At 30.0% G+C, this 72,089-nt stretch overlaps 2 protein-coding genes across 6 annotated transcripts; both read right to left on the bottom strand.

Annotated features, from left to right (window-relative positions):
* Positions 1-20,431: 20,431 nt before the first annotated feature.
* On the bottom strand, positions 20,432-46,046 carry LOC129976038 (clavesin-2-like). 3 transcript variants are annotated; one of them, XM_056089386.1, is made up of 6 exons: positions 45,966-46,046; positions 27,446-27,593; positions 25,450-25,689; positions 24,240-24,430; positions 22,810-22,920; positions 20,432-22,733 (listed from the first exon to the last, which is right to left on the bottom strand). In XM_056089386.1, the coding sequence occupies exons 2-6, from the start codon at positions 27,591-27,593 to the stop codon at positions 22,518-22,520; spliced, it is 906 nt and encodes a 301-aa protein (XP_055945361.1). In that variant the 5' UTR covers positions 45,966-46,046; the 3' UTR covers positions 20,432-22,517. The 3 variants fall into 3 exon arrangements, with proteins under 3 accessions (XP_055945361.1, XP_055945358.1, XP_055945359.1); XM_056089383.1 differs by lacking the exon at positions 45,966-46,046 and adding an exon at positions 36,028-36,094; XM_056089384.1 differs by lacking the exon at positions 45,966-46,046 and adding an exon at positions 31,788-31,905.
* Positions 46,047-57,242: 11,196 nt separating this feature from the next.
* On the bottom strand, positions 57,243-71,860 carry LOC129976100 (alpha-tocopherol transfer protein-like). Of its 3 annotated transcripts, none has more exons than XM_056089482.1 (6): positions 71,811-71,860; positions 63,040-63,187; positions 61,086-61,325; positions 58,778-58,968; positions 57,696-57,806; positions 57,243-57,618 (listed from the first exon to the last, which is right to left on the bottom strand). In XM_056089482.1, the coding sequence occupies exons 2-6, from the start codon at positions 63,185-63,187 to the stop codon at positions 57,403-57,405; spliced, it is 906 nt and encodes a 301-aa protein (XP_055945457.1). In that variant the 5' UTR covers positions 71,811-71,860; the 3' UTR covers positions 57,243-57,402. The 3 variants fall into 3 exon arrangements, with proteins under 3 accessions (XP_055945457.1, XP_055945456.1, XP_055945455.1); XM_056089481.1 differs by lacking the exon at positions 71,811-71,860 and adding an exon at positions 67,543-67,634; XM_056089480.1 differs by lacking the exon at positions 71,811-71,860 and adding an exon at positions 66,433-66,452.
* Between the last annotated feature and the right edge of the window lie 229 nt (positions 71,861-72,089).

Genomic DNA, 72,089 nt, shown 5'->3' with positions numbered 1-72,089 from the left:
GATTCAGTAAAAAATGTTAAATTCACGCCAAATAACTATAATTCGTTATAACATGCTAGACATTCACAATCTTAACCAAGGTCCTCAATCTTACACAGGGAAGGAGTTACGGGGAGATTATTCACAGCACTTACTTAACTTATATAAATGTTTGTTGCGACTTATGCCACTTTACAAGCTCGCTGACCGTTATTTGTCAGTGATTTAAGCCGAATGAGCGCCACTTGTTTTTTCAGTAGCTCCAACTGGGGCCAAGAGTACGACTTAGCTACTTCATTCGTCGCATTCGCTTGAACAACCCCTTTTTACAGGGGGGGGCGCATATACAAATAGAACACAGAAGAACAACCATGCCCGAACCGGGAGTCGAACCCGGGATACACAGACCACGGGGAAGACGCGCTACCCCTATGCCAGGATGCCGGTGTATAACATTTTAAACAATTTATCTAATGAAGATGATTTATCTTTGTAATTCAGCTTTTGTAATATATCGACTAATAGTGACTGTCTTTATCTTTCATAGAATATATATGGATTCATTTATGATGAACAAGGCATTTTTTCAATTAATATTATATTTATAATATAAATAACATTTATTTTTAGCAAAACGTTCAGCATTACTTCCTCCGGAATTATACAAAACAAATAGATTTCGATAAATTTATTCTTTGTATCTCTCCTTTGTAATTCAAATTCACATATGTTAATGAAATCTGTCTTTGCATGGTAACTCGAAGTATTTCTGGTTGATCAGGATGCAATTTTACGTCAATCTGTTTCCATTTAGAACTGCTGCACAAGATGTTAATGGCGAAAAATGTAAAATTTCATAAGCTTAAAGAGAAATTAATTAAATGAATTAATGAAAATTATTAATTAATGAAAATTAAACTGAAAGCAGGGTAATATTCCAATTGAATCTTAGTTAGAAGCCTTTTAGTCGGTTTCAAAACCTTAAAAATCCAAATTTTAATGATAATGCTGTGTATTTGGATTCTAAATAAAAGAACGATGATTTTTTTTTAACTCGCCTAAATTAGTTAATCGAATTATTGCTTCTATTGAACATTTTAAAAACCTTAATTAATGCACTTAGCTGGCATGTTGAATTATATTAAAAATTCTAAGTAAATATTAGAATTTTGGATGACAGAAAATTGGGCATTGTGGCCAAATAACAATATTTTGGACAAAGTAAGATTACGTTATACCAATTTGACGATAGGGTTTGAAAATAGAAATTTCAAAAAACAAACAAAACAAAATCTTTTGCCATCATAATTTCAAAACATGAAAAAGAAAACTTTTTTACCTGCTGTCAGAAGCTCAATGTGTGCCCATGCAGCTGATATCCAAGAAAAGATTCTGATTTTGTCTGGTACTTAGAAATAGATGAAATCAATTTAAGGAAATTATTTTATTATTAATGAGGAAAAAAGTCATTAAAATGAAGATTTTTCATTGTTTCTCGTAATAAGAACATAAATTTTCAGCATTTTCCTTTTAGAAACCACTGGATTACAAATTTAAATTATACTGATACCAGAAACAAGGATTTAAATAAAATATCCCGTAATCACCTTTTACATACTTTAAAAAATTATTCAAATTGAAGTGATACAAAGACGAGATTATTAGATTGTATGAATTTTGAAGGTAATATTGAGAAATTAAAAAACATTCTATTTCGCAATGCAAACAGAATTTAAATTTAGTTTGAATCTTAAGGAAGTTGCATTCTCAAAAGAAGAAGTTTCGAAATGCCTTCCTATCACGTCATTATCTGGCTTTGGTATATTAATTTTTAGCCATTTTCTTCTGTTTAGATACATAAGTACGAGGGATAGTTAAAAAGTAAAAGGACTTTTGGAATTTCTCTTCTCAGTGTTTGGTAACTCAGAACGCTGAATTAACGCTGAACGCTGGTAACGTTGAATTAGTGCAGTCAGCAACACTTCTATGCAACGTGTCACTCCATTTCCGCGTTAATCGTTGGAGTGCAGCAGACCGTTAAATATGGCAGCTCCATTATCGATCTGGGACAAGAAGGAATTTTATAGTAAATCCTTACTGTAGATAAAGCATGGGTACGGCATCATGAACTGGAAAGTAAGGTTGTGAGCATGGCTTGGAAACACCCATTATCACCAGAAGTAAAAAAATTTAAGCGCCAACCATCAGCTGGTAAGATTATGCTAACACTAATCTGGGACATGGAAGTGTAATACAGGGGTGTTTGTGGGACCCCAAAAAATCCCCTAAAACTTTTACGGACTTACTACCGGCATTTTGGAGTTTCGAGAAGGGGGGGGAGAAATGAAAAATTACAATTATGAAATATTGAATGACCTAATTATAAAAGTTCAATGAATTACTTTTTTTGCAAAATTAATAACCATAAATTTTCAAACATATAAACTACTACATTTTATGCAAATATTTTAAATTACCTGAATTAATTCTTTAAAAAAAATTATCTAATTTCTGCTGCTTTTTTTTATTTTCTGATGTTTGTGGGCTTGTCTTTCTTTTGTGGTGAACTTCATAATTGCAGGAAGATTGACTTTTATTTTCCTCATTTACAGTTGAAGAAATTTCCTCGAGAACTGCACATGCAGAGGTAGAAGCAGTTTGCTTTTCTGCTAATGTAGAAGGTTTTTCAGAGACTTTTATAGGTGACTCATCTGAAATACATGTTTTTAAGTCCTCTTGATATGTTTTCCAACTTCTGTTCATATTCAGTAAGAGATCTTTGTGAGTTGGATCAGTCATTGGATTTTTTGAGCCATATTTTTCACATGAGGTTTCTTTAGAAGCCATTAAATCATATTTAATAGTCTGCACTGCATCTAGGGAATCAATCTTAAGAGAGGTTCTATAGTCAGTGACAAGTGCATCCATTAACTTGAATGCACTTTCCACTAATGGGCCATGGAAGCAGCTAAGGCAGGCTTTGACCAATTTAGCCAATGTAGGATACTTATAATCATTTGTGAAATCTTCTTTTAAATTAAAAACTTTAGACCAATATTTATCAATTGTACACTTGACTTGATTTCCACTTTCATCAGATGTGTAGAGCATTTCTTTGGTGATATCAATATCACTCTGGTATAACCTTATTTCAGCTTCTACTTTTGACTTTTCATTATCACTAAAAATATGGGACATGATAATTTTTCAAAAGCTAATATTGTACTGGTTTTACCTCTTAGCTCTGGATCTAATGCTGTAAAACTAATTAGATATGAATTTTTAAGGGGTAATTTCTGTTTCATATGCTGAAATTTCAAAGTGAAATTCTCTTGCGTACATAAATAAAAAAATATTTCAATAAGAGAAACGAAAAATTTACACGTGCATCAATAAATGAAACGAAAATTTTACACAGCGGAGAAAAAAAAGTTGCGAAGCGATCAATGACAAATAGCTAATACGGCGAAAAATCCCCCTTCTCTACTTATTGGCGCCACGCCAGGAGAGATAAGACCTTTGAACCCAGAGTCACGTGATCGCACATCTGGTCGCGAAGTCTCTCCCTTTTTTTTTTCTGCCGCGCCTACTTGCCGAAAAGAATCCAGAAGAGAATGTCCGAGAAACGGGGGAATGAGTCATAACTCGCAATAAGGAAAGAACAAAAAAGTTTTTTCCCCCTTTTCACGCATTATCACTGCCTTTGGAGAAAGAAAGGAAAAGTTTTCACCACACACGCTGACCTTGCGTTTTCTGCTTTCAAAGCAAACAAAATCGCCCAGATCAAAATAAATAATTCATTATTATTCCTACTTCCTTTTGAACGACGATCCCCGGAATTTCCGGGTATCGAAGTTCAAAATCCCCGGAATTCCGGGGTTTCCCCGGAGCACAAACACCCCTGGTAATAGTTGTTCATTTCACACCAAAAGGAGAAATTGCAAGCAGTGAGAATTTCTGTAATGTGTTGCGAACTAAATTGAAACCTGCAATCCAATTCCAAACATCGTGGAAAATTGCGAAAAGGTGTCATCCTGCAGCAAGATAACGCTCGTCCACATTCTGCTCAACAGACTGTCGAAACAATAAAGGAGGTGGCGAGTGCTGGAACACCCGCCATATAGTCCAGATCTTGATCCAAGCGGTTTTCATATGTTTGGACCATTGAGAAAAGCGATAAGGAAAAGATTTGCAATCAATGAAGAAAATACTGATGCAGAGCAAAATTGGTTACAAAAACCTAACATCGTTTTACGAAGGAATAAAAAATCATATGAATCATTGGGGAAAGGGAGTTGAAGTTCGGGGGGGGGGTATGTTGAAAAATGAAGTATGTTTGAGTTTTCTAGCATTAGAATAAATGCAACTTTTCTCAAATGTTCCTTTGCATTTTGACTCTCCCTCGTATTTAAATCGCAACCTGACTACTCCAATCCACCAGGAGGCACACGGAAAAACTTCAATGACCCGACCACCGCTACTGCAACACTGTTTAGAACTGTGGTTGAGTCCTAAGGGCCATCACCGGTCACGATACAACCCTTCCCTAAGGAAGTACGTCCCGACATCGATGGGAGGAGCCAGATCCCCACTTTTTCGTGTACCCTCAAGAGTAGAGAGAATCAACCACCATGCCGGAAGCTTATGAAATATGAGGTGCCCTCTCCACAGGGGAATCCTTCATATATGATAAAAAACTTTACTGAAACCACCTGTACAAGGTGATTATGATTGAATTTCCGATTACATATTCAGAAACATTGGTAGAACTGACCAGCAATGTATGCTGAATATATATAAAATAATAAAAATAAATGTTGGGGGCGGGGGGATTTAACGAATATTAGAGCGTTTAGTCCGAACTATCGCAACGTAATAATATTTCGTTAGTTTCTCAAGTCTTGATTTTATTTTTAAAATGCACTCCTAAATATACAGCCTGTGATAAAATGCATACAAAAATTATTTTATATTTTCATAGAAAGTATCAAAAAACTTCCAGTAACTAAAAGATGAAAAGTATTGTTTTAAATTTGTGTGTGTGTGTGACTTGTGGCACTTTACAAGCCCGCCTACAGTTATTTGTTAGCGATTTAAGCCGAGTGAGCGTCTCTAGTTTTTTCAGTAGCGCCAACTAGAGCCAAGTAAAATAAACTTAAAATATTTTAAACATTTATTAGATTAAAAATCCATGTTGAAATAAAATTAGAATCATGAAAAACTAATTTTCTGAATTTCAAAGCATTGTATTAAGGAAAAGCTTTGAACGTCTAATGAGCACCTAGCACTTAAAAAATTCCCAAATACTAAATTTGACGGTCCTAAATAATATAGTCGGCCGCGTATAACGCTTTGAATCTTTTTTCATCATACATGTGGTATTCAGTTTCCAGAAAGTATGTCAATCTATAAGCGCTATTATGTTAAATTTTACTTTTAAATGGTTTGCAGCATATTGAGGTTTGGGTTGCTTAGGTTTATTGCTACAAGAGCCAATCGTTTGCCATACTGCATTTCTGAGAAAAGTTATGAATAGTTTGCAAATTTGCTTTTCTTGATCTAGTGAAGAATGTTATTACTGCATACTTACTATTGTTGTTTCATGTAATAAAATCATTATTTTCCCCAGCAAACTATTCTTCATCATTTATTAAGTTCCCATAATTGAATTAATTTTTTGCCAAAGATCTTTTCTTTTTGTATTTTCTTAAATCTTGAAACGGTGTGAAATTCATTTTTGTACTTTAATATTTTTGAAAGATAACGCGGGGCAATGCCAAAAATTTACTTGGCCGTAAATCCTATGTTATATAAGACTAGTGATCATTTGTTTGCAGCTTCTTTCTTACTTCTGCTTTTGTACCGCACTGCATCTGCTTTAAATAATTATGCTTTCCTGGATGTTGGTAGAGAGAGAATAAACCGATGAAATTAAAGATACAAAGTCTCTTCACTGCTTCAAACCTACATTAAGCTTCAATGAAATAATGTAATATATATATATATATATATATATATATATATATATATATATATATATATATATATATATATATATATATATATATGCCGAATTTCGCCATTGTGAATCTAATGGTCCGCTATGTAGAGCGCCAAAGCACACACAGAGACAGACACAAACACACACTAATTCATCTTTATTTTTAATGGAGAATTGCTTCGAAAGTGTACTACAAAAAGTAATTTAAAATAATTCTTAAGCACTCCACCAAAGCTCCTAAGATTTTCTGCTATAACTTTGGTTATTTAACTTGTGACAATATCTCAGCTATTGTTAAAAGGATAACAATATTTGAAAAGGTGTTTTCATCTAAATGGGTACATAATAATAATGAATTCTCTGAAATTCCGAAAATATCGCTTATCAAATTACTTTATACATTAAAAATAAGTACCAATGTAACCAATTAGATTCCAAAATTTTCCAATAAAATAAAAATGAAATAATTTTTTAAATTAGTAATATTAATATCCATTTATGAACCTATTTATTTTTTCATTTTCAGCCAGTAAAAATATTTTCGTAGATTCTTTTTATACTGATATACTAATTTTTGAGTAGGCCTTCCTTGTTTTAAAAATGAGAAGAAAAACGAGCGATTTGCTAATGCGCCGGCGCAACGGAAGAACATTATAAATAGTTTAAGATGTATAACATTAAAATATTTTATCCTTTCATGGATGAGTATACTTTCGACAGCGGAAATAAAAGTGAATTCAGATTGATTTCAGTCACAATTTTATCATGATAATTTATATTATCTAACTACTAGTTTGGAATATCAACGAAAATAACACCATGTTGCTTGCGCGATTGAAAATCGTCGAAAATACTTTGAAAGGCAGAATTTTGAACCAAAATCTATCAAATTTGTAAGATATTAAATTTTTTTTTGAGTAGTAGCTTCTATTAAAAAAATTCAAGATTTTTCAAGATTGAAATTAAATATTAATCCAAATTTGGACATTTCTCCTTAATAATCACACAAAGATCATTTTAGTAAAAAATATTAAAAAATAGTATTTTCCTTATTTTTTTATTATTTTGCCAAATGAATTATAGTCAAATTTACACTTATTATTTAAGAAAGAAAAAGAACATTGTCAACTTTTCAAAAAACCAAAATTAATTAAATACTCAATTAATTAGAAATAAAACAATTTTTTTTCTATTTTCCGCAGTAACTTCGGGAAATATTAACATAGGGAAATATATCTCAATTATTTTGAAATTGAGCATTTAGCTTTAAAGTCATTTCAATTTTATGACCTTGTGATGTTTTCATCAATTTTTTTATAATTTTTCATCAATTTTTTTTTAATCTATCGCAGATCATTTTGAAATAAGAAAATTATAGATAATTTTTTTGTTCAATAACTTAAATCATATACTCTACAGTTATTTTTCTTAATTTTTCATCTTAGATATATATTTAGACAATGTTTTTATTTGTTTTAAAATAGTAATTTAACGAAACCTAAAAGAAACCATCTCAGAAATTCAAACGAAAGATAAAAAAGTAAAACTTTCGCGAAATTAAAAAGAAATATATTTTTTTATTGTTGAAGAACAAGAATACATACGAACAACTTTTGCCAGAGCACATTAGCAAGATTCAAATAAATAAAATAAAATAAATAAATATAGACGATAAATAATTTGAATTAGGAACAACTATTGATTTAGATTATTTTACTATTAATGAAAAATTAATCGTTTAATTAACTGTCTGAAAATATACTTTAATATTTCTCTTATATATCAATATTAATGACAAAATTCTAAGCACAAATATAAAGAAATATTAACAAAATGTAGATGGAAACAGCTGTCAGTGATTTTTAATAATCGTTTGGTACAATTTATATTCTAATTTAAATTTTAAAAAATCTGTCAATAAAAGAACTTTGTAGATTGTAATATTTTATACAATGTTGTTTTTAAGTTAGAAACAGCATACATGAAAAAGTTTTAATTTCAGTTCGTATATCAAGTAGCCTTCCTCTAATTATAACAAATTGTTGAAATTTTTTTTATTTTACAATAATACTTTTCATTGTTTTGATTATTTAATTTATATGCAAACATATTGCAACAATATTAAATACATTCTTTTGTGGGTACGATACAGTTTTTGCATAATTAAGAGTAAATTTTATTTAAAAAAACGAATCATTAGCTAAAATATAAAACAATATTTTGGATTTGAGATTCGAATCTCGTTTAATTTCTTTTCTTTTCGTCTCAGTGAAAAAGAAACATTACTAGATAAATTCACTAAAAGATCGAATTTCGTTGAAATTGATAATAAATTCACGGGAAATAGTTTTAGATTACTAATAGATTTAAATATTTTGTATAAAATTTATAATATTTGAGATTTAATTGGTATCCTGGAACTTTCAAAAATGGTTCAACTTATAGTGCTTATGAATGCGATGACCTTGGTCATAAATATTGGCCATAAATCATGGGCCGATTACTTGAAAATTGATTTCACTCACAGTGGTCCATTTATCTCTATAACAAGGAAATGGTCTTTCTCAATGTTGATTGCCAAACATCTGTTTACTCGAAGCTCGCCTTATCTTCAGTATCGAGTTAACTAGGAAAATAAAAACCTATCTTAAGGATAGGATTGGAGAGTTGCATGTTGAACCTCTTGACTTCAAAGCTTACTAGTGACATGTATAAGTGTTTTATGCTAGCGTCCTGGTCTAAGAGGCAGCGCGTCCTCCTCGTGATCTGAGCGTCCCGGGCTCGAGTTCTGGTTCGAGCATGGCTGTTCTCTACCCTGTTTCGATTTGTAAGGTGTATGAAAGAGCTCCCCCCTCCCCTGTAAAAAGTGGTTGTGCAAGCCAGTATGTGAGTGTCATCTTCATATGAGTTAATGTCAGACTTCTGTCCTCAGGACTACTTACCATCAGAAGCTACTGCATCCCTCTTTCCCCGATCTCTTTCTTGGTTTGAAATGGCGTCCAACCCAAGGGGGATAAGCAACAACGTAAGTGTTTTACTAAATATTCGTAAATAGGGTTTATTTATTTGATAATAGCTTGATTTTTATGAGTTATTTTCTAATCCTTGATACAAAATGGTCATAAAATAATTTTTATTTATTTGATAATAGCTTGATTTTTATGAGTTATTTTCTAAGCCTTGATACAAGATGGTCATAAAATAATTTTCCATTTTTGACGAAATCAAAAAAATTTAATGATCGAAATTAAGTCAAATTTCATTTGTCGAATAATATGAGAGAGATGAATCCCTAAAAAAATTGTACCAGAAGTTGTTATTAAAAGGTTATTTTCTCCGAATTTTGCTCTGTGCATCATTCATTTCTGTGTGTTTATTTTTTATCATGGAAAATAAATATAATTTTGAATAATACATTTTTAATGGATTCATTGAAATCTTTTAACTTCCTCGTATTCATAGTATAAAGAAAGTATAGTAAAAAATTTCGAACTCCAGATTCTGTCGATTCTCAAAGTTTTAGACCTCCCTGTGTTCGAAGAACACATTTTTGGAAAATATCCGTCTGTCTGCTTGTGTTAAAGTTAACTCACAATCACTTTGAGCTAGACGGTTGAAATGCGATATATGGTTTTTACACCAAATTTACAGATTTCTGTTAAATTTTGAGATAAATCTGTTCTGAAAAAGTTCGTCTATCCGATTGTTCGAGTATAATTTAACACGATAACTACAAAATGAAGAGAGCTTGATAGATCAGATTTGGTACACAGATTTACCATCTATAGTGTAGACACTTGTCAACGTTTGAGACCAAACCAACAAAGAGTTGACTGTCTGTCGGTCTGTCTTTTATAAAGATCTTAATGAGATAATACAAAAACGCGATGATTTAAATATATCATATTAGGTACAGGATTTTGTTACTATAAGTGCAGTGTTGTGTCAAAAGTTGGTTTCTATTGATTGAGATCTAAAGCACAAATTCGATTTTTGGATACTATTAACCGCGTATCAGGGAATAATTGAAAAAAAAAACTGCACCAAAGATGACTCGATAGATAGAGTAAAAATGTAAATTCACCCCAATAGCTAATATTTCTTACTCTAAGTTCGTTTTCTGGCATGACAAGTTTATTACAGAATATGCGAGCGAGTTTTGGAAAGACCACTACTACTGGTTTCGTTTTTTATGTACAGCATTTCTCCTATCGTGACTTTTATTAACCTTCAAGAGGGCACGTGTTTGTGAGACATGCATTAGAACAGAATTTCTACTTTCGTTTTATATTTTTTTAACACAGAAAGCAACGAAAGAGAGATTTTGGCTATTTTTGCACATAATTTCGACGAACTATTAGTCAACGTTTCGAATTCGAAACATTAATAAGATGGTATTTCTTGATTTGATTTCTTTGTTGTTGAAAAAATATATCTTATTTGTAAAATAATATAGCTCTAATCAACATCTATTTTATTCATTCTGCAAACAATAAAGCTACTTAGATTTAAATATCTGCGACAGCTGACGAAAGTTTTAATGGAAGAACGCTCCGAGCATATACTGTTTTGTTACTTTATAAAGCGAGATAAGTCTAAAAATGTTGAAAAGCATTTCAGAACTAGATTTTGATGAAATGGCTGATGCTTCATCATGTGGAAAAGATTCAAATCTACCAAAATAATGTACGCAAAAGAATCACAAGATTTAATTGTGTGATTTGACAGAGATTTATATGTTTGGAGCATATAAAGTATATTTGTGCAATCTGCAAAGATTTGCTGAAATAAATATGAAACTGACTTTTCATTTGTAATATTTTAATTTCAGTTTTTTTCTCTTATTTTCACAGAGTTTCAACAAGAATATTACAAATCTAAAATTCAGTTGAAATAAAGGCGGTTTCATTTATTTTATTTTCACGTCTTTGGCTATTTTTTGGCATTTTATATTGCTTCTGTGTTTTCTGACTATACTAGCCGTCTTTGGGGACCAGATAGTTCGCTCAATTTATTTATTTATTAAACTGTTAAATGATTAATACTGAATTAATTTTATAAAATTTCACTTCATTATTTTATACCATTATTGCGAATTTGATGTTCTTTAATGACTACTGATCAACAAAAAAGAATCCACATACCTTTCTGCTGAACAAAGTTCGAACCAAAGTGTCCGGGATAGAGCTTGCCTACACTAAAAATATCCAATAACTTCTCTACTGACCACATGACAAAAGCAGTGAGGATGTTTTCTTTAACATTTTAACATTTTTAATGCAGATTATTAAAATACAAGCATTCCTTTAGGAGTTCTAACCGACAACTCGTTAATTCCAAAAAAAACAATAATGATCCCTTCTGGCGCCACCAGACCGGAAATGAACAGAGGCATCATATATATAAAAAAATAAATGCAAATAAAAAAAAAGGAATTACAGGAAACTACGAAAAAAAATCTAGTTTGTTCGCTTCCCGTTGCAACAACCGTTGTAAAACATGAATTTAATTGAATCAGTTTGAAATGAATTAATGTTGTGGAAATTCTATAGTGCATGTAAGAAAAATCCTAACTGAGAATTGATATCTAAAGATAGCAATTTTTTAAAACTTAATTTTAACACTGTTAAAAACAGTTACTAAACATTTGAATTAGCTTGAATTTAAACATAACATTTAAAACAATGTTACTGAATGTGTATGAAATTAAAAAAAATATTATAAATAAAGAAAAAAATTGAACTAAAATGATATTTTTTATTTACTTTTAAGATAATATAAGTAGTTGTGAAACATATGGTCAATAGTCTCCGTAGTTAAGTCATAGCAATTACCCATCCAGTGACGACTAAAACTACATTCACACTCTAAAATTTAACGTCTATTACTTGAATTTTTTGCACCTTGTTTCTTCTGACTAAACGGAGTTTGCAGGATCCCCTGAGCATTTCTAATAATATTTTGAAGCTCCATTAATTAACAAAGCTTTGAACTAAATATAGATGCAAAAATGTTCAGTGATGCTCTCTGAAGCATTCCTCTAACTATTTACTTATATTTGGTTGTTGCCAATCTGCAGTATATAATCACAACAATTTCTGTACTATGTATATTAGCGTTTCATAAATACATTAGCAACCTTTGGCGACCAGCTTATTCACCAAGATTATTGATTTTTTTTAGTCTGTGAAATTTAATGTGGAATCTGAAATTTATTAACAATTTATTTCACTTTGTCATTTAATAAGATGAAAAACCCAATTTTACTAATTAATGTGGACTAATTAATTTACTAATTAATAATATTTTTTTAATTAATGTGGAATCTTAAATTTTTTAACAATTTATTTCACTTTATCATTTGATAAGATGATTTTGTTTTGACAGATGTCACTTTGTCATTTGGCAGATGTCATTTGATAAGATGATTTGTGCGGATTGCAAAGATTGAATTAAATAAATATGAAACTGACTTTTCATTTTTAATATTTTAATTTCAGGTTTTTTTCTTCTTTTTTTCTTCTTCTTATTTTCGTAGAGTTTCAAAAAGAATATTACAAATCTAAAGTTCAGTTGAAACAATAACAGTTTCATTTATTTTATTTTCACGTCTTTGGCTATTTTTCAGATAGTTTTTATTTTTACTAATTACTAATTTTACTAATTAATGTAGACTAATTAATTTACTAATTACTAATAATTTTTTTAATTAATGTGAATCTTAAATTTTTTAACAATTTATTTAATTTGTTATTTGATAAGATGAAAAACCTAATTTTACTAATTAATGTGGATTAATTAATTTACTAATTATTAATAATTTTTTTAATTAATATGGAATTTTAAATTTTTTAACAATTTATTTCACTTTGTCATTTTTTTAAAAAAATGTGGAATCTTAAATTTTTTAACAATTTATTTCACTTTGTCTTTTGATAAGATGAAAAACCTAATTTTACTGAATAAATCAAAGCAAATTATAATGGATGCAGATTAGAGTATATGTACTAATAAATAAAAGCAGAAGCTAAAATTCCTATTTCAGAATGAATGTCCAAAAAAGCATTTTTTTAATAAAATCTTTTTAATTTTAATATTAACATTCTCAATAGTGAAGAGTAAATTTTTTGATTGGTAAGTTTGAATTTCATCTTAAAATTAAAAACTGATTTCTGGGCATTTTAAAAATCTAAAAAAATTCAAGAAAACATTGCACAGACACGAAACTAATATCATTAAATCGTTTGTTTTTTTTAAGTTTAAAGTTTTAAAATAAAGTAGAAACTTTTTTTTTTGGTATAATAGTTTTGGATGATATGGTGATGCATCTCCACAGGTAAGTTATAGCAATTACACATTTGAGAATGGTTAAGCCTATTTTTGTCCTCGATTAAGCACTGTTTGGCACCTCTTTCTTAATTTCTTTTAAATCTGATTTTTCTTTGAATTAATATTATTTTTGGTGAGGCCTATTCAGAGCCTTTTAAATAATAATTTGTAACTTCGCTAATTAATGTGAGCTGCAAAAATATTCTCTGAAATAGTCTGAAACTTAAGAGTTTTGGGATGTGTAACAACAATTGTGTCATCTCTTGTTTTCAGATGTAAATACTAAGTGAATTTGTCAACATAAACGTACACTAAAAAAAGTCACAACAAAAAGAAATTTGTAGTCCGTTTGCAGTTGTAAATGCCTTGCAATTATGTGGTTCAATCCATATTAATGTGTCCAAAGTTTTAAACCAAAAGAACAGACACAACAAAACAAAAAGATAAAACAACGAAGAAAGAAAATTAGTTAAAAGACCAAAGAGGCCTCTGTAGAATCAAACCGATGCAATTAATAAATATGGTAGCGCTTCATTGCTTGAAGAGAAACTTGGATATTAGTTATATCAACAGTTATTTTAGCATAGCTTCTGTTAAAGAAATATCATGTTTATCTAATTATAATACAGTCCACAATTTCTCCCTATAATAAGAATATGTTTTCGAATGAGAGATTTATATGGTCAATTTCATTAACGTTGCTACTTTCATGACAAAGGAATCATCATGGATATTAAAAGAATTCTAAAGTCTTGGCGTTATAATCGTTTATGAAGCTGTCTGAAACGTTAGTATAGTAATTTAGAATCAGTTTTGATTTTACATTTGAGAATTTACATTTTATTTTTTCCATTCGAAAATATGTAATAAGGCTAATTTCTGTGCTACGCACGTTAGAGTTTTATATATTTAGATAAATTGTTTTCTGTCCTATTTAAATTATCAAAACTATCCGTTCTTATTAATCTTTAATTAATTAATTAATCTAGTTAATACTAAATTTTAATAATTAGAAATTTATATTTTGAATATTGTATCTAGTAATTGCACGCCACCTTTCATGTTTGTTTAAAGAGTGTGCCTGCTGGAAAGTTAATAACTTTTTTTGTAGAATTAATTTCCCCTTGATTTTCCCAATCTATATATAAAAACTGGTTTTATTCATTTTTTCCGATTATACTGCGAATGTTTCCATATAGGGAAAGTTATTTCACAGTCACTAAGGGAAACGATATTCTGAAATCATAAGAAAAGTTACTTTTTTTGTGTCCAAGATAAAATGAATTCTATTCGTCGATTATCCTTACCGATTTATTAAACCAGGTTGAGGTCTTTTATCTTGTCGCTTTATCAATGACCTTCATCTTGTGAATATTATTTTCCCTTAATCTATCTATTTTAGATCGATATTTATCTTTTGTAAAAGAGTTGGTGCTTCTAAGATAAAGAGATTATAACTTTGAGGATGATATAAGGGGATTTACAAGCGCAGATTTCATTATTTAAAAATTAAATGGTAGATTCTTCATTTGAAAAGTACCAATATTAACATACCAATATTTGGCTGCTATGAAAATCTTTCCTTTAAAGAATCTTGCCATCAATATTTGGTGTCACTGTAATGCTGAACATTACTTGATTCCCTTTATGCTTGAAACCAAACATACCGTGTAGAGGTCTGTAGCCAATATTTTCCTACTTTGCTTGGCTACCACGTGCACTGCACTGCTACAATTTCGCCAAAATTTGGTGACAACTGATGCCAATATTTTAGTTTAGGGAAGACTCGCTCTATGCTAACGGAAAAATGCTTTTTTTTTTCTTGGCAATGTTAATGCATAAATCCTATGTTTTATTTCTAACGGCAATGAATGGCCGAATTAAATTTCCAACTGTAGTTTAATTCATTATTTAGTTTTAAAAAATAGGTTTCCTAATTTAGAATCGCTCAGCATTTGTAGGTGTCTATGCTTTATTGCATAATGTTTCAAGTATAAACAGGGCTTTATGGTCAAAACATTTTCTAGTAAGAATTTTCAAAAACTATTTAAAAAGATTTTTATTAAATCTAATTAAAATTATTTTTTTTTAATTCCAAATATTGTTGTTAAATTTTCTTTTGCCTTTTTTAAAAATTAAAAAGCAAATTAATTAAATAAAAAAAAAATTTTTTTTTAGAATAGATATTTTAAACAGTCGAAACAAAAAGTGCAATAGATTAAGAATTATTTGATTACATAAAGGAAAATTCGGAATTACTTACAGGACGATAAACATAAATTTATTTTCGACATAAATAATTTTTCTTTCACCATAAAGTAAAATTTATCATATCATTTGAAGTTGTTTTATATGAATTTAAAAAAATTAATGAGTGGCAGGATATTGGCGATAAAAGAGACTGTTTACTTTGAATTATTTTTTTCCGCCATACAACTTAAAAACTGACAATTTACATTTTTTATTCTAGTGATAGATGAACTATTTCTTATAACATTTACTCAAATTTATTTTTCACTGTTTTCCTTATCTATAAACATCATAAAAAGGAAAGTTAATTTTAAAAATAAAAAATAAAATATATATAATTCTATACAAAGTGATCCATGATACAAGATGGTCTTGTAGTTTTGGATCATACCCTCTTGTAGTTTGGATTATGCTGTGCTGTATTTTTGTTATTTCTGTTTCTTTCTGACTCCAGATGTTATAAGGAAAAAAAGGACTTAATCTCAAAACTGTGAATTCTATGTTTTAAAAGAGGGCTTCAATACTGGTAAGACTGAAAGCTTTTGCCCTTGACAATCAGCGAAGATTAATTTCAAAATATTGTTACGAATCTGTGATGCGGCTTCCCAGCATAATTGGTCCCATCATAAGAAAGAATGTTTTACAGTCATCTGCATTGGACGGAGTACGGGTGTCGCATTGGAGGTCCCGGAGCTTGGCGACTATTTGGCGACTTTGGCGCCAAAATAGATTATATCCGAAACATCGAGAATTTTCCCGATCTGTCCAGTTGGAACCAAGATACGCATCGAACGTTCCTGATTGGTTGAGAGGCTTCTAGCCTCGCCTCCTGAGACCTATAAAAGGAGGCAGCCTGAGTGTGGGAGTGGCCGTAGTCGGAAGCGACAGAGAAGAGTGGTTGGAATCGACGGTGAAGAACTGGCCTTCCAGAGATAAGCGGAGCAGCGACGGAGTCAAGCTAGTGCTGAACTAAGCTGTGCGCTACTGTCTGCAGTAGAGTCTTGTTGTATGCTGCACGTCTCGGCTGAAGATAATCGTCTTCTGTGCTGTATATAGTTGTCGTCTTTGTGCTGTCCTGTGTATCTTCGTGTAAATAAACGTCGTTGTTTTATTTTCTACTTCCGCCTGCTAATTGAGCGTTCTCCACACCATATGACTTCCACTATCCAAACAAACCCACGGAAATTTCGAAACAATATTATTTTTTTTTATCTATCTTTGATATATAAATTATATCTTGAATATCTTTTATATTCAAGATATAAATTTTATATCTTAAATATAATTTATACTTTGAATTTCCTGAACCTTGCATCATTGCAAGGACTTGGAATTACTTTTGCTGCCATAAAAGTGATTCCATTAGATTGATTTCACCAAACATCAACCGTGTATGAAGACTTCTGCATATAGATTCTATAACTGTGCCTCAAATATCCTGACGTTGGATGAATTATATCAGAAACTAATTAAAAAAAAAAACCAGGGCTATCTTTGTATCAACCTCATAAGTGTTAACTATGAACAAATTTTGAAACTTGAACCGGTTTATTAATTTTATACTTTGATTTGCTAGGATTTTGAATCTTGGGAAATAAAGTCTAAAAGTTATTGTACATTTTATTTAATATTTATTCATTTTGGACGAGTATTATCAAGATGATTGATTGATTGTATGCATGTAGGCCAAGGGGGGGGTTCTTATTCTTTCATCTGTTGAAGTATCTCTTCAACTTTCATAAAATTACAAGCAATTTATATTATATACTGTTTATTTAATATTTTTGAAAATGCAAATTTCATATACAGTTTAAAATTTTATACTTCTTATGGATAAAGTAGTTTTAAAAAAATGCAGTGTCTAAAAAAGATATTTTTTTGCGCAGCCCTGCAAATTTTTGAGTTGCAGAGGCACTACTGCAAAAAATGTTGGCAAATTTTTCTATACGTAGAAATATCCTTTAGTTTGTCTATCTATATATTTAAGAACACGGTAATTAAGCAATAAAAATCCTTAAAAAATTACTAATCCAATAAGTCTGTCGTTGCTTTATCGCCCGCAAACCATCATATTAAATCAGGAGGCATTCTTCCCATATTTTAAATAATTTTATAAAACTTCATTTTAAAAAAAATTACTTTCATTAGTATTTTTTATTTTTAGTAATAAAGGTAATTTTTAATGATAAAGAGGAATTAAATATTTTAATAAACTTTAATAATATTTCTTTAATAAAAATTATATTGCATAGCTTATAATATTCTTAATTTCATAATTCCATTATTTTTTTAATCAAAAATATCGTATCAGATCAAATTATTAAATTTTTAAATATTCTTAGAAAATTGGAATTTTAATCATATTCATATTACATTTTAAACTTCAAAGAATATCAATGGATTTCTTGCAATATTTATTGTGCCTTAATTGAATTAGGTGTAATATAGTTTTCGATTAATTGATTATACTTTGATTCTATTCTAAATAAAAAAAAATATCTTCTATTTTTTTTTTCTTTTCTAGAAAAGAGCATTTAAATTTTTAAATTAAATTTTTTTTCTTTTAATCTTTTTTTCTTTTCAAAACTTGTAACTATAATTATAACAGAATTTAAAAAAAATATATTTTTGAAATTGACTTGCAGATGGCGCCACCTGTTTGAAATATTTAAATTAATGTATTAACTGTGATTAAGAACTTCTAAATTATCATATTCTTATCAGAAAAAATAGCTTTAATGAATCAGAAAATGAATGAAAATTATATTTTGGAAATTGACTGGCAGATGGCGCCAAGTGCATGAAATATTTAAACTAACGTAGTAATTGATGGTTAAGAACTCCTAAATTATCATATTCTTATAAAAAAATATTCTAAATGAATCAGAAAATGAATGAAACTTCAATTACGTATTCCATCTTTAAAAATGTTAAATATTATTACGTTAAATAAGTTAATTATGTAATTAACTAAAATTTGTTTCGATTCTTTTACAAAAATTACATATTTCGATCAATATTTGGTTCAATTCTGGAAGGAAGTATATTTTAAAATATTTCATTTATTTGCTTATTTATATTGCACAACGAAAAACAAAATGTGCTGCATTGCGTTATTGATAAGAAAGGTAAGGTGGGAATATTCATTTTTTTTTTAAATTCTTATATACAAATAATTTTAAGATATATGAATTGATATGAAAAGAATTATATGAGTTAGGAAACTTTAATAATTTGTGAATACATCAATAATTTTCTCTACGAATAATTTCTTCCTTTTAAAAACACATATTTTCAATAGATAATTTTTTTTTCTTTTGAGATGATTACTGGATGAAACAATCTGTAGGTTATAATTTTTGTTACAGGTAGAGAAATCAACAAACAGAAGCACAAATTTTAATTCATATATAAATATTTTTACCTCATTTGAAGAAGAACCGGTGAAACTCACAGTCGAGGTGAATTTTCTAATTGTCAGGGTAAAACGAAAGTCATTGAAATTAAGAGTTGACAAACTGGTTCGCTGTTTTCAGATCTTCTACTGGTAAACGTCTTTTAAATATTTTAGTTTTATACCACCCTCAAGGTTACTAATCTGAATAAAGGGCTTTTATTCCTAAGGATAATTTGTAAGATGATAAATCCTTTGCTTAAAATTCGTGGGTTAATTGTAGACTTTTTTTAATAAGAATAGTTTATTTAGTTTTATTCGTAGTTAAATATATATATATATATATATATATATATATATATATATATATATATATATATATATATATATATATATATATATATATATATAAATTTTTTTTAATGATTAAAGGATTTTGTTCATCCGCAAACATCAGCATAGAACAATTTCCACCCCAAATTTATTCTTTTGTTGACGTGTTTTAGGGATTTTTTTCCTTCAAAAGTTGATTTTCTTACTTCCTGCCCTTTATGCATGGTTTAAAAGAAAATAATTTGTAAGTTAGGTACATAAAAGGCGACGCGACTCATTTTTCTTTGGAAGAATGGGCCCTGATTTAAAACAAATGCACGCAAATATTTCATATTCATTTAAGTTATAACTAGTGCAGTTTGCGAAAGCGTACAGTAGAAGCTTTTAAAATTATTGTTATCATTCTGAAAGACACGTTTATTTAATGAATCTTAAAAAAGATCATTTAATAAAGAAAAGTTTGTTTTAAAACATATTCCAATGAACATAAGTGATGCCTGAGGATGCGGAAGGATAAAGCAATGGTTTTGTAGATAAAAATGAAATTTTCTTTAATTACTACAAGGAAATTTTTAGAGAATAAGGGTAATATTTCTTTTTTTTTTTTTATAATCTATTGAGGAAAATTCTGGCAAAGTCGCACTTTAGAATGTATCTTTAATCGTTTATAAAATAGATTCATTAAAAAAGATACGCGAGAGAGAGCTTTAATTACAAAAAAGTTTGATATTCTTAAGTTCTTTACAAAAATTCACCAATTCTGGAACGAAAATCAAATGTGAAATCGGAGAAATAATGCTGCTTTGTTTTTTTCTTTACCTTTGACGTAATTTAAAGATCGCCAAAAAAACCCATTATCTTGGCGGTATTGGTGAAATTTCGATATTTCATATATAATAGCATTATATAAGAATAATCAAGTAATCCCAAGGACCATAAAAATAAAAAAGCAGTTATTTTCTTAACAGTTAGAAAATTAATTATTAAATAGCAAAAAAAAAATTTAACTGATGTTATTGTCGTTGTTTACATCATTTTTATATTATGTATATATTTGTATGTATAATAGTGTTATATTCTAAAGAATAATATAAAAATCAAATAACAAACAGCAATTGTTTATAAAAATAAAGTTACTGCATTTTCTTAAAAGTGCAGATTCATATATCATTACATTATCTCAATAAAACGATAAACTTCAGTTTCAGAGATGCATATGAAGAGCACTAATGATTCGTTGTTTTAAGTTGAATAGTATTCTGACCTTTTTCTTTGAATGTAAATCTAATACATTGGCCTCCAATTAGTCCTAATCTGCAACTAAGGACCACATGGTAGTGCGCTTTCTCGGGTCTGGCTTTGCTTATTTGGCGCATTCTAATATGAATACTTTCAAGAAGGAAGCGATTTTTTCAGTGATATTTTTGAAATCTCATTCTCTAGAGATATTATTAATGGCATTTGAAAACGCTATCCGTTAAAAAAGAATTTTTTTTATTAGGAATGCCAATTTTCCTATCTTAAACGTACAGTTGGAAATCACATTTCTACTTCAACAAGGCTCGATTTTATTTCTAAGCATTTGCAAATTGCGACACAACAACAGTTCATTGTTAGTCAATTTCTCTACAGTACAGTCTGTTCAGTTTATACACTCTGAACATTCACAAATTAAGCCATTTACTTGCTCACGATCTTCTAATAACATCTGGATATTATAAGACGTTTATATTCCCAAAATGACCTGAAGATTTGTCATTGCTAGAAGATGGATATTGATGAATCAATGATAGTTCGTAATTACTTTGAAGTATATTGCCGCATTGAAGAGAAACAGTCGAATCTCCATGGCCGAATGGTCATGGCACTGGTCTCACAATCAAAAGACCTTGAGTTCGAACCCGTTAGAGACGATGGGGTTCATAGTATGTGTAAATATTTAATTACTTGATTTTATGTTTTCCTTTATTTCATGTTCCAGAAGATACTGGACATTTCTTTAGTTTGCCAGACAAGTGTTCTGGACATTTCTTACTGTCTCCAGAAAAGTATTCTGGAACTTTCCCTGCTAGTATAAAAGCAGAGGATCTGTCAGTCACTGTATTCTCAGTTCAGAGTTCAGTTAATAAATTGGTTTAGCTCTACCTCTTGTGTGTGCCATTCAGTTCTATACTATAGCATCTACGTGACAATATATAGATGGCAATTTCCACATCCATAGAATCCATAAAATGTCTTTAAATCAGACTTGGTCTCCTGAGGTCAGTGTCATAATTCCTACATTTTTTGGACAAGTGTTTTTGAAGCCTGTATCAATTTAATCAATCTGTATGGACGAAACCAACATACAAAAAAATATACAATACAAATGCACCTCCAAAATAAGCTCTACGTTCCTTGTCAAAAATATAACATTTCACTATCTGATAACTTGTGTCTTTTCAGGAGTCTGCAAATATGGAGTTTTTCGTAGGTGGGTAAAGATGAAAGACAGGTTTCACCTATGTTTATTCATCAATTTCGGTTGATAGTGGCAGTTATTTGTTGTTTCTAATGGCACTTATCATAGACAAGCCCTCTGACTTTAGAAGTCAGTGATTTTAAGCCAAGTGTGCGTCTCTTGTTTCTACAGTAGCGCCATCTATGGCCAAGAATACGACTTAGGTACACACACGTCACAACCCTTTTTACTGGGCAGAATTCATTCATGCATTTCATTCACTCATCCACAAATCGTAATTTAGACCGGAATCAATCACCGCTGATCCAGTACCCCCAGTGGTATTACTCTCGACATGGAGGACTTTGTGACCATGACAGATTTATACGTGCGCCAGTCACCACACACACGGAGAGTCTTCGGCCGGTGGGGATCGAACTCTCAATCCAAAGGACCAAACAGGCTATCCAGGCCCTGTGACAATTATTTAAAAATACTCAAAAAGCTGAAGAAAAAAAATGTTCACTTGTTATAAAGTTCTAGTCAAAACAATCGAAATTTAATTAGAATTAAATGAAGGATACTCTACCATTAGTTTGTAAACTTTTTTTAAACACAATTTGTAGCACATCACGTAACAAATTTTAACACACATTGTAAAAAAATGATCATAAAAGTAAAGGCTATTATAATTACAAATAAGAAATATTCTTATTAAAACAAAAAGCTCAGACAGGTGTTATAATTATTTACATTCAGTTTGGGACCATTAAAAATTCCCACTTGTTAATTTATTGAAACACTTTCATGGATAATCTATCTTTCTTTGTTTTGATATTACCATAAGCGAAAAAACTGAGAAATTTCTCTTCTTCTGCTTTTAAATCGTGCATAATATTGACAAGTTCGTCTTCTTTCAATTTCCCGCCAAATTTTTCAGGAAGAATCTCGGGAGAAATGGATGCATGTAGATCTTTCCAATCATTTTTCTTTGCATGAAAAAATACCTGAAAAAAATCTCAAATGAGTTAATTTCTCTAATAAGAATATCATTTCTTTACATAGAAAAATTGAGTAACTTACTCGATTCTTAATTTTTTTCGGCAGAAATTGGTTAAGAACTTTTAATAGGAGTGGAAAAAACGAAGGCATATTAACCACATGTATGGCTTTCACTCGACAAGGGTAGGTATTCTGAAACAAAAGAATTTGAATGCAATCATATGACACGACAATCAGAAGCATTTTATGCTGGGATTATGGATAATTTCATAAGGTGTATTATGAAGCGGAAAATATTGCTTAATTTATGCAGTTAAATGCCATATATTCTATGTCGTACTTAAAAACTTTGAACTTAGTTTGTTTGTCTAAATACTACTGGAGCAATTTCAATGAATATAATTTGATTTGTGCTGTTGTACTTACACTTTAAACTCAGTCAGCATTTCGGAAAACCGTTGAGGATTTTTTAAAAATCAAACTCGAACCTGGTTGCATGTAAAATATATAAAAATGGAAATGTATTATTAGTTTTTCAGATAATAATTTTAAGATTTTTCTTACGTTTATGAAAAAAAAAAAAAAAGGATTTAAAATTAAATTTTTGGTTTCAATACTATGAGTTACCAAAATATTCTAGTTATCAATCCATAAATAAACAATGTGCAAAATCACCTATATAAAATTTCCTGAATCTATATAATAAAATATACATTGTATTTAGAGAGTGCTCATGCTGCTACAACTAAAACACAAACCAAATAAAAATTTTAAAAAAATATAAATATTAAGTTTACAGCCAAAGAATCAAAGAGAAAGATTAAATGAATCCGGCCCGAAGACTTTCTCAATGGTCACCCTCGGGCAAGGATTCAAACCAGGGATTTTTTTCTGTGAGGGGTCTGACATTCGTTCAACAAACTGACCCCTCGGGAAATATACCATTTTTCATGGTATTTTGTGGTTTGATTTGCTGTGGTCTTATTTGGATTGTTTTTTGAAAATGTTTTTACTTGTTTGAGTATAATTATCTTTAATCTTGTGATACTAATTTTATCTCCAAAACCTCAATTTTCTGGGAATTTCGGGTCACGAGGGGTCAGTTTGTTGGACGAAAGTCAGACCCCTCACAGAAAAAATCCCTGGTTTGAATCCTTGCCTGAGGGTGACCCTTGAGAAAGTCTTCGGGCCGGATTCATTTAATCTTTCTTTTTGATTCTTTGGCTTATTATTTATATTTATTTTTATTTTAATTTGGTCAAAATATTCTAGTATTACTTTCAAAAATTTTAAAATTATTTCTTTTAAGTGAATTTACAATTGTAGAATTTATAATCAAAGTTGATTATTAAACTTTCCACTATGTCTTTTTACGCCAACAAATGGTGCGTTATCGCATTTGAACAGAAATGATGATCAAACTAAAAGAATAAAAAGATTTTAAATAATAATTTTTTGAAAACATAAATACTTTTAAAAATATGAAAAAAATAATGAATTATTTTTCTCACCAATAACGAATCGACAAACACGCGAGTCCAGGAAGGTGTAAAAGCTAGATAACCATGGATGTCCATTCCTTCATAGTCAAAAACAAATGTTCCCCCGCATATCTGATTGACTGGATTTTCTATGAAGTTGTGAAGTGTGACTAATTCTAGGTAGAAGCGGTGTGCAAAAGTGTATTTTCTGTAGTCAATTGCTGAGTGGGGGAAAATAAAATAAATGCAACATTCTTTAAGATTAAGGAATAAAAACATAATGAATGAATAAAACAAAATAGGCAATAAATAAAAAATTAAATATAATAGTTAAATTAATAGTTTTAATATGATCAAGTCATGCACAAATCCTCACTTTACCAATTGAGGGTTATCAAGCCATGTCAAATTGTGTGCAAACCTTGGCCAATTTGGAACAGTTGTGTAAAAGATTGCATTGATTGAAATAATGATTAATTTTGGGGAAAATTATATTAAAATTTTCTTGTTATCTAAGCCAACTATATCTGATAATATGCATTTTTCAAATAAAGTTTCACAGCAGAATTATTATATGTAATTGTTATACTTGGCGACTTAATAGCGTCTTTAAATTTTAACATTTAATTGAAAGAAGATTTTAAAAAATGTGCACTCTCAGTATTTAATTTATTCAATTAACGAATAAAGAGTAAAATACAATAATTTTTTTAAAAGGTTGAAGGGAACTCTGAATAACAATAGATCTTCCTTGCTTCAGTTTACATTTCTAGGAAAGTTCGGTGCGAATTTAACAACTATAAGTTCTAGGACGATAAATAATTTGTCACGTCAATAATTTGTTTTCAATAATTTGTATATATGTAAAACGTCAAACTCAGAGTTACCAAATTTGGATACAATTACATCTTGGTGAAATCTGTTCACCACGAAAAAGTGCAGTTTTCAAATCTTTATTTCAAGAGATTGAGAAAAACGTGTCTTTAATACAAATTCGATTTTTGGATAGTATTAACGCCTGCCAGGGATTAATCGCCAAATAACTCGCCAAACATAACACAATAGATTCAGTAAAAATGCTAAATTCACGTCAAAAGTTAATATTTCGTAAATATTGTATGCCAATTTCATGTAAGATGTTCTCTCGAAGGACAAGTTTATTAGAGAGTATGCGAGAAAGTTTTGGAAAGACCCTTCCCACTGGTTTTAGATTGATTTAAGAGTTTAATAAAACATTTACCTGCTTTTCCAAAAAGTAAAAATGAGTTATCCGCACATCTATAAGGAGATAACTTCAAATGACGTATACTTTCAGCTTCTTGAAGGGGAAAAGAAAATTTCTTGTAGATATCTAGATACACGTCTAACTGTTGGTAGTACTTGATAACTCGCTGAAATGCTTTCGAGGTATCATATTTAGATACCCTCATAAAAGGCGACAGAAATATCTCATCCAAACAGGGTTCAAGATCCTTCACCCCTGAAATTATTGAATATCTATATTAGGATCCATATTCAACAAAACGTTCTGTTTGGAAATTTGAGGTATCATATTTAGATACTCTCATGATAGGTGACAGATATTATTCGTCAAAATATATCAAGTCGTATATCAAATATATCAAAAAATATATATCAATATATCAAAAAATATATATCAATATATCAAATCTATGTGAAATTGCAAGACGGCTACTAAGATAAACAATGCAATTAAGTGGCCATATTTAAAGACTAATTATTTAAATCCTACTCGGATTTTCATTTGTTACTGAAAAATGCACAGATTTTTTTTTATCACTTCTGAACTTTCATAGAAAGTGGTTGCTCTATTGATGATGATGTCGTGTCCTCGTTACCACGGAAAGGGGTGCAGTAGCTTCTGAGGGTAAAGACCCCTGAGCACTCGAGGGCAGAAGTCTGACTTCTAGCTCATATGAAGATGAAGCTCACACATTCGCTTGCACAACCCTTTTTACAGGGGGGGGGCATTCACACACCTCACAGATAGAACACAGATAAAGAACAACCATGCCCGAACCGGGATTCGAACTCGGGACGCCCAGATCACGGGGAAGATGCGCTACCCTATGCAAGGACGCCGGCGTCTGCTCTATTAGCCATGTCATATACTTTAGCTGTCATCTTGCTATTTGATATTGCCACCTTGACATCTTTTCATTATACAAAGTCACACCATTCAGTGTATTGCAACATAAAGCAGTTTTTGACATACGACATTTTGCTCTGTGTATGACCATACGATATTATATATAGAATCGTAGATTTTGATTTAAATCCCTCAATTAGTTTAACTTGATGTAAGTATATATATTCATGTTTACATGAATGCAGTATTTCTAAAAATCACCAACCGAGTTTCATTAATATTAACATGTGGGTTTTGCATTCATATTTCAAGTCATTAACACATGTTAAAAGCGGTCCGTCAAATAGAAAGGATAATGTTCGAATATCCATATTCTATATTTTTTTAGCTTTTAAAATGTTGTGAAAATGATATATGATGCATTTGCTGAATTTTATAATGACTTCCGTTTAAGACTGGCTATGCTGGAGAAAATGTGATAAAAATTAACAAACAGTAAAGTTAAAAATTAGATTGATGTTTCATTCTGTAGATATTCCTGCACTATGAATTTATTTGATTTAATGAAATTTAATCGATAAAATCCCAGTTCCGATTATGATGTTACATGTAAAACTTTTGATTATTTTATTAGATAGAAAAACTTTGATAAGATTTGATATATACAAAAAGACCATTTTCTTAAAGCCGTGAAAATAGAAGATGATATATTTAAACCACAAATTGCTTATATAAATGCACATTTCTAATCTCGAAATACGTAAATTGTTGCCAGTCAATATTTATTATTTACACTATAAACAGTTTAAACTACACAGTAATATAATAAATGTAATACAAAAAAAATGCATTTTTAAATCAGTTTAAGAAAGTAATGCGGTCTCTAGAGTTGAATTATTTTAAGGATTTTTTTCGCCAAACTGTTAATTTTTAGGAATTAGTAAATAGTTTTTTGGCGAAGATTTGAGTGGTTGGCGAGCAATGTTGCCAAAGACATCATGATTTTTACTTAGCTCTTTTTTTATATTTTTAGCAGATCCATGATTTTTAACAATAAGCACATAAAATATTTAAATAATTTGAAACCTTTTATTTAAATACAAACAATAAATTATAAAAATTTTACTTTTTAAATCTCTGCGAAGTATTTCCAGACATCTAGCTCTAGTTTCTTCTGTCTCATTTATTTCTTGCATATTTTTTACTGTGACAGGATCATTTGTATCAGTTGTGTCATAACGCAAAAATTCAGTTCTTGAATTATCCATTTCCATCTAAAATGAAATTTTAAGTAAATATTATTTAAATATTTTAGCAAATACTAGCAGTTTTTAACAGCCAGTTGATTCGTTGGAATTAATAGTCGTTACAATTTCAATTAAACAGTTTATTTAGTTTGAATTTAATGGTATTGTTACAAGCTTGTAAAGTTGCTTCCCAGAACGGTTAGTTCTATCACCGGAAAGATTGATTTACAATCGTCTGTATTGGATGCTGCTCGGGTGCTGAGCCAGTGATCTCAGAACTTGGGGACTTTGGCGACAAAATAGGTAATGCCGGAAACTTCGAGAATTTTAACGATCCGCCCATTAGGAACCAAGATACGCTTGATTGGCCTAGAAGATTCTTGGCCCGTCTCCCGGGAACTAAAAAAGGACGGCAGTCTCAACCTGTGATTAGCGTAGTCAGAGTCGTAGATAAGTAACGAGTCTTCGAGAGGGTAGCGAAGCAACGGCGGAGTGCCAGCGTTTGTGTGGACTCAAGCTAGTGCTGAACTGAGCTGTGTGCCGAGTCCTGTTGTCTATTGTGGAAGCATCATCGAGTCCTGTGAGGAGTAACCAGTCGTGTGGTAGTAAGTCAGCAGTTGGATACAGCTAAAGTGAGGGACAGTGAGAATTTCAGCCGTTTGGAGAGACCGTAGAGCGAAGCTCCCAGGATCCCCTCTCTTGCTGGATTCTGTCTGGCCGCTTTGTGTGCTGTGGTCGATTATTACTTGAGGGCTACTGTTTGTTGTAGTGTGCTGCTTTGTGTTCGTCTCGGCTGTATACAGTTGTCGTCTTTGTATTTGTGTCGTCTGTGTTCTCGTGTTCTTTGTGTAATAAACGTCAGTCGTTGTTTTCTTCTGAGGTCTGCTGACAGTGTTTTCACACCATACACCCACTACAGACGAACCCTGTGAAATCCGTAATAGTATAATCTGCAAAATATTTTTAAGCTTTAAATTTTGATAGTCATATAACTAATACATTATTGACTCCTTACACTATTATATTCATAGTACTCTACGTTTTTTTAGTTTTCTGTCATCTCTTCTAAAATTTCAACTTTGTAACAGAAATTATAAAACGAAACCTGTAAAACTACAACTAATTCAAGAGCTTTTATTGCTGAAAGAAAGCATTTCTTAAAATATGAACACAGAAATAGAATCGTTCAGCATACTATTCTTATTTGTACTATAAAATATCTTTGGCAATATCTTAGAAGATGATTTAATAGTAAGTTCTCTGATTCAACATAAAATTCTGCTTCTTACACTACAAAATAATTTTTAAATGAATAAGAACGATAATATATTTTTATACTTTTTTTCTATTTGAGGAAAGAGTAACAATCTTTAAAAATGAAAGCATTTCAAAACACTTTTTATTGCTTACTTTTGAAGCGAAACCTTATCTTTTAGTGCTACAAAATCTCAAAAAAAGTATATGAAAAATACACTTTATAAGGAAATAAATTTACTATGGGATAAAATCACGTATTCATATATTCATATTAAACAATGAAAGAAAACTCCAGGATGAAAAAAATGTACCAATAATAAAAACTATTTGAGATTCTTTACAATATCGAAATATATTGTGTTAAATATTCTTTAAATATTTTTTTAATTATTTTTAAAAAATGAACTACAAAAACTGAACCTTTGAAATTTCCAGATAATGAAAGATTTTTCTGCTGTGACAATTTTGGGATAAATAATGAAAAAGCATCAAAAATTTGCTTAATTTTTAATTAATATCGTTTCTTTCAATTTTCATTAAAAATTTCAAAACATCGCTTCGAAGTCATATTTTCATCTTCCATGATATATTTGGGCCAAATGTGGTATCTCAAACGGTCTGTTCCTTAGATTTCCTTTACACAAACGTCATAAGAATCAATAAGAATCGATAACGATAAGAATCAATGAGAAATCTAATCTATTTATTTCATGCAGGAAAGACGACTGAATATTTTAAAAACGTATATTTTTTATGTCAGTTTTAAAAAAGCTCATAATACGCCAGGCCAGGAATTCTCTACTTAACAAATGAAAATAAATGAATAAATAAAAGTCTTTTATCGTAAAATTCAAATTATCATGTGAGACTATTTTTTTTCTCTTCACCATGTTCTCATGACTCATATTTCGCAATCACCACCAATTAGAAAAGCATTTATGATCATTTCAAAATCAGTCGAGTTCGAAAATTTCTTCTCAACGCCTGAATTTTTCTTCCTGAAAATCCAGTTTAAACCGGTTTTAAACAATCATGTGACTATCAGATTACTCATGCGTCAATATTTAAAAAACGATATTTTTTTTTAATCGTTTAAACTCCAAAACGTTATTTGAAAGACATTTTTTTTTCATTTTTATTTTATTTTCTTTCTTTTTTGAGAAAATCCGGTTTAAACTAGTTTGGTTAAACTAGTTTGGAATATATATATATATATATATATATATATATATATATATATATATATATATATATATATATATATATTTAATATAGTAATAAATACAGGGTGGTTATAATTAAACTTCCCCTATAAACAGCATCATACAACACAAACGGGGGAACGGATTGCAACGAAATTTGGCATATAGACTATACACGAGATGCGCTCACGGAATTTCAAGAATTTTTTTAGTTCCAAATTGTCCACCAGAATGTGCTTTTTACGAAAAAACATTAATTTAAACACAATAAACGATCAAAACGGAATACAGAAACAGATATTGACTAGTTTTTGATCATCTTGTCATCGAACCACATTAAGTAAAAGTAAGGAAAAAATAACAGTACGCTGTTTGAGAGAAAAAGAAAAGACAGTTCAGTTTGCAGAAACAAGAATATATTAGGACGAAATTGCACAAGAGGAGCAGTTGCTAATCGTGTCCAGGACGATGTAGAAAAAGGTGCTCCATGTGACCACCCAAATTCACCTGCAAAATTTCAAGTCGATGGACAGTGTGTTCAACAGCAGATCTTAACTGATCAGTTGTGATGGTTGCACATGAAGAGTTATGGAGTTCTTAAAGAACTCCTTCATTCATTCAAAGCAGTCATTCAACGTCGCAACACCGTCTCGATAAGATACCATCATCATTACAGCTGGGAACATCGACATAAAACATGACAACGATTGCAAACGTTTCTTACCCTAACTTGTTTTCATAAAGTTTCCTCTTCTTAGCAAACATGCAAATCTCGACACTTTTTCCTAGAACTGACAGCTTTTCCCGGTTTTACATTTTATGACTCATAATTCTTGTTCTGGATTGTTAATATTGTTTCTGTATTCCATTTTGGTCGTTTATTGTGTTAAAATTATTTTTTTTCTGGCAAAAGCGTCCTCTGGTGGACATTTTAGAACTAATTTTTTTTCAATATTCCATGTGCGCATCTCGTGTATAGTCTATTTGCCAAATTTCGTTGCAATCCGTTCACCCGTTTGCGTTATATGATGCTGTTTATAGGGGAAGTTTAATTATAACCACTCTTATTCATGTCTTATTATATAATATATATTATATATTATGCCTCTGTATATATTATAGAACCAAAACAACATCATGTTCACGCATGATAATAAATAAAAAGGACAAGTTTTCGCTTGCTGCTAAAACTTGGAGAAGAAATCAAAATTTTTTTCATCGCTATTATCCATATGTTTATCTTATAATCCTTTGGAGGAACTAAAAATCAGAGCTTTTCCGTTTACTAACGTGACCTTTTAATCTCATAGTAGAGCTGCGATATTAATCTTTTTTGTTCTATTTCTGGAAAGATGATTTTATCACAATCCATACAGAAACAATACTGAAATCAAAACAAATGTCAAAGAATAATAATTATATTATAAATTCTTATAACTCATTTACTTACTTGTACAGAAACAATATTTAAATTAAGCAAATACCAGAGAAAAATAATTAAATCATTTGAAAGCAAACAAATATCAGAGAAAAATAATTAAATCATTTGAAAGCAAACAAAAATCAAAAGAAAATATTTCTGTCGTTTGAAAGCAAACAAAAATCAGAGAAAAACAATTAAATCATTTGAAAGCAAACAAATATCAGAGAAAAAGGATTAAATCATTTGAAAGCAAACAAGTATGATAGTAACAGTTTTAAAACAAAAAAATATATTATAACAGAAAAAAATTAATAAGACATAAAACATTCATTATTTTACCTGCGAAAAAGATATGCAAATTTAACTTATTGGAATGTTTACTTTAAAATCTGGAAACAGATCTCATAAACTCCTCATGTGATGAAGATGCGATCCCCCCCCCCCAAGATAGTAGAGTTTTGATATCTCACCACCTGAACAAAGCTCAATTGATTAGAATTAGAACATATTAATCGCACGTGGATGTTAGTGTCATTGAAGAAAAGGCAATCATTAAAAAGATTAAAGTTGCATACAAAAGAACTTAAAAACTGCTTTCTGTTTAATATGAGTGGCCACTTATCATTTGAGAAGTAATCGGTATTTTAAAAACTTTTCTAAAGAGTTAAAATGAAGACTAAATATTGGGAATGTCATTTTTCATTGACATAACTTGTCGTATATTTTCATCAATACAAAAAAAATTTAAAAAAAAATATTTGGTTAAACTTTTCTCGTTCTTTTTGGTTTCTCTCTCTTTGAGATTCAAAAAATTCTGGAAGACTAAAATGAAAAATAAATATTCTCTTTTTGACTTAACTTCTCGTATACTTTCACATAAGAATACTATTTAAAGATTTTCGTAAAATATTTTTATCTCTTTTTTGGTCTCTCTCATCTCTTTTCTTTTTCAGATTCAAACAATTTTGAAAGTATCAAAATGAAAAATAAGAACTAGAAATATTTTTGTCTTTTATGTTATTATTCATACATTTCCATATTAAAAGGTTATTTGAAACGTTTGATCAAATCTCTTTGTCATCAAGATTTTTTATTTATTTGTCATTTAGAATAAATTATTTTCGACTTGTAGAAATACTGTGGAAGTATATAAATTGCCTATTTTTACTATAGTTTCGTACTGTAGTTATATTTTTTTGTGATTAATCAGAATTCAAGGATGATTTTTAAAGATCATCATTGTAAAAGAAAACTAATTTTAATTTTATTCTAAAACTATAAAATTAAAAGTTTATGTAAAACTCTAAAGTGCTGATAATACTTGTTTAATTCCCTTGTAAATTTCTAATGAATTTTCAGCAATTTTTTTTTAAATTTTTTTTATCCAATTTTCAAAAAGAGATTAATATATTGCTAACCAGAAGGTCTAACCATTTTCATTGTTTCACCAAACAATTAATCGCATGAAAGTTTATATTATTATCAAATATTTAATTTTTCTATTGTTGAAAGTTAAGGAAGAAACATTCTTTTTAATATCTATGCACTTTATAAGACTAATTCGAAAATAAATAATATCTTTAAATTTAGAAGAAAGATAAACTACATATTTTAATAACCCTGCAATGATGCGTGACTGGTCTCCATTATACAGGATCATATGCGCCACGAACAAAACATAAGGCAATTAAAAATACAACAGCTTCAATATGAGACAATTTAATAGAAAACATGAAGTTTAACCTAAAATATTTCGCTGAAATTAAAAGTAACCAATATAATCGACGAATCAGCTAAATCGCTAAATTCGTATTGTTCAAAAATATAAAAAGTTTAATTTTCAATTCTTAGCTTAGAATTCGAATGAAAAAGAAATAAATCAGAATTAATTAGAATTACATCAAATGAATTAACTTTATTCCAATAGCAAACTCACAGAGACAGAAAAAATTGGTATTATCAACAAATTAGTATTTAAAACTTTCAATAATAGTCAATAATTCTATAATAGTCAATTCACAAAATAGTCACCTATACATAAATACCTATAAATATATATTATCTATACTTTATAGTGACCTATACATAAATAACAGGCATACAAAATGGCATATTAAAATATAAATACAAGATGATGAATAACAAAAATGACTAAGAAACCTTCAAGTAAGAAAATAAATACAATAATCTCTACATCTACATTCTTCAAGAAATCAGAAAAATAGAGCTGGAAATGGCGGGAAAATGCCAATCCGGCAAATTACGTACTTGGGTAAAATTGCTTAAGAAAAAGCAGATAAATGTATCAGAACTGCACACTTAATCAATACTGTACATGATATAATTACTTTATCGTGTTCGAAGTATACAGAATGGACTGTAATCGATAAAAAAATTCGGTACCTAGATTTTGACAAATGATGTTCCGGACTGCCGTGTTCAAAAAACAACACCTTTATGACATTATGTCTGCCTATCCAACTGTGAGAACGACAATTTGAGAATTCTCTGAGATATAAGGATGACATTTTGTATATGGACTAAGAACATTTTTTGGATTTCTATCAAATTTTGAGTGATATCCATTCACTTGTTTATCTAGCTATACAACAACATGTCTATCAATCTGGCTATACAGTCACATGTCTATCTAGCTATACAGCAACATGTCTATCAATCTAGCTATACAGTCACATGTCTATCTAGCTATACAGTCACATGTCTATCTAGCTATACAGCAACATGTCTATCAATATAGCTATACATTCACATGTCTATCTAGCTATACAACAACATGTCTGTCAGTCTAGCTATACAGTCATATGTCTATCTAGCTATACAACAACATGTCTATCTATCTAGCTGTACAGGCATATGTCTATTTAGCTATACAACAACATGTCTATCTATCTAGCTATACAGTCATATGTCTATCTAGCTATACAACAACATGTCTCTCTATCTAGCTATACAGTCATATGTCTATCTAGCTGCAAGTGCATTCGAAATCTCTAAAACGTAAAGAGTTAGGTATAGGATATCTGGTGCACAGGTTTAGAATCTAAAATGTAGATTATTTTCAAATTTTGGAACCAAATCAATTTAAGACTTGTCCGTCTATCGGTTGAATATATGTAAAAGTAAGAACTCATAAATTCAATGATTTAAACCATAAAATTTGTCCTGTAATCTTTTGATTACAACTGTAGTTTCTTATCAAATTCATTATCAATCAGCTTGAAAAAAGGCGCCAAAGCACTATAGATTCAGTAAAAAATGTTAAATTCACGCCAAATAACTATAATTCGTTATAACATGCTAGACATTCACAATCTTAACCAAGGTCCTCAATCTTACACAGGGAAGGAGTTACGGGGAGATTATTCACAGCACTTACTTAACTTATTTAAATGTTTGTTGCGACTTATGCCACTTTACAAGCTCGCTGACCGTTATCTGTCAGTGATTTAAGCCGAATGAGGGCCACTTGTTTTTTCAGTAGCTCCAACTGGGGCCAAGAGTACGACTTAGCTACTTCATTCGTCGCATTCGCTTGAACAACCCCTTTTTACAGGGGGGGCGCATATACAAATAGAACACAGAAGAACAACCATGCCCGAACCGGGAGTCGAACCCGGGATACACAGACCACGGGGAAGACGCGCTACCCCTATGCCAGGATGCCGGTGTATAACATTTTAAACAATTTATCTACTGACGATGATTTATCTTTGTAATTCAGCTTTTGTAATATATCGACTAATAGTGACTGTCTTTATCTTTCATAGAATATATATGGATTCATTTATGATGAACAAGGCATTCTTTTAATTAATATTATATTTATAATATAAATAACATTTATTTTTAGCAAAAAATTCAGCATTACTTCCTCCGGAATTATACAAAACAAATAGATTTCGATAAATTTATTCTTTGTATCTCTCCTTTGTAATTCAAATTCACATATGTTAATGAAATCTGTCTTTGCATGGTAACTCGAAGTATTTCTGGTTGATCAGGATGCAATTTTACGTCAATCTGTTTCCATTTAGAACTGCTGCACAAGATGTTAATGGCAAAAAATGTAAAATTTCATAAGCTTAAAGAGAAATTAATTAAATGAATTAATGAAAATTATTAATTAATGAAAATTAAACTGAAAGCAGGGTAATATTCCAATTGAATCTTAGTTAGAAGCCTTTTAGTCGGTTTCAAAACCTTAAAAATCCAAATTTTAATGATAGTACTATGTATTTGGATTCTAAATAAAAGAACGATGATTTTTTTTAACTCGCCTAAATTAGTTAATCGAATTATTGCTTCTATTGAACATTTTAAAAACCTTAATTAATGCACTTAGCTGGCATGTTGAATTATATTAAAAATTCTAAGTAAATATTAGAATTTTGGATGACAGAAAATTGGGCATTGTGGCCAAATAACAATATTTTGGACAAAGTAAGATTACGTTATACCAATTTGACGATAGGGTTTGAAAATAGAAATTTCAAAAAACAAACAAAACAAAATCTTTTGCCATCATAATTTCAAAACATGAAAAAGAAAACTTTCTTACCTGCTGTCAGAAGCTCAATGTGTGCCCATGCAGCTGATATCCAAGAAAAGATTCTGATTTTGTCTGGTACTTAGAAATAGATGAAATCAATTAAAGGAAATTATTTTATTATTATTGAGGAAAAAAGTCATTAAAATGAAGACTTTTCATTGTTTCTCGTAATAAGAACATAAATTTTCAGCATTTTCCTTTTAGAAACCACTGGATTACAAATTTAAATTATACTGATACCAGAAACAAGGATTTAAATAAAATATCCCGTAATCACCTTTTACATACTTTAAAAAATTATTCAAATTGAAGTGATACAAAGACGAGATTATTAGATTGTATGAATTTTGAAGGTAATATTGAGAAATTAAAAAACCTTCTATTTCGCAATGCAAACAGAATTTAAATTTAGTTTTAATCTTAAGGAAGTTGCATTCTCAAAAGAAGAAGTTTCGAAATGCCTTCCTATCACGTCATTATCTGGCTTTGGTATATTAATTTTTAGCCATTTTCTTCTGTTTAGATACATAAGTACGAGGGATAGTTAAAAAGTAAAAGGACTTTTGGAATTTCTCTTCTCAGTGTTTGGTAACTCAGAACGCTGAATTAACGCTGAACGCTGGTAACGTTGAATTAGTGCAGTCAGCAACACTTCTATGCAACGTGTCACTCCATTTCCGCGTTAATCGTTGGAGTGCAGCAGACCGTTAAATATGGCAGCTCCATTATCGATCTGGGACAAGAAGGAATTTTATAGTAAATCCTTACTGTAGATAAAGCATGGGTACGGCATCATGAACTGGAAAGTAAGGTTGTGAGCATGGCTTGGAAACACCCATTATCACCAGAAGTAAAAAAATTTAAGCGCCAACCATCAGCTGGTAAGATTATGCTAACACTAATCTGGGACATGGAAGTGTAATACAGGGGTGTTTGTGGGACCCCAAAAAATCCCCTGAAACTTTTACTGACTTACTACCGGCATTTTGGAGTTTCGAGAAGGGGGGGGGGGAGAAATGAAAAATTACAATTATGAAATATTGAATGACCTAATTATAAAAGTTCAATGAATTACTTTTTTTGCAAAATTAATAACCATAAATTTTCAAACATATAAACTACTACATTTTATGCAAATATTTTAAATTACCTGAATTAATTCTTTAAAAAAATTATCTAATTTCTGCTGCTTTTTTTTATTTTCTGATGTTTGTGGGCTTGTCTTTCTTTTGTGGTGAACTTCATAATTGCAGGAAGATTGACTTTTATTTTCCTCATTTACAGTTGAAGAAATTTCCTCGAGAACTGCACATGCAGAGGTAGAAGCAGTTTGCTTTTCTGCTAATGTAGAAGGTTTTTCAGAGACTTTTATAGGTGACTCATCTGAAATACATGTTTTTAAGTCCTCTTGATATGTTTTCCAACTTCTGTTCATATTCAGTAAGAGATCTTTGTGAATTGGATCAGTCATTGGATTTTTTGAGCCATATTTTTCACATGAGGTTTCTTTAGAAGCCATTAAATCATATTTAATAGTCTGCACTGCATCTAGGGAATCAATCTTAAGAGAGGTTCTATAGTCAGTGACAAGTGTATCCATTAACTTGAATGCACTTTCCACTAATGGGCCATGGAAGCAGCTAAGGCAGGCTTTGACCAATTTAGCCAATGTAGGATACTTATAATCATTTGTGAAATCTTCTTTTAAATTAAAAACTTTAGACCAATATTTATCAATTGTACACTTGACTTGATTTCCACTTTCATCAGATGTGTAGAGCATTTCTTTGGTGATATCAATATCACTCTGGTATAACCTTATTTCAGCTTCTACTTTTGACTTTTCATTATCACTAAAAATATGGGACATGATAATTTTTCAAAAGCTAATATTGTACTGGTTTTACCTCTTAGCTCTGGATCTAATGCTGTAAAACTAATTAGATATGAATTTTTAAGGGGTAATTTCTGTTTCATATGCTGAAATTTCAAAGTGAAATTCTCTTGCGTACATAAATAAAAAAATATTTCAATAAGAGAAACGAAAAATTTACACGTGCATCAATAAATGAAACGAAAATTTTACACAGCGGAGAAAAAAAAGTTGCGAAGCGATCAATGACAAATAGCTAATACGGCGAAAAATCCCCCTTCTCTACTTATTGGCGCCACGCCAGGAGAGATAAGACCTTTGAACCCAGAGTCACGTGATCGCACATCTGGTCGCGAAGTCTCTCCCTTTTTTTTTCTGCCGCGCCTACTTGCCGAAAAGAATCCAGAAGAGAATGTCCGAGAAACGGGGGAATGAGTCATAACTCGCAATAAGGAAAGAACAAAAAAGTTTTTCCCCCCTTTTCACGCATTATCACTGCCTTTGGAGAAAGAAAGGAAAAGTTTTCACCACACACGCTGACCTTGCGTTTTCTGCTTTCAAAGCAAACAAAATCGCCCAGATCAAAATAAATAATTCATTATTATTCCTACTTCCTTTTGAACGACGACCCCCGGAATTTCCGGGTATCGAAGTTCAAAATCCCCGGAATTCCGGGGTTTCCCCGGAGCACAAACACCCCTGGTAATAGTTGTTCATTTCACACCAAAAGGAGAAATTGCAAGCAGTGAGAATTTCTGTAATGTGTTGCGAACTAAATTGAAACCTGCAATCCAATTCCAAACATCGTGGAAAATTGCGAAAAGGTGTCATCCTGCAGCAAGATAACGCTCGTCCACATTCTGCTCAACAGACTGTCGAAACAATAAAGGAGGTGGCGAGTGCTGGAACACCCGCCATATAGTCCAGATCTTGATCCAAGCGGTTTTCATATGTTTGGACCATTGAGAAAAGCGATAAGGAAAAGATTTGCAATCAATGAAGAAAATACTGATGCAGAGCAAAATTGGTTACAAGAACCTAACATCGTTTTACGAAGGAATAAAAAATCATATGAATCATTGGGGAAAGGGAGTTGAAGTTCGGGGGGGGTATGTTGAAAAATGAAGTATGTTTGAGTTTTCTAGCATTAGAATAAATGCAACTTTTCTCAAATGTTCCTTTACATTTTGACTCTCCCTCGTATTTAAATCGCAACCTGACTACTCCAATCCACCAGGAGGCACACGGAAAAACTTGAATGACCCGACCACCGCTACTGCAACACTGGTTGGAACTGTGGTTGAGTCCTAAGGTCCATCACCGGTCACGATACAACCCTTCCCTAAGGAAGTACGTCCCGACATCGATGGGAGGAGCCAGACCCCCACTTTTTCGTGTACCCTCAAGAGTAGGGAGAATCAACCACCATGCCGGAAGCTTATGAAATATGAGGTGCCCTCTCCACAGGGGAATCCTTCGTATATGAAAAAAAAACTTTACTGAAACCACCTGTACAAGGTGATTATGATTGAATTTCCGATTACATATTCAGAAACATTGGTAGAACTGACCAGCAATGTATTCTGAATATATATAAAATAATAAAAATAAATGTTGGGGGCGGGGGGATTTAACGAATATTAGAGCGTTTAGTCCGAACTATCGCAACGTAATAATATTTCGTTAGTTTCTCAAGTTTTGATTTTATTTTTAAAATGCACTCTTAAATATACAGCCTGTGATAAAATGCATACAAAAATTATTTTATATTTTCATAGAAAGTATCAAAAAACTTCCAGTAACTAAAAGATGAAAAGTATTGTTTTAAATTTGTGTGTGTGTGTGTGACTTGTGGCACTTTACAAGCCCGCCTACAGTTATTTGTTAGCGATTTAAGCCGAGTTAGCGTCTCTAGTTTTTTCAGTAGCGCCAACTAGAGCCAAGTAAAATAAACTTAAAATATTTTAAACATTTATTAGATTAAAAATCCATGTTGAAATAAAATTAGAATCATGAAAAACTAATTTTCTGAATTTCAAAGCATTGTATTAAGGAAAAGCTTTGAACGTCTAATGAGCACCTAGCACTTAAAAAATTCCCAAATACTAAATTTGACGGTCCTAAATAATATAGTCGGCCGCGTATAACGCTTTGAATCTTTTTTCATCATACATGTGGTATTCAGTTTCCAGAAAGTATGTCAATCTATAAGCGCTATTATGTTAAATTTTACTTTTAAATGGTTTGCAGCATATTGAGGTTTGGGTTGCTTAGGTTTATTGCTACAAGAGCCAATCGTTTGCCATACTGCATTTCTGAGAAAAGTTATGAATAGTTTGCAAATTTGCTTTTCTTGATCTAGTGAAGAATGTTATTACTGCATATTTACTATTGTTGTTTCATGTAATAAAATCATTATTTTCCCCAGCAAACTATTCTTCATCATTTATTAAGTTCCCATAATTGAATTAAATTTTTGCCAAAGATCTTTTCTTTTTGTATTTTCTTAAATCTTGAAACGGTGTGAAATTCATTTTTGTACTTTAATATTTTTGAAAGATAACGCGGGGCAATGCCAAAAATTTACTTGGCCGTAAATCCTATGTTATATAAGACTAGTGATCATTTGTTTGCAGCTTCTTTCTTACTTCTGCTTTTGTACCGCACTGCATCTGCTTTAAATAATTATGCTTTCCTGGATGTTGGTAGAGAGAGAATAAACCGATGAAATTAAAGATACAAAGTCTCTTCACTGCTTCAAACCTACATTAAGCTTCAATGAAATAATGTTATATATATATATATATATATATATATATATATATATATATATATATATATATATATATATATATATATATATATATGCCGAATTTCGCCATTGTGAATCTAATGGTCCGCTATGTAGAGCGCCAAAGCACACACAGAGACAGACACAAACACACACTAATTCATCTTTATTTTTAATGGAGAATTGCTTCGAAAGTGTACTACAAAAAGTAATTTAAAATAATTCTTAAGCACTCCACCAAAGCTCCTAAGATTTTCTGCTATAACTTTGGTTATTTAACTTGTAACAATATCTCAGCTATTGTTAAAAGGATAACAATATTTGAAAAGGTGTTTTCATCTAAATGGGTACATAATAATAATGAATTCTCTGAAATTCCGAAAATATCGCTTATCAAATTACTTTATACATTAAAAATAAGTACCAATATAACCAATTAGATTCCAAAATTTTCCAATAAAATAAAAATGAAATAATTTTTTAAATTAGTAATATTAATATCCATTTATGAACCTATTTATTTTTTCATTTTCAGCCAGTAAAAATATTTTCGTAGATTCTTTTTATACTGATATACTAATTTTTGAGTAGGCCTTCCTTGTTTTAAAAATGAGAAGAAAAACGAGCGATTTGCTAATGCGCCGGCGCAACGGAAGAACATTATAAATAGTTTAAGATGTATAACATTAAAATATTTTTTCCTTTCATGGATGAGTATACTTTCGACAGCGGAAATAAAAGTGAATTCAGATTGATTTCAGTCACAATTTTATCATGATAATTTATATTATCTAACTACTAGTTTGGAATATCAACGAAAATAACACCATGTTGCTTGCGCGATTGAAAATCGTCGAAAATACTTTGAAAGGCAGAATTTTGAACCAAAATCTATCAAATTTGTAAGATAATAATTTTTTTTTTGAGTAGTAGCTTCTATTAAAAAAATTCAAGATTTTTCAAGATTGAAATTAAATATTAATCCAAATTTCGACATTTCTCCTTAATAATCGCACAAAGATCATTTTAGTAAAAAATATTAAAAAATAGTATTTTCCTTATTTTTTTATTATTTTGCCAAATGAATTATAGTCAAATTTACACTTATTATTTAAGAAAGAAAAAGAACATTGTCAACTTTTCAAAAACAAAAATTAATTAAATACTCAATTAATTAGAAATAAAACAATTTTTTTCTATTTTCCGCAGTAACTTCGGGAAATATTAACATAGGGAAATATATCTCAATTATTTTGAAATTGAGCATTTTAGCTTTAAAGTCATTTCAATTTTATGACCTTGTGATGTTTTCATCAATTTTTGTGAATTTTGTTTTTAATCTATCGCAGATCATTTTGAAATAAGAAAATTATAGATAATTTTTTGTTCAATAACTTTGCTCTACAGTTATTTTTCTTAATTTTTCATCTTAGATATATATTTAGACAATGTTTTTATTTGTTTTAAAAAAGTAATTTAACGAAACCTAAAAGAAGCCATCTCAGAAATTCAAACGAAAGATAAAAAAGTAAAACTTTCGCGAAATTAAAAAGAAATATATTTTTTTTATTGTTGAAGAACAAGAATACATACGAACAACTTTTGCCAGAGCACATTAGCAAGATTCAAATAAATAAAATAAAATAAATAAATATAGACGATAAATAATTTGAATTAGGAACAACTATTGATTTAGATTATTTTACTATTAATGAAAAATTAATCGTTTAATTAACTGTCTGAAAATATACTTTAATATTTCTCTTATATATCAATATTAATGACAAAATTCTAAGCACAAATATAAAGAAATATTAACAAAATGTAGATGGAAACAGCTGTCAGTGATTTTTAATAATCGTTTGGTACAATTTATATTCTAATTTAAATTTTAAAAAATCTGTCAATAAAAGAACTTTGTAGATTGTAATATTTTATACAATGTTGTTTTTAAGTTAGAAACAGCATACATGAAAAAGTTTTAATTTCAGTTCGTATATCAAGTAGCCTTCCTCTAATTATAACAAATTGTTGAAATTTTTTTTATTTTACAATAATACTTTTCATTGTTTTGATTATTGAATTTATATGCAAACATATTGCAACAATATTAAATACATTCTTTTGTGGGTACGATACAGTTTTTGCATAATTAAGAGTAAATTTTATTTAAAAAAACGAATCATTAGCTAAAATATAAAACAATATTTTGGATTTGAGATTCGAATCTCGTTTAATTTCTTTTCTTTTCGTCTCAGTGAAAAAGAAACATTACTAGATAAATTCACTAAAAGATCGAATTTCGTTGAAATTGATAATAAATTCACGGGAAATAGTTTTAGATTGCTAATAGATTTAAATATTTTGTATAAAATTTATAATATTTGAGATTTAATTGGTATCCTGGAACTTTCAAAAATGGTTCAACTTATAGTGCTTATGAATGCGATGACCTTGGTCATAAATATTGGCCATAAATCATGGGCCGATTACGTGAAAATTGATTTCACTCACAGTGGTCCATTTATCTCTATAACAAGGAAATGGTCTTTCTCAATGTTGATTGCCAAACATCTGTTTACTCGAAGCTCGCCTTATCTTCAGTATCGAGTTAACTAGGAAAATAAAAACCTATCTTAAGGATAGGATTGGAGAGTTGCATGTTGAACCTCTTGACTTCAAAGCTTACTAGTGACATGTATAAGTGTTTTATGCTAGCGTCCTGGTCTAAGAGGCAGCGCGTCCTCCTCGTGATCTGAGCGTCCCGGGCTCGAGTTCTGGTTCGAGCATGGCTGTTCTCTACCCTGTTTCGATTTGTAAGGTGTATGAAAGAGCTCCCCCCTCCCCTGTAAAAAGTGGTTGTGCAAGCCAGTATGTGAGTGTCATCTTCATATGAGTTAAAGTCAGACTTCTGTCCTCAGGACTACTTACCATCAGAAGCTACTGCATCCCTCTTTCCCCGATCTCTTTCTTGGTTTGAAATGGCGTCCAACCCAAGGGGGATAAGCAACAACGTAAGTGTTTTACTAAATATTCGTAAATAGGGTTTATTTATTTGATAATAGCTTGATTTTTATGAGTTATTTTCTAATCCTTGATACAAAATGGTCATAAAATAATTTTTATTTATTTGATAATAGCTTGATTTTTATGAGTTATTTTCTAATCCTTGATACAAAATGGTCATAAAATAATTTTTATTTATTTGATAATAGCTTGATTTTTATGAGTTATTTTCTAATCCTTGATACAAAATGGTCATAAAATAATTTTTATTTATTTGATAATAGCTTGATTTTTATGAGTTATTTTCTAAGCCTTGATACAAGATGGTCATAAAATAATTTTCCATTTTTGACGAAATCAAAAAAATTTAATGATCGAAATTAAGTCAAATTTCATTTGTCGAATAATATGAGAGAGATGAATCCCTAAAAAAATTGTACCAGAAGTTGTTATTAAAAGGTTATTTTCTCCGAATTTCGCTCTGTGCATCATTCATTTCTGTGTGTTTATTTTTTATCATGGAAAATAAATATAATTTTGAATAATACATTTTTAATGGATTCATTGAGATCTTTTAACTTCCTCGTATTCATAGTATAAAGAAAGTATAGTAAAAAATTTCGAACTCCAGATTCTGTCGATTCTCAAAGTTTTAGACCTCCCTGTGTTCGAAGAACACATTTTTGGAAAATATCCGTCTGTCTGCTTGTGTTAAAGTTAACTCACAATCACTTTGAGCTAGACGGTTGAAATGCGATATATGGTTTTTACACCAAATTTACAGATTTCTGTTAAATTTTGAGATAAATCTGTTCTGAAAAAGTTCGTCTATCCGATTGTTCGAGTATAATTTAACACGATAACTACAAAATGAAGAGAGCTTGATAGATAAGATTTGGTACACAGATTTACCATCTATAGTGTAGACACTTGTCAACGTTTGAGACCAAACCAACAAAGAGTTGACTGTCTGTCGGTCTGTCTTTTATAAAGATCTTAATGAGATAATACAAAAACGCGATGATTTAAATATATCATATTAGGTACAGGATTTTGTTACTATAAGTGCAGTGTTGTGTCAAAAGTTGGTTTCTATTGATTGAGATCTAAAGCACAAATTCGATTTTTGGATACTATTAACCGCGTATCAGGGAATAATTGAAAAAAAAAACTGCACCAAAGATGACTCGATAGATAGAGTAAAAATGTAAATTCACCCCAATAGCTAATATTTCTTACTCTAAGTTCGTTTTCTGGCATGACAAGTTTATTACAGAATATGCGAGCGAGTTTTGGAAAGACCACTACTACTGGTTTCGTTTTTTATGTACAGCATTTCTCCTATCGTGACTTTTATTAACCTTCAAGAGGGCACGTGTTTGTGAGACATGCATTAGAACAGAATTTCTACTTTCGTTTTATATTTTTTTAACACAGAAAGCAACGAAAGAGAGATTTTGGCTATTTTTGCACATAATTTCGACGAACTATTAGTCAACGTTTCGAATTCGAAACATTAATAAGATGGTATTTCTTGATTTGATTTCTTTGTTGTTGAAAAAATATATCTTATTTGTAAAATAATATAGCTCTAATCAACATCTATTTTATTCATTCTGCAAACAATAAAGCTACTTAGATTTAAATATCTGCGACAGCTGACGAAAGTTTTAATGGAAGAACGCTCCGAGCATATACTGTTTTGTTACTTTATAAAGCGAGATAAGTCTAAAAATGTTGAAAAGCATTTCAGAACTAGATTTTGATGAAATGGCTGATGCTTCATCATGTGGAAAAGATTCAAATCTACCAAAATAATGTACGCAAAAGAATCACAAGATTTAATTGTGTGATTTGACAGAGATTTATATGTTTGGAGCATATAAAGTATATTTGTGCAATCTGCAAAGATTTGCTGAAATAAATATGAAACTGACTTTTCATTTGTAATATTTTAATTTCAGTTTTTTTCTCTTATTTTCACAGAGTTTCAACAAGAATATTACAAATCTAAAATTCAGTTGAAATAAAGGCGGTTTCATTTATTTTATTTTCACGTCTTTGGCTATTTTTTGGCATTTTATATTGCTTCTGTGTTTTCTGACTATACTAGCCGTCTTTGGGGACCAGATAGTTCGCTCAATTTATTTATTTATTAAACTGTTAAATGATTAATACTGAATTAATTTTATAAAATTTCACTTCATTATTTTATACCATTATTGCGAATTTGATGTTCTTTAATGACTACTGATCAACAAAAAAGAATCCACATACCTTTCTGCTGAACCAAGTTCGAACCAAAGTGTCCGGGATAGAGCTTGCCTACACTAAAAATATCCAATAACTTCTCTACTGACCACATGACAAAAGCAGTGAGGATGTTTTCTTTAACATTTTAACATTTTTAATGCAGATTATTAAAATACAAGCATTCCTTTAGGAGTTCTAACCGACAACTCGTTAATTCCAAAAAAAACAATAATGATCCCTTCTGGCGCCACCAGACCGGAAATGAACAGAGGCATCATATATATAAAAAAATAAATGCAAATAAAAAAAAAGGAATTACAGGAAACTACGAAAAAAAAATCTAGTTTGTTTGCTTCCCGTTGCAACAACCGTTGTAAAACATGAATTTAATTGAATCAGTTTGAAATGAATTAATGTTGTGGAAATTCTATAGTGCATGTAAGAAAAATCCTAACTGAGAATTGATATCTAAAGATAGCAATTTTTTAAAACTTAATTTTAACACTGTTAAAAACAGTTACTAAACATTTGAATTAGCTTGAATTTAAACATAACATTTAAAACAATGTTACTGAATGTGTATTAAATTTAAAAAAAATATTATAAATAAAGAAAAAAATTGAACTAAAATGAAATTGATACCACTAAAATGATATTTTTTATTTACTTTTAAGATAATATAAGTAGTTGTGAAACATATGGTCAATAGTCTCCGTAGTTAAGTCATAGCAATTACCCATCCAGTGACGACTAAAACTACATTCACACTCTAAAATTTAACGTCAATTACTTGAATTTTTTGCATCTTGTTTCTTCTGACTAAACGGAGTTTGCAGGATCCCCTGAGCATTTCTAATAATATTTTGAAGCTCCATTAATTAACAAAGCTTTGAACTAAATATAGATGCAAAAATGTTCAGTGATGCTCTCTGAAGCATTCCTCTAACTATTTACTTATATTTGGTTGTTGCCAATCTGCAGTATATAATCACAACAATTTCTGTACTATGTATATTAGCGTTTCATAAATACATTAGCAACCTTTGGCGACCAGCTTATTCACCAAGATTATTGATTTTTTTTAGTCTGTGAAATTTAATGTGGAATCTTAAATTTATTAACAATTTATTTCACTTTGTCATTTAATAAGATGAAAAACCCAATTTTACTAATTAATGTGGACTAATTAATTTACTAATTAATAATATTTTTTTAATTAATGTGGAATCTTAAATTTTTTAACAATTTATTTCACTTTGTCATTTGATAAGATGATTTTGTTTTGACAGATGTAACTTTGTCATTTGGCAGATGTCATTTGATAAGATGATTTGTGCGGATTACAAAGATTGAATTAAATAAATATGAAACTGACTTTTCATTTTTAATATTTTAATTTCAGGTTTTTTTTTTCTTTTTTTCTTCTTCTTATTTTCGTAGAGTTTCAAAAAGAATATTACAAATCTAAAGTTCAGTTGAAACAATAACAGTTTCATTTATTTTATTTTCACGTCTTTGGCTATTTTTCAGATAGTTTTTATTTTTACTAATTACTAATTTTACTAATTAATGTAGACTAATTAATTTACTAATTACTAATAATTTTTTTAATTAATGTGAATCTTAAATTTTTTAACAATTTATTTAATTTGTTATTTGATAAGATGAAAAACCTAATTTTACTAATTAATGTGGATTAATTAATTTACTAATTATTAATAATTTTTTTAATTAATATGGAATTTTAAATTTTTTAACAATTTATTTCACTTTGTCATTTTTTTAAATAAATGTGGAATCTTAAATTTTTTAACAATTTATTTCACTTTGTCTTTTGATAAGATGAAAAACCTAATTTTACTGAATAAATCAAAGCAAATTATAATGGATGCAGATTAGAGTATATGTACTAATAAATAAAAGCAGAAGCGAAAATTCCTATTTCAGAATGAATGTCCAAAAAAGCATTTTTTTAATAAAATCTTTTTAATTTTAATATTAACATTCTCAATAGTGAAGAGTAAATTTTTTGATTGGTAAGTTTGAATTTCATCTTAAAATTAAAAACTGATTTCTGGGCATTTTAAAAATCTAAAAAAATTCAAGAAAACATTGCACAGACACGAAACTAATATCATTAAATCGTTTGTTTTTTTTAAGTTTAAAGTTTTAAAATAAAGTAGAAACTTTTTTTTTTGGTATAATAGTTTTGGATGATATGGTGATGCATCTCCACAGGTAAGTTATAGCAATTACACATTTGAGAATGGTTAAGCCTATTTTTGTCCTCGATTAAGCACTGTTTGGCACCTCTTTCTTAATTTCTTTTAAATCTGATTTTTCTTTGAATTAATATTATTTTTGGTGAGGCCTATTCAGAGCCTTTTAAATAATAATTTGTAACTTCGCTAATTAATGTGAGCTGCAAAAATATTCTCTGAAATAGTCTGAAACTTAAGAGTTTTGGGATGTGTAACAACAATTGTGTCATCTCTTGTTTTCAGATGTAAATACTAAGTGAATTTGTCAACATAAACGTACACTAAAAAAAGTCACAACAAAAAGAAATTTGTAGTCCGTTTGCAGTTGTAAATGCCTTGCAATTATGTGGTTCAATCCATATTAATGTGTCCAAAGTTTTAAACCAAAAGAACAGACACAACAAAACAAAAAGATAAAACAACGAAGAAAGAAAATTAGTTAAAAGACCAAAGAGGCCTCTGTAGAATCAAACCGATGCAATTAATAAATATGGTAGCGCTTCATTGCTTGAAGAGAAACTTGGATATTAGTTATATCAACAGTTATTTTAGCATAGCTTCTGTTAAAGAAATATCATGTTTATCTAATTATAATACAGTCCACAATTTCTCCCTATAATAAGAATATGTTTCCGAATGAGAGATTTATATGGTCAATTTCATTAACGTTGCTACTTTCATGACAAAGGAATCATCATGGATATTAAAAGAATTCTAAAGTCTTGGCGTTATAATCGTTTATGAAGCTGTCTGAAACGTTAGTATAGTAATTTAGAATCAGTTTTGATTTTACATTTGAGAATTTACATTTTATTTTTTCCATTCGAAAATATGTAATAAGGCTAATTTCTGTGCTACGCACGTTAGAGTTTTATATATTTAGATAAATTGTTTTCTGTCCTATTTAAATTATCAAAACTATCCGTTCTTATTAATCTTTAATTAATTAATTAATCTAGTTAATACTAAATTTTAATAATTAGAAATTTATATTTTGAATATTGTATCTAGTAATTGCACGCCACCTTTCATGTTTGTTTAAAGAGTGTGCCTGCTGGAAAGTTAATAACTTTTTTTGTAGAATTAATTTCCCCTTGATTTTCCCAATCTATATATAAAAACTGGTTTTATTCATTTTTTCCGATTATACTGCGAATGTTTCCATATAGGGAAAGTTATTTCACAGTCACTAAGGGAAACGATATTCTGAAATCATAAGAAAAGTTACTTTTTTTGTGTCCAAGATAAAATGAATTCTATTCGTCGATTATCCTTACCGATTTATTAAACCAGGTTGAGGTCTTTTATCTTGTCGCTTTATCAATGACCTTCATCTTGTGAATATTATTTTCCCTTAATCTATCTATTTCAGATCGATATTTATCTTTTGTAAAAGAGTTGGTGCTTCTAAGATAAAGAGATTATAACTTTGAGGATGATATAAGGGGATTTACAAGCGCAGATTTCATTATTTAAAAATTAAATGGTAGATTCTTCATTTGAAAAGTACCAATATTAACATACCAATATTTGGCTGCTATGAAAATCTTTCCTTTAAAGAATCTTGCCATCAATATTTGGTGTCACTGTAATGCTGAACATTACTTGATTCCCTTTATGCTTGAAACCAAACATACCGTGTAGAGGTCTGTAGCCAATATTTTCCTACTTTGCTTGGCTACCACGTGCACTGCACTGCTACAATTTCGCCAAAATTTGGTGACAACTGATGCCAATATTTTAGTTTAGGGAAGACTCGCTCTATGCTAACGGAAAAATGCTTTTTTTTTCTTGGCAATGTTAATGCATAAATCCTATGTTTTATTTCTAACGGCAATGAATGGCCGAATTAAATTTCCAACTGTAGTTTAATTCATTATTTAGTTTTAAAAAATAGGTTTCCTAATTTAGAATCGCTCAGCATTTGTAGGTGTCTATGCTTTATTGCATAATGTTTCAAGTATAAACAGGGCTTTATGGTCAAAACATTTTCTAGTAAGAATTTTCAAAAACTATTTAAAAAGATTTTTATTAAATCTAATTAAAATTATTTTTTTTAATTCCAAATATTGTTGTTAAATTTTCTTTTGCCTTTTTTAAAAATTAAAAAGCAAATTAATTAAATAAATAAAAAATTCTTTTTTTAGAATAGATATTTTAAACAGTCGAAACAAAAAGTGCAATAGATTAAGAATTATTTGATTACATAAAGGAAAATTCGGAATTACTTACAGGACGATAAACATAAATTTATTTTCGACATAAATAATTTTTCTTTCACCATAAAGTAAAATTTATCATATCATTTGAAATTGTTTTATATGAATTTAAAAAAATTAATGAGTGGCAGGATATTGGCGATAAAAGAGACTGTTTACTTTGAATTATTTTTTTCCGCCATACAACTTAAAAACTGACAATTTACATTTTTTATTCTAGTGATAGATGAACTATTTCTTATAACATTTACTCAAATTTATTTTTCACTGTTTTCCTTATCTATAAACATCATAAAAAGGAAAGTTAATTTAAAAAAAAATATATATATATATAATTCTATACAAAGTGATCCATGATACAAGATGGTCTTGTAGTTTTGGATCATACCCTCTTGTAGTTTGGATTATGCTGTGCTGTATTTTTGTTATTTCTGTTTCTTTCTGACTCCAGATGTTATAAGGAAAAAAAGGACTTAATCTCAAAACTGTGAATTCTATGTTTTAAAAGAGGGCTTCAATACTGGTAAGACTAAAAGCTTTTGCCCTTGACAATCAGCGAAGATTGATTTCAAAATATTGTTACGAATCTGTGATGCGGCTTCCCAGCATAATTGGTCCCATCATAAGAAAGAATGTTTTACAGTCATCTGCATTGGACGGAGTACGGGTGTCGCATTGGAGGTCCCGGAGCTTGGCGACTATTTGGCGACTTTGGCGCCAAAATAGATTATATCCGAAACATCGAGAATTTTCCCGATCTGTCCAGTTGGAACCAAGATACGCATCGAACGTTCCTGATTGGTTGAGAGGCTTCTAGCCTCGCCTCCTGAGACCTATAAAAGGAGGCAGCCTGAGTGTGGGAGTGGCCGTAGTCGGAAGCGACAGAGAAGAGTGGTTGGAATCGACGGTGAAGAACTGGCCTTCCAGAGATAAGCGGAGCAGCGACGGAGTCAAGCTAGTGCTGAACTAAGCTGTGCGCTACTGTCTGCAGTAGAGTCTTGTTGTATGCTGCACGTCTCGGCTGAAGATAATCGTCTTCTGTGCTGTATATAGTTGTCGTCTTTGTGCTGTCCTGTGTATCTTCGTGTAAATAAACGTCGTTGTTTTATTTTCTACTTCCGCCTGCTAATTGAGCGTTCTCCACACCATATGACTTCCACTATCCAAACAAACCCACGGAAATTTCGAAACAATATTATTTTTTTTTATCTATCTTTGATATATAAATTATATCTTGAATATCTTTTATATTCAAGATATAAATTTTATATCTTAAATATAATTTATACTTTGAATTTCCTGAACCTTGCATCATTGCAAGGACTTGGAATTACTTTTGCTGCCATAAAAGTGATTCCATTAGATTGATTTCACCAAACATCAACCGTGTATGAAGACTTCTGCATATAGATTCTATAACTGTGCCTCAAATATCCTAACGTTGGATGAATTATATCAGAAACTAATTAAAAAAAAACCAGGGCTATCTTTGTATCAACCTCATAAGTGTTAACTATGAACAAATTTTGAAACTTGAACCGGTTTATTAATTTTATACTTTGATTTGCTAGGATTTTGAATCTTGGGAAATAAAGTCTAAAAGTTATTGTACATTTTATTTATTATTTATTCATTTTGGACGAGTATTATCAAGATGATTGATTGATTGTATGCATGTAGGCCAAGGGGGGGGAGTTCTTATTCTTTCATCTGTTGAAGTATCTCTTCAACTTTCATAAAATTACAAGCAATTTATATTATATACTGTTTATTTAATATTTTTGAAAATGCAAATTTCATATACAGTTTAAAATTTTATACTTCTTATGGATAAAGTAGTTTTAAAAAAATGCAGTGTCTAAAAAAGATATTTTTTTGCGCAGCCCTGCAAATTTTTGAGTTGCAGAGGCACTACTGCAAAAAATGTTGGCAAATTTTTCTATACGTAGAAATATCCTTTAGTTTGTCTATCTATATATTTAAGAACACGGTAATTAAGCAATAAAAATCCTTACAAAATTACTAATCCAATAAGTCTGTCGTTGCTTTATCGCCCGCAAACCATCATATTAAATCAGGAGGCATTCTTCCCATATTTTAAATAATTTTATAAAACTTCATTTTAAAAAAAATTACTTTCATTAGTATTTTTTATTTTTAGTAATAAAGGTAATTTTTAATGATAAAGAGGAATTAAATATTTTAATAAACTTTAATAATATTTCTTTAATAAAAATTATATTGCATAGCTTATAATATTCTTAATTTCATAATTCAATTATTTTTTTAATCAAAAATATCGTATCAGATCAAATTATTAAATTTTTAAATATTCTTAGAAAATTGGAATTTTAATCATATTCATATTACATTTTAAACTTCAAAGAATATCAATGGATTTCTTGCAATATTTATTGTGCCTTAATTGAATTAGGTGTAATATAGTTTTCGATTAATTGATTATACTTTGATTCTATTCTAAATAAAAAAAAATATCTTCTATTTTTTTTTTCTTTTCTAGAAAAGAGCATTTAAATTTTTAAATTAAATTTTTTTTCTTTTAATCTTTTTTTCTTTTCAAAACTTGTAACTATAATTATAACAGAATTTAAAAAAAATATATTTTTGAAATTGACTTGCAGATGGCGCCACCTGTTTGAAATATTTAAATTAATGTATTAACTGTGATTAAGAACTCCTGAATTATCATATTCTTATCAGAAAAAATAGCTTTAATGAATCAGAAAATGAATGAAAATTATATTTTGGAAATTGACTGGCAGATGGCGCCAAGTGCATGAAATATTTAAACTAACGTCGTAATTGATGGTTAAGAACTCCTAAATTATCATATTCTTATAAAAAAATATTCTAAATGAATCAGAAAATGAATGAAACTTCAATTACGTATTCCATATTTAAAAATGTTAAATATTATTACGTTAAATAAGTTAATTATGTAATTAACTAAAATTTGTTTCGATTCTTTTACAAAAATTACATATTTCGATCAATATTTGGTTCAATTCTGGAAGGAAGTATATTTTAAAATATTTCATTTATTTGCTTATTTATATTGCACAACGAAAAACAAAATGTGCTGCATTGCGTTATTGATAAGAAAGGTAAGGTGGGAATATTCATTTTTTTTTTAAATTCTTATATACAAATAATTTTAAGATATATGAATTGATATGAAAAGAATTATATGAGTTAGGAAACTTTAATAATTTGTGAATACATCAATAATTTTCTCTACGAATAATTTCTTCCTTTTAAAAACACATATTTTCAATAGATAATTTTTTTTTCTTTTGAGATGATTACTGGATGAAACAATCTGTAGGTTATAATTTTTGTTACAGGTAGAGAAATCAACAAACAGAAGCACAAATTTTAATTCATATATAAATATTTTTACCTCATTTGAAGAAGAACCGGTGAAACTCACAGTCGAGGTGAATTTTCTAATTGTCAGGGTAAAACGAAAGTCATTGAAATTAAGAGTTGACAAACTGGTTCGCTGTTTTCAGATCTTCTACTGGTAAACGTCTTTTAAATATTTTAGTTTTATACCACCCTCAAGGTTACTAATCTGAATAAAGGGCTTTTATTCCTAAGGATAATTTGTAAGATGATAAATCCTTTGCTTAAAATTCGTGGGTTAATTGTAGACTTTTTTTAATAAGAATAGTTTATTTAGTTTTATTCGTAGTTAAATATATATATATATATATATAAATTTTTTTTAATGATTAAAGGATTTTGTTCATCCGCAAACATCAGCATAGAACAATTTCCACCCCAAATTTATTCTTTTGTTGACGTGTTTTAGGGATTTTTTTTCCTTCAAAAGTTGATTTTCTTACTTCCTGCCCTTTATGCATGGTTTAAAAGAAAATAATTTGTAAGTCAGGTACATAAAAGGCGACGCGACTCATTTTTCTTTGGAAGAATGGGCCCTGATTTAAAACAAATGCACGCAAATATTTCATATTCATTTAAGTTATAACTAGTGCAGTTTGCGAAAGCGTACAGTAGAAGCTTTTAAAATTATTGTTATCATTCTGAAAGACACGTTTATTTAATGAATCTTAAAAAAGATCATTTAATAAAGAAAAGTTTGTTTTAAAACATATTCCAATGAACATAAGTGATGCCTGAGGATGCGGAAGGATAAAGCAATGGTTTTGTAGATAAAAATGAAATTTTCTTTAATTACTACAAGGAAATTTTTAGAGAATAAGGGTAATATTTCTTTTTTTTTTTATAATCTATTGAGGAAAATTCTGGCAAAGTCGCACTTTAGAATGTATCTTTAATCGTTTATAAAATAGATTCATTAAAAAAGATACGCGAGAGAGAGCTTTAATTACAAAAAAGTTTGATATTCTTAAGTTCTTTACAAAAATTCACCAATTCTGGAACGAAAATCAAATGTGAAATCGGAGAAATAATGCTGCTTTGTTTTTTTCTTTACCTTTGACGTAATTTAAAGATCGCCAAAAAAACCCATTATCTTGGCGGTATTGGTGAAATTTCGATATTTCATATATAATAGCATTATATAAGAATAATCAAGTAATCCCAAGGACCATAAAAATAAAAAAGCAGTTATTTTCTTAACAGTTAGAAAATTAATTATTAAATAGCAAAAAAAAAATTTAACTGATGTTATTGTCGTTGTTTACATCATTTTTATATTATGTATATATTTGTATGTATAATAGTGTTATATTCTAAAGAATAATATAAAAATCAAATAACAAACAGCAATTGTTTATAAAAATAAAGTTACTGCATTTTCTTAAAAGTGCAGATTCATATATCATTACATTATCTCAATAAAACGATAAACTTCAGTTTCAGAGATGCATATGAAGAGCACTAATGATTCGTTGTTTTAAGTTGAATAGTATTCTGACCTTTTTCTTTGAATGTAAAACTAATACATTGGCCTCCAATTAGTCCTAATCTGCAACTAAGGACCACATGGTAGTGCGCTTTCTCGGGTCTGGCTTTGCTTATTTGGCGCATTCTAATATGAATACTTTCAAGAAGGAAGCGATTTTTTCAGTGATATTTTTGAAATCTCATTCTCTAGAGATATTATTAATGGCATTTGAAAACGCTATCCGTTAAAAAAGAATTTTTTTTATTAGGAATGCCAATTTTCCTATCTTAAACGTACAGTTGGAAATCACATTTCTACTTCAACAAGGCTCGATTTTATTTCTAAGCATTTGCAAATTGCGACACAACAACAGTTCATTGTTAGTCAATTTCTCTACAGTACAGTCTGTTCAGTTTATACACTCTGAACATTCACAAATTAAGCCATTTACTTGCTCACGATCTTCTAATAACATCTGGATATTATAAGACGTTTATATTCCCAAAATGACCTGAAGATTTGTCATTGCTAGAAGATGGATATTGATGAATCAATGATAGTTCGTAATTACTTTGAAGTATATTGCCGCATTGAAGAGAAACAGTCGAATCTCCATGGCCGAATGGTCATGGCACTGGTCTCACAATCAAAAGACCTTGAGTTCGAACCCGTTAGAGACGATGGGGTTCATAGTATGTGTAAATATTTAATTACTTGATTTTATGTTTTCCTTTATTTCATGTTCCAGAAGATACTGGACATTTCTTTAGTTTGCCAGACAAGTGTTCTGGACATTTCTTACTGTCTCCAGAAAAGTATTCTGGAACTTTCCCTGCTAGTATAAAAGCAGAGGATCTGTCAGTCACTGTATTCTCAGTTCAGAGTTCAGTTAATAAATTGGTTTAGCTCTACCTCTTGTGTGTGCCATTCAGTTCTATACTATAGCATCTACGTGACAATATATAGATGGCAATTTCCACATCCATAGAATCCATAAAATGTCTTTAAATCAGACTTGGTCTCCTGAGGTCAGTGTCATAATTCCTACATTTTTTGGACAAGTGTTTTTGAAGCCTGTATCAATTTAATCAATCTGTATGGACGAAACCAACATACAAAAAAATATACAATACAAATGAACCTCCAAAATAAGCTCTACGTTCCTTGTCAAAAATATAATATTTCACTATCTGATAACTTGTGCCCTTTCAGGAGTCTGCAAATATGGAGTCATCGGTAGGTGGGTAAAAATGAAAGACAGGTTTCACCTATGTTTTCTCATCAATTTCTGTTGATAGTGGCAGTTATTTGTTCTTGTTTCTAATGGCACTTGTCATAGAGAAGCCCACTGACTTTAGAAGTCAGTGATTTTAAGCCAAGGGTGCGTCTCTTGTTTTTACAGTAGCGCCATCTAGGGCCAACAGTACGACTTAGTTACACAACGTCACAACCCTTTTTACTTCGGACTTCATTCATGCATTTCATGCACAGATCGTAATTTAGACGTGAATCAGAGAACGATCACCTCTGATCCAGTGCCCCCAGTGGTATTACTCTCGAGATGGAGGACTTTGTGACCACGACAGATTTATACGTGCGCCGGTCACCGCACACACGGAGAGTCTTCGGTCGGTGGGGTTCGAGCTAGCAACCCAAAGAATGAGAATCCAACGCCCTACCAACCAGGATATCCCGGCCCTTTGACAGTTATTTAAAAATACTCAAAAAGCTGAAGGAAAAAAAATTTCACTTGTTATAAAGTTCGAGTCAAAATAACCGAAATCTAATTAGAATTAAACGAAGGATACTCTACCATTAGTTTGTAAACTTTTTTAAAACACAATTTGTAGCACATCACGTAACAGTTTTTAACACACATTGTAAAAAAATGATCATAAAAGTAAATGATTTTCGATACTTTCAAAACAACATAAAATTTTATTCAATAAATAGTTTTTAATAAAACAAAAAGGAAACATGAGCTATAATTTTAAATAAGAAATATTCTTGTTGAAACAAAAAGCTCAGACAGGTGTTATGATTATTTACATTCAGTTTGAGACAGTTAAAAATTCCCACCTGTTGATTTATTGAAACACTTTCATGGATAATCTATCTTTCTTTGTTTTGATATTACCATAAGCGAAAAAACTAAGAAATTTCTCTTCTTCGGCTTTTAAATCATGCATAATATTGACAAGCTCGTCTTCTTTCAATTTCCCGCCAAATTTTTCAGGAAGAATCTCGGGAGAAATGGATGCATGTAGATCTTTCCAATCATTTTTCTTTGCATGAAAAAATACCTGAAAAAAAAACTCAAATGAGTTAATTTCTCTAATAAAAATATCATTTCTTTACATATAAAATTTGAGTAACTTACTCGATTCTTAATTTTTTTCGGTAGAAATTGATTAAGAACTTTTAATATTAGTGGAAAAAACGAAGGCATATTAACCACATGCATGGCTTTCACTCGACAAGGGTAGGTATTCTGAAACAAAAGAATTTAAATGAAATCATATCACAAGACAATAAGAAGAATTTAATGCTGGGATTATGGATAATTTCATAAGGGGTATTATGAAGCGGAAAATATTGCTTAAATTATGCAGTTAAATGCCATATATTCAGTGTCTTACTTAAAAACTTTGAACTTATTTTGTTTGTCTAAACATTACTGGAACTATTTCAATGAATATAATTTTATTTGTGCTGTTGTACTTACACTTTACACTCACTCAGCATTTCAGACAACTGTTGATGATTTTTTTAAATCAAACTCCAACCTGGTTGCATGCAAGATATATAAAAATGGAAATGTATTATTAGTTTTTCAGATATATAATAATTTTAAGATTTTTCTTACGTTTACAAAAAAAAATGATTTAAAATTTAATTTTTGATTTCAATACTATAAGTTACCAAAATATTCTAGTATTACTTTCAAAATTTTTAAAATTATAACTTTAAAGTTGTTGTTTCTTATGGCACTTGTCACGGACAAGTCCGCTGTTACGAAGACAGCGATTATAAGCCGGAGGGGGAGCGTCTCTTGTTTTTATAGTAGCGCCAGCTAGGACCAAGAGTACGACTTTGCTACTCACGCATCACTCAGTCGCTTGCACAACCGCTTTTTACAGGAGGGCACATTCACACATCTCACAGAAAGAACAACGGAAGAACAACCATGCCCAAACCGGGACTCGAACCCGGGAAAGACGCGCTACCCCTATGCTAGAGCGCCGGCTTTACTTTTAAGTGAAGTTAAAATTGTAAAATTTATAATCAACGTTGATTATTAAACTTTCCACTATGTCTTTTTACGCCAACAAATGGTGCGTTATCGCATTTGAACAGAAATGATGATCAAACTAAAAGAATAAAAAGATTTTAAATAATAATTTTTTCGAAAACATAAATACTTTTAAAAATATGAAAAAAATAATGAATTATTTTTCTCACCAATAACGAATCGACAAACACGCGAGTCCAGGAAGGTGTAAAAGCTAGATAACCATGGATGTCCATTCCTTCATAGTCAAAAATAAATGTTCCCCCGCATATCTGATTGACTGGATTTTGTATGAAGTTGTGAGATGTGACTAATTCTAGGTAGAAGCGGTGAGCAAAAGTGTATTTTCTGTAGTCAATTGCTGAGTGGGGGAAAATAAAATAAATGCAATATTCTTTAAGATTAAGGAATAAAAACATAATGAATGAATAAAACAAAATAGGCAATAAATAAAAAATTAAATATAATAGTTAAATTAATAGTTTTAATATGATCAAGTCATGCACAAATCCTCACTTTACCAATTGAGGGTTATCAAGCCATGTCAAATTGTTTGTGCAAATCTTGGCCAATTTGGAACAGTTGTGTCAAAGATTGCATTGATTGAAATAATGATTAATTTTTGGGAAAATTATATTAAAATTTTCTTGTTATCTAAGCCAACTATATCTGATAATATGCATTTTTCAAATAAAGTTTCACAGCAGAATTATTATATGTAATTGTTATACTTGGCGACTTAATAGCGTCTTTAAATTTTAACATTTAATTGAAAGAAGATTTTAAAAAATGTGCACTCTCAGCATTTAATTTATTCAATAAACGAATAAAGAGTAAAATACAATAATTTTTTAAAAGGTTGAAGGGAACTCTGAATAACAATAGATCTTCCTTGCTTCAGTTTACATTTCTAGGAAAGTTCGGTGCGAATTTAACAACTATAAGTTCTAGGACGATAAATAATTTGTCACGTCAATAATTTGTTTTCAATAATTTGTATATACAATGTAAAACGTCAAACTCAGAGTTACCAAATTTGGATACAATTACATCTTGGTGAAATCTGTTCACCACGAAAAAAGACTTTAAAATTATTATCATGTTTTAAATGGAATAAAGATTTATCGGAATTGAATATTTTCCCTGGATGGATTCAGAGTATATTGGTGAATAAAATTCCTACAAGTTAATAAATTAAAGATATAAAATTTTAATGATAAAAACTTTTTAGTACAATTTTTTTTCTTGAATTTTAATAAATTTTCAAAATTAGTTTGAAACACGATTTTGTATCAAAAATACTCATTTATATAAATGCATGCAACAAAATATCGAAATTGTGAATAATCGATTTAAATATTTTAATAGTTCTCAAAACCAAAATAAATATTAAATTATTCAGTTTAAACTTATTAATGTTTTTGTTTTCACGTGTTTCAAAACACTGAGAGTTCGTTTTAACATGATGAGATTTTTAATCTGATATCCCTTTTGTAAATTGTAACGCACCAATTCAATAGCTGAGATAAGTAACCAGGTGAATACAAGACGTATGTGTAAAGCCCGCAACACTATCATTCTTCGATATTTCAATCTCTGTTTAAATATTTCCTGTTATATTTTTTCGTACAATTCTGAATATATATATATACCGAAATAATGGTTTTTTTATTTTTATTTTCTAGCATACGTAGTAAAGAGAAAATATAGTAAGCGTCAAAAAATGCGAACTCGAAATTTTGACAAATTTTCAAGTTTTAGACTTCTCTGAGTTCGAAAAACAATTTTTTAGAAACCGTCCGTCTGTCTGTGGCAAAGATAAGTAAAAAACGCTTTGATCTAGAAGGGTGAAATTTGGTATACGGTATTTACATCAAATTTGCAGATATCCATCAAATTCTGAGCAAAATGTGTTGAGAGGCAGTCTGTCTGTCCGACTGTTCAAATATAAGTTAACACAATAATTACAAAACGACGAGAGCTAGATAGATAAAATTCGGTGCACAGATTTAGCATCTACAGTGTAGATAGTAGATACCTATCAATTTTTGAGCTAAATCCAACTAAGGGTTGACTGTCAGTCAGTCTGTGCTTTTAGAAACATGTAAACGTGATTGTTCTAAAACGCAATGACTATAATACATCAAATTTGGTATGAGATTTTGTAACTAGAAGTGCAGTTTTCAAATCTTTATTTCAAGAGATTGAGAAAAACGTGTCTTTAATACAAATTCGATTTTTGGATAGTATTAACGCCTGCCAGGGATTAATCGCCAAATAACTCGCCAAACATAACACAATAGATTCAGTAAAAATGCTAAATTCACGTCAAAAGTTAATATTTCGTAAATATTGTATGCCAATTTCATGTAAGATGTTCTCTCGAAGGACAAGTTTATTAGAGAGTATGCGAGAAAGTTTTGGGGAGACCCTCCCCACTGGTTTTAGATTGATTTAAGAGTTTAATAAAACATTTACCTGCTTTTCCAAAAAGTAAAAATGAGTTATCCGCACATCTATAAGGAGATAACTTCAAATGACGTATACTTTCAGCTTCTTGAAGGGGAAAAGAAAATTTCTTGTAGATATCTAGATACACGTCTAACTGTTGGTAGTACTTGATAACTCGCTGAAATGCTTTCGCGGTATCATATTTAGATACCCTCATAAAAGGCGACAGAAATATCTCATCCAAACATGGTTCAAGATCCTTCACCCCTGAAATTATTAAATATCTACATTAGGATCCATATTCAACAAAAAGTTCGGTTTGCAAATTTGAGGTATCATATTTAGATACTCTCATTAGAGGTGACAGATATTATTCGTCAAAATATATCAATCGCCTATGTGAAATTGCAAGATGGCTACCAAGATAAACAATGCAATTAAGTGGCCATATTTAAAGACTAATTATTTAAATCCTACTCAAATTTTCATTTCTTATTGAAAAATTCACAGATTTTTTTATCACTTCTGAACTATCATTGAAAGTGTTTGCTCTATTAATGGTGATGCCGTGTCCGCTTTACCACGGAAAGGGGGTGCAGTAGCTTCTGAGGGTAAAGGCCCCTGAGCACCCGAGGGCAGAAGTCTGACTTATAGCTCATATGAAGATGAAACTCATACACTCGCTTGCACATCCCTTTTTACAGGGGGGCACATTCACACACCTCCCAGATAGAATACAGATGAACAACCATGCCCGAAACGGGATTCGAATCCGGGACGCCTAGAACACGGGGAAGAGTCGCTACCCCTATGCAAGGACGCCGGCGTTTGCTCTATTAGCCATGTCATATACTTTAGCTGTCATCTTGCTATTTGGTATTGCCAACTTGACATATTTCCGTTATACAAAGTCACATCATTCAGTGTATTGCTACAGAAAGCAATTTTTGACATACGACATTTTGCTCTGTGTATGACCATATGCTATTATATATAGAATAGTAGATGCACATCAGATTTTGATTTAAATCCCTCAATTAGTTTAACTTGATGCAAGTATATCTATTCATGTATAAATGAATGCAGTATCTCTAAAAATCACCAACAGAGTTTCATTAATTTTAACATGTGTTCTTTACATTCATTTTTCAAATCATTGGCACATGTTAAAAGCGGTTCATGAAATAGAAGGGATAATGTTCGAATATCCGTATTCTATATTTTTTTAGCTTGTGAAATGTTGTGGAAATGTTATATGATGTACTTGCTGATTTTTATAATGACTTCCGTTTAAGACAGACTATGCTGGAGAAAATGTGATGAAAAATAACAAACAGTAAAGTTAAAAATTAGATTGATGTTTCATTCTGTAGATATTCCTACACTGTGAATTTATTTAATTTGATGAAATTTAAACGCTAAAATCCCAGTTCTGATTATGAGGCTGCATGTAAAACTTTTGATTATTTTATTAGATAGAAAAACTTTGATAAGATTTGATATATACAAAAATACCATTTTCTTAAAGCCGTGAAAATAGAAGATGATATATTTAAACCACAAATTGCTTATATAAATGCACATTTCTAATCTCGAAATACGTAAATTGTTGCCAGTCAATATTTACTATTTACACTATAAACAGTTTAAACTACACAGTAATATAATAATTGTAATACAAAAAAACAAATGTATTTTTAAATCAGTTTAAATCAGTTTTTAAATCAGCAGCGGTCACTAGAGTTGAATTTTTTTTAATGTATTTTTTCGCCAAACTGTTAATTTTTAGGAATTAGTAAATAGTTTTTTGGCGAAGATTTGAGTGGTTGGCGAGAAATGTTGCCAAAGACATCATGATTTTTACTTAGCTCTTTTTTTATATTTTTAGCAGATCCATGATTTTTAACAATAAGCACATAAAATATTTAAATAATTTAAAACCTTTTATTTAAATACAAACAATATATTATAAAAATTTTACTTTTTAAGTCTCTGCGAAGTATTTCAAGACATCTAGCTCTAGTTTCTTCTGTCTCATTTATTTCTTGCATATTTTTTACTGTGACAGGATCATTTGTATCAGTTGTGTCATAACGCAAAAATTCAGATCTTGAATTATCCATTTCCATCTAAAATGAAATTTTAAGTAAATATTATTTAAATATTTTAGCAAATACTAGCAGTTTTTAACAGCCAGTTGATTCGTTGGAATTAATAGTCGTTATAATTTCAATTAAATATTTTATTTAGTTTGAATTTAATGGTATTGTTAAAAGCTTGTAAAGTTGCTTCCCAGCACGGTTATTTCTATCACCGGAAAGATTAATTTACAATCGTCTGTACTGGATGCTGCTCGGGTGCCGAGCCAGTGATCTCAGAACTTGGGGACTTTGGCGACAAAATAGATAAGTCCCGGAAACTTCGAGCATTTTAACGATCTGCCCATTAGGAACCAAGATACGCCTGATTGGCCTAGAAGATTCTTGGCCCGTCTCCCGGGAACTAAAAAAGGACGGCAGTCTCAAGCTGTGAGTAGCGTAGTCAGAGTCGTAGATAAGTAACGAGTCTTCGAGAGGGTAGCGAAGCAACGGCGGAGTGCCAGCGTTTGTGTGGACTCAAGCTAGTGCTGAACTGAGCTGTGTGCCGAGTCCTGTTGTCTATTGTGGAAGCAGCATCGAGTCCTGTGAGGAGTAACCAGTCGTGTGGTAGTGAGTCGGCAATTGGATACAGCTAAAGCGAGGGACCGTGAGAATTTCAGCCGTTTGGAGAGACCGTAGGGTGAAGCTCCCAGAAACCCCTCTGCTGCTGGATTCTGTCTGGCCGCTTTGAATGCTATGGTCGATTATTACTTGAGGGCTACTGTTTGTTGTAGTGTGCTGCTTTGTGTTCGTCTCGGCTGTATACAGTTGTCGTCTTTGTATTTGTGTCGTCTGTGTTCTCGTGTTCTTTGTGTAATAAACGTCAGTCGTTGTTTTCTTCTGAGGTCTGCTGACAGTGTTTTCACACCATACACCCACTACAGACGAACCCTGTGAAATCCGTAATAGTATAATCTGCAAAATATTTTTAAGCTTTAAATTTTGATAGTCATATAACTAATACATTATTGACGCCTTACACTATTATATTCATAGTACTCTACGTTTTTTTAGTTTTCTGTCATCTCTTCTAAAATTTCAACTTTGTAACAGAAATTATTAAAACGAAACCTGTAAAACTACAACTAATTCAAGAGCTTTTATTGCTGAAAGAAAGCATTTCTTAAAATATGAACACAGAAATAGAATCGTTCAGCATACTATTCTTATTTGTACTATAAAATATCTTTGGCAATATCTTAGAAGATGATTTAATAGTAAGTTCTCTGATTCAACATAAAATTCTGCTTCTTACACTACAAAATAATTTTTAAATGAATAAGAACGATAATATATTTTTATACTTTTTTTCTATTTGAGGAAAGAGTAACAATCTTTAAAAATGAAAGCATTTCAAAACACTTTTTATTGCTTACTTTTGAAGCGAAACCTTATCTTTTAGTGCTACAAAATCTCAAAAAAAGTATATGAAAAATACACTTTATAAGGAAATAAATTTACTATGGGATAAAATCACGTATTCATATATTCATATTAAACAATGAAAGAAAACTCCAGCATGAAAAAAATGTACCAATAATAAAAACTATTTGAGATTCTTTACAATATCGAAATATATTGTGTTAAATATTCTTTAAATATTTTTTTAATTATTTTTAAAAAATGAACTACAAAAACTGAACCTTTGAAATTTCCAGATAATGAAAGATTTTTCTGCTGTGACAATTTTGGGATTAATAATGAAAAAGCATCAAAAATTTGCTTAATTTTTAATTAATATCGTTTCTTTCAATTTTAATTAAAAATTTCAAAACATCGCTTCGAAGTCATATTTTCATCTTCCATGATATATTTGGGCCAAATGTGGTATCTCAAACGGTCTGTTCCTTAGATTTCCTTTACACAAACGTCATAAGAATCAATAAGAATCGATAACGATAAGAATCAATGAGAAATCTAATCTATTTATTTCATGCAGGAAAGACGACTGAATATTTTAAAAACGTATATTTTTTATGTCAGTTTTAAAAAAGCTCATAATACGCCAGGCCAGGAATTCTCTACTTAACAAATGAAAATAAATGAATAAATAAAAGTCTTTTATCGTAAAATTCAAATTATCATGTGAGACTATTTTTTTTCTCTTCACCATGTTCTCATGACTCATATTTCGCAATCACCACCAATTAGAAAAGCATTTATGATCATTTCAAAATCAGTCGAGTTCGAAAATTTCTTCTCAACGCCTGAATTTTTCTTCCTGAAAATCCAGTTTAAACCGGTTTTAAACAATCATGTGACTATCAGATTACTCATGCGTCAATATTTAAAAAACGATATTTTTTTTTATTTTTTTTTTTAATCGTTTAAACTCCAAAACGTTATTTGAAAGACATTTTTTTTTTTCATTTTTATTTTATTTTCTTTTTTTTTTGAGAAAATCCGGTTTAAACTAGTTTGGAATGATCACGTGACTATAGTATTGCGCAGTCGTCAACGTTTAGAAAAACGATTTTTTTCACCTTAATTTCAAAATTATTTGAGCCACAAAACTTTTTTTGCGAACTAGAAAAATTAAAAATACAAATAAAAAATTATATATATATATATATATATTTACTATAGTAATAAATACAGGGTGGTTATAATTAAACTTCCCCTATAAACAGCATCATACAACACAAACGGGGGAACGGATTGCAACGAAATTTGGCATATAGACTATACATGAGATGCGCTCACGGAATTTCAAGAATTTTTTTAGTTCCAAATTGTCCACCAGAATGTGCTTTTTACGAAAAAACATTAATTTAAACACAATAAACGATCAAAACGGAATACAGAAACAGATATTGACTAGTTTTTGATCATCTTGTCATCGAACCACATTAAGTAAAAGTAAGGAAAAAATAACAGTACGCTGTTTGAGAGAAAAAGAAAAGACAGTTCAGTTTGCAGAAACAAGAATATATTAGGACGAAATTGAACAAGAGGAGCAGTTGCTAATCGTGTCCAGGACGATGTAGGAAAAGGTGCTCATGTGACCACCCAAATTCACCTGCAAAATTTCAAGTCGATGGACAGTGTGTTCAACAGCAGATCTTAACTGATCAGTTGTGATGGTTGCACATGAAGAGTTATGGAGTTCTTAAAGAACTCCTTCATTCATTCAAAGCAGTCATTCAACGTCGCAAAACCGTCTCGATAAGATACCATCATCATTACAGCTGGGAACATCGACATAAAACATGACAACGATTGCAAACGTTTCTTACCCTAACTTGTTTTCATAAAGTTTCCTCTTCTTAGCAAACATGCAAATCTCGACACTTTTTCCTAGAACTGACAGCTTTTCCCGGTTTTACATTTTATGACTCATAATTCTTGTTCTGGATTGTTAATATTGTTTCTGTATTCCGTTTTGGTCGTTTATTGTGTTAAAATTATTTTTTCTGGCAAAAGCGTCCTCTGGTGGACATTTTAGAACTAATTTTTTTTTCAATATTCCATGTGCGCATCTCGTGTATAGTCTATTTGCCAAATTTCGTTGCAATCCGTTCACCCGTTTGCGTTATATGATGCTGTTTATAGGGGAAGTTTAATTATAACCACTCTTTTTTATGTCTTATTATATAATATATATTATGCCTCTGTATATATTATAGAACCAAAACAACATCATGTTCACGCATGATAATAAATAAAAAGGACAAGTTTTCGCTTGCTGCTAAAACTTGGAGAAGAAATCAAAATTTTTTTCATCGCTATTATCCATATGTTTATCTTATAATCCTTTGGAGGAACTAAAAATCAGAGCTTTTCCGTTTACTAACGTGACCTTTTAATCTCATAGTAGAGCTGCGATATTAATCTTTTTTGTTCTATTTCTGGAAAGATGATTTTATCACAATCCATACAGAAACAATACTGAAATCAAAACAAATGTCAAAGAATAATAATTATATTATAAATTCTTATAACTCATTTACTTACTTGTACAGAAACAATATTTAAATTAAGCAAATACCAGAGAAAAATAATTAAATCATTTGAAAGCAAACAAAAATCAAAGAAAAATACTTCTATCGTTTGAAAGCAAACAAAAATCAGAGAAAAACAATTAAATCATTTGAAAGCAAACAAATATCAGAGAAAAATAATTAAATCATTTGAAAGCAAACAAAAATCAAAAGAAAATATTTTTGTCGTTTGAAAGCAAACAAAAATCAGAGAAAAACAATTAAATCATTTGAAAGCAAACAAATATGAGAGAAAAAGGATTAAATCATTTGAAAGCAAACAAGTATGATAATAACAGTTTTAAAACAAAAAAATATATTATAACAGAAAAAAATTAATAAGACATAAAACATTCATTATTTTACCTGCGAAAAAGATATGCAAATTTAACTTATTGGAATGTTTACTTTAAAATCTGGAAACAGATCTCATAAACTCCTCATGTGATGAAGATGCGATCCCCCCCCCCAAGATAGTAGAGTTTTGATATCTCACCACCTGAACAAAGCTCAATTGATTAGAATTAGAACATATTAATCGCACGTGGATGTTAGTGTCATTGAAGAAAAGGCAATCATTAAAAAGATTAAAGTTGCATACAAAAGAACTTAAAAACTGCTTTCTGTTTAATATGAGTGGCCACTTATCATTTGAGAAGTAATCGGTATTTTAAAAACTTTTCTAAAGAGTTAAAATGAAGACTAAATATTGGGAATGTCATTTTTCATTGACATAACTTGTCGTATATTTTCATCAATACAAAAAAAAATTAAAAAAAATATTTGGTTAAACTTTTCTCGTTCTTTTTGGTTTCTCTCTCTTTGAGATTCAAAAAATTCTGGAAGACTAAAATGAAAAATAAATATTCTCTTTTTGACTTAACTTCTCGTATACTTTCACATAAGAATACTATTTAAAGATTTTCGTAAAATATTTTTATCTCTTTTTTGGTCTCTCTCATCTTATTTCTTTTTCAGATTCAAACAATTTTGAAAGTATCAAAATGAAAAATAAGAACTAGAAATATTTTTGTCTTTTATGTTATTATTCATACATTTCCATATTAAAAGGTTATTTGAAACGTTTGATCAAATCTCTTTGTCATCAAGATTTTTTATTTATTTGTCATTTAGAATAAATTATTTTCGACTTGTAGAAATACTGTGGAAGTATATAAATTGCCTATTTTTACTATAGTTTCGTACTGTAGTTATATTTTTTTGTGATTAATCAGAATTCAATGATGATTTTTAAAGATCATCATTGTAAAAGAAAACTAATTTTAATTTTATTCTAAAACTATAAAATTAAAAGTTTATGTAAAACTCTAAAGTGCTGATAATACTTGTTTAATTCCCTTGTAAATTTCTAATAAATTTTCAGCAATTTTTTTTTTTAATTTTTTTTATCCAATTTTCAATAAGAGATTAATATATTGCTAACCAGAAGGTCTAACCGTTTTCATTGTTTCACCAAACAATTAATCGCATGAAAGTTTATATTATTATCAAATATTTAATTTTTCTATTGTTGAAAGTTAAGGAAGAAACATTCTTTTTAATATCTATGCACTTTATAAGACTAATTCGAAAATAAATAATATCTTTAAATTTAGAAGAAAGATAAACTACATATTTTAATAACCCTGCAATGATGCGTGACTGGTCTCCATTATACAGGATCATATGCGCCACGAACAAAACATAAGGCAATTAAAAATACAACAGCTTCAATATGAGACAATTTAATAGAAAACATGAAGTTTAACCTAAAATATTTCGCTGAAATTAAAAGTAACCAATATAATCGACGAATCAGCTAAATCGCTAAAGGCGTATTGTTCAAAAATATAAAAAGTTTAATTTTCAATTCTTAGCTTAGAATTCGAATGAAAAAGAAATAAATCAGAATTAATTAGAATTACATCAAATGAATTAACTTTATTCCAATAGCAAACTCACAGAGACAGAAAAAATTGGTATTATCAACAAATTAGTATTTAAAACTTTCAATAATAGTCAATAATTCTATAATAGTCAATTCACAAAATAGTCACCTATACATAAATACCTATAAATATATATTATCTATACTTTATAGTGACCTATACATAAATAACAGGCATACAAAATGGCATATTAAAATATAAATACAAGATGATGAATAACAAAAAAGACTAAGAAACCTTCAAGTAAGAAAATAAATACAATAATCTCTACATCTACATTCTTCAAGAAATCAGAAAAATAGAGCTGGAAATGGCGGGAAAATGCCAATCCGGCAAATTACGTACTTGGGTAAAATTGCTTAAGAAAAAGCAGATAAATGTATCAGAACTGCACACTTAATCAATACTGTACATGATATAATTACTTTATCGTGTTCGAAATATACAGAATGGACTGTAATCGATAAAAAAATTCGGTACCTAGATTTTGACAAATGATGTTCCGGACTGCCGTGTTCAAAAAACAACACCTTTATGACATTATGTCTGCCTATCCAACTGTGAGAACGACAATTTGAGAATTCTCTGAGATATAAGGATGACATTTTGTATATGGACTAAGAACATTTTTTGGATTTCTATCAAATTTTGAGTGATATCCATTCACTTGTTTATCTAGCTATACAACAACATGTCTATCAATCTGGCTATACAGTCACATGTCTATCTAGCTATACAGCAACATGTCTATCAATCTAGCTATACAGTCACATGTCTATCTAGCTATACAGTCACATGTCTATCTAGCTATACAGCAACATGTCTATCAATATAGCTATACATTCACATGTCTATCTAGCTATACAACAACATGTCTGTCAGTCTAGCTATACAGTCATATGTCTATCTAGCTATACAACAACATGTCTATCTATCTAGCTGTACAGGCATATGTCTATCTAGCTGTACAGGCATATGTCTATCTAGCTATACAACAACATGTCTATCTATCTAGCTATACAGTCATATGTCTATCTAGCTATACAACAACATGTCTCTCTATCTAGCTATACAGTCATATGTCTATCTAGCTGCAAGTGCATTCGAAATCTCTAAAACGTAAAGAGTTAGGTATAGGATATCTGGTGCACAGGTTTAGAATCTAAAATGTAGATTATTTTCAAATTTTGGAACCAAATCAATTTAAGACTTGTCCGTCTATCGGTTGAATATATGTAAAAGTAAGAACTCATAAATTCAATGATTTAAACCATAAAATTTGTCCTGTAATCTTTTGATTACAACTGTAGTTTCTTATCAAATTCATTATCAATCAGCTTGAAAAAAGGCGCCAAAGCACTATAGATTCAGTAAAAAATGTTAAATTCACGCCAAATAACTATAATTCGTTATAACATGCTAGACATTCACAATCTTAACCAAGGTCCTCAATCTTACACAGGGAAGGAGTTACGGGGAGATTATTCACAGCACTTACTTAACTTATATAAATGTTTGTTGCGACTTATGCCACTTTACAAGCTCGCTGACCGTTATCTGTCAGTGATTTAAGCCGAATGAGCGCCACTTGTTTTTTCAGTAGCTCCAACTGGGGCCAAGAGTACGACTTAGCTACTTCATTCGTCGCATTCGCTTGAACAACCCCTTTTTACAGGGGGGGGGGGCGCATATACAAATAGAACACAGAAGAACAACCATGCCCGAACCGGGAGTCGAACCCGGGATACACAGACCACGGGGAAGACGCGCTACCCCTATGCCAGGATGCCGGTGTATAACATTTTAAACAATTTATCTACTGAAGATGATTTATCTTTGTAATTCAGCTTTTGTAATATATCGACTAATAGTGACTGTCTTTATCTTTCATAGAATATATATGGATTCATTTATGATGAACAAGGCATTCTTTTAATTAATATTATATTTATAATATAAATAACATTTATTTTTAGCAAAAAGTTCAGCATTACTTCCTCCGGAATTATACAAAACAAATAGATTTCGATAAATTTATTCTTTGTATCTCTCCTTTGTAATTCAAATTCACATATGTTAATGAAATCTGACTTTGCATGGTAACTCGAAGTATTTCTGGTTGATCAGGATGCAATTTTACGTCAATCTGTTTCCATTTAGAACTGCTGCACAAGATGTTAATGGCGAAAAATGTAAAATTTCATAAGCTTAAAGAGAAATTAATTAAATGAATTAATGAAAATTATTAATTAATGAAAATTAAACTGAAAGCAGGGTAATATTCCAATTGAATCTTAGTTAGAAGCCTTTTAGTCGGTTTCAAAACCTTAAAAATCCAAATTTTAATGATAGTGCTGTGTATTTGGATTCTAAATAAAAGAACGATGATTTTTTTTTAACTCGCCTAAATTAGTTAATCGAATTATTGCTTCTATTGAACATTTTAAAAACCTTAATTAATGCACTTAGCTGGCATGTTGAATTATATTAAAAATTCTAAGTAAATATTAGAATTTTGGATGACAGAAAATTGGGCATTGTGGCCAAATAACAATATTTTGGACAAAGTAAGATTACGTTATACCAATTTGACGATAGGGTTTGAAAATAGAAATTTCAAAAAACAAACAAAACAAAATCTTTTGCCATCATAATTTCAAAACATGAAAAAGAAAACTTTCTTACCTGCTGTCAGAAGCTCAATGTGTGCCCATGCAGCTGATATCCAAGAAAAGATTCTGATTTTGTCTGGTACTTAGAAATAGATGAAATCAATTAAAGGAAATTATTTTATTATTAATGAGGAAAAAAGTCATTAAAATGAAGATTTTTCATTGTTTCTCGTAATAAGAACATAAATTTTCAGCATTTTCCTTTTAGAAACCACTGGATTACAAATTTAAATTATACTGATACCAGAAACAAGGATTTAAATAAAATATCCCGTAATCACCTTTTACAAAA

This window comes from Argiope bruennichi, chromosome 7, assembly GCF_947563725.1.
Source record: "Argiope bruennichi chromosome 7, qqArgBrue1.1, whole genome shotgun sequence".
Taxonomy (NCBI): Eukaryota; Metazoa; Arthropoda; class Arachnida; order Araneae; family Araneidae; genus Argiope; species Argiope bruennichi.
The sequence above is the reverse complement of the archived record's forward strand: the minus strand, read 5'-3'. Positions and strand labels throughout refer to the sequence as shown.

Coding starts and splice junctions, on each gene's coding strand:
- LOC129976038 (XM_056089386.1), bottom strand. CDS start 27,593: ATGGAAATGGATAATTCAAGAACTGAATTTTTGCGTTATGACACAACT. Junction 25,690..27,445: donor ACTTCGCAGAGATTTAAAAA/GTAAAATTTTTA, acceptor CAATAATTTCAG/GGGTGAAGGATCTTGAACCC. Junction 22,921..24,239: donor TGTTTGTCGATTCGTTATTG/GTGAGAAAAATA, acceptor CTTTTGTTTCAG/AATACCTACCCTTGTCGAGT.
- LOC129976100 (XM_056089482.1), bottom strand. CDS start 63,187: ATGGAAATGGATAATTCAAGATCTGAATTTTTGCGTTATGACACAACT. Junction 61,326..63,039: donor ACTTCGCAGAGACTTAAAAA/GTAAAATTTTTA, acceptor TAATAATTTCAG/GGGTGAAGGATCTTGAACCA. Junction 58,969..61,085: donor TTTACTTTTTGGAAAAGCAG/GTAAATGTTTTA, acceptor TCCCCCACTCAG/CAATTGACTACAGAAAATAC.